A 72089-nucleotide genomic window follows, 5' to 3' on the forward strand; every position below is an offset into this window, starting at 1 on the left:
TGTTTCACAGTCAAAATAGTTTTTTTATTTTTAAAATGTACACTTACACTACTATTATTAAAGAAGATAATATGAGTGGTGGCACTGGACAAGTGGGCACAGTATATGCTGTGAGCCTGACACACACGCTGGCAGTTGGAGGATGGCCTGGCAACTGCAATTAGATTACACTAGCAGACTGATGTAAAAGTTTTTTTTTTTTTAATTTACACTAATGTTACACCAGATATGAGTGGTGGTGGCACTGAGCAAGTAGGCACAGTATATGCCGTGAGCCTGACACACAGGCTGGCAGCGGCAGGCTGGTCTGGCAACTGCAATTAGATTATACTAGCAGACTGATGTAAAAGTTTTTTTTAAAATTTACACTAATGTTACACCAGATATGAGTGGTGGTTGCACTGAGCAAGTAGGCACAGTATATGCTGTGAGCCTGACACACAGGCTGGACTGGCAACTGCAATTAGATTACACTAGCAGACTGATGTAAAAGTTTGTTTTTTTAAATTTACACTAATGTTACACCAGATATGAGTGGTGGTGGCACTGAGCAAGTAGGCACAGTATATGCTGTGAGCCTGACACACAGGCTGGCAGTGGCAGGCTGGACTGGCAACTGCAATTAGATTACACTAGCAGACTGATATAAAAGTTTTTTTTTTAATTTACACTAATGTTACAACAGATATGAGTGGTGGCACTGAGCAAGTAGGCACAGTATAGGCTGTGAGCCTGACACACAGGCTGGCAGTGGCAGGCTGGCCTGGCAACTGAAATTACATTACACTAGCACACTGATGTTAAAGTTTTTTTTTAAAAATTTACACTAATGTTACACCAGATATGAGTGGTGGCACTGAGCAAGTAGGCACAGTATATGCTGTGAGCCTGACCCACAGGCTGGCAGTGGCAGGCTGGCCTGGCAATTGAAATTACATTACACTAGCAGACTGATGTAAAAAGTTTTTTTTTAAAAATTTACACTAATGTTACAACAGATATGAGTGGTGGCACTGAGCAAGTAGGCACAGTATATGCTGTGAGCCTGACACACAAGCTGGCAGTAATATCAAAAACAAAGAGTAGTGACAGCATAGATATAGAATTTAAAGTGAAATGTACAAAATTTAAAGTGCAATGTACAAAAGATGATCAGAAATAGATCCCTCAAAAATTTAGTTCAAAATTACAAATAGAATTTAAAGTGCAATATTGAATTCAGAATTAATTAACAAAATATTTCAATTTTAGATTTCAATTTTTGAATTTTTAAATTTTTAAATTCTTAAATTCTTAAGTTCATTCCCAGAGATAATGTCCCTAAAGAAACACTGACAAGTCCCAATCCTTATTCATGCCATTGGTATACATGGTACCCAATTCATGAATCCAGAACGCTTCACGCTGTTTTAGCATTTTCTCCCTGTCCCCACCTCTACGTAATTTAGGGACATGGTCAATGATCTGAAAACGGACATTTCACTTTAAATTCTATTACTAACTTTGAAGTATATTATTGAGATGCTAATTATGGAGCATTTTTTGTACATAATTTATATGTGTTATATGATAAATATATCCAGTATATAAGAGGTTAACTCTTACCTGTGCTTTTAGCGCCACCTGGTGGTAGACTGCTATATAAGGTGTTTAAGTTTATTGTACACATTAGCTTGACAAAGAGACAGAAGTCTTGAAACGTTGCTGTCTGTCCTGCTGTCTCATGAATAAATATCTATGCTGTCACTACTCTTTGTTTTTGATATTATTACCCTTGACCTTGGAAGCAGGTCTCTGTGACTTTGCATGATATTACCTGTGTGCTGGACTTTTCTTTACATCTTTACACAAGCTGGCAGTGGCAGGCTGGCCTGGCAACTGAAATTAGATTACACTAGCAGACTGATGTAAAAGTTTTTTTTTTAAAATTTACACTAATGTTACACCAGATATGACTGGTGGCACTGAGGAAGTAGGCACAGTATATGCTGTGAGCCTGACACATAGGCTGGCAGTGGCAGGCTGGCCTGGCAACTGAAATTAGATTAGACTAGCAGACTGATGTAAAAGTTTTTTTTTTAAATTTACACTAATGTTACACCAGATATGAGTGGTGGCACTGAGCAAGTAGGCACAGTATATGCTGTGAGCCTGACACACAGGCTGGCAGTGGCAGGCAGGCAACTGCTATTAGATTACACTAGCAGACTGATGTAAAAGTTTTTTTTTTAAAAATGTAAACTACTGTTACACCAGATATGACTGGTGGTGGCACTGAGCAAGTAGACACAGTATATGCTGTGAGCCTGACACACAGGCTGGCAGTGGCAGGCTGGCCTGGCAACTGAAATTAGATTACACTAGCAGACTGATGTAAAAGTTTTTTTTAAAAAAAATTACACTAATGTTACACCAGATATGAGTGGTGGCACTGAGCAAGTAGACACAGTATATGCTGTGAGCCTGACACACAGGCTGGCAGTGGCAGGCTGGCCTGGCAACTGAAATTAGATTACACTAGCAGACTGATGTAAAAGTTGTTGTTTTTTTAATTTACACTAATGTTACACCAGATATGAGTGGTGGCACTGAGCAAGTAGGCACAGTATATGCTGTGAGCCTGACACACAGGCTGGCAGTGGCAGGCTGGCCTGGCAACTGAAATTAGATTACACTAGCAGACTGATGTAAAAGTTTTTTTTTTTTTTTTAAATTTACACTAATGTTACTCCAGATATGAGTGGTGGCACTGAGCAAGTAGGCACAGTATATGCTGTGAGCCTGACACACAGGCTGGTAGTGGCAGGCAGGCAACTGCTATTAGATTACACTAGCAGACTGATGTAAAAGATTATTTTTTTTTTAAATTACACTAATGTTACACCAGATATGAGTGGTGGCACTGAGGAAGTAGGCACAGTATATGTTGTGAGCCTGACACACAGGCTGGCAGTGGCAGGCTGGCCTGGCAACTGAAATTAGATTACACTAGCAGACTGATGTAAAAGTTTTTTTTAAAAAAAATTATACTAATGTTACACCAGATATGATTGGTGGCACTGAGCAATTAGGCACAGTATATACTGTGAGCCAGACACACAGGCTGGCAGTGGCAGGCAGGCAGGCAACTGCTATTAGATTACACTAGCAGACTGATGTAAAAATTGTTTTAAAACAATTTACACTACTGTTACAGCAGATATGACTGGTGGTGGCACTGAGCAAGTAGGCACAGTATATGCTGTGATCCTGACACACAGGCTGGCAGTGGCAGGCTGGCCTGCTGGCAACTGAAATTAGATTACACTAGCAGACTGATGTAAAAAATTTTTTTTTTTTTAAATTTACACTAATGGTTACACCAGATTTGAGTGGTGGCACTGAGCAAGTAGGCACAGGGCACAGTATATGCTGTGAGCCTGACACACAGGCTGGCAGTGGCAGGCTGGCCTGGCAACTGAAATTAGATTACACTAGCAGACTGATGTAAAAGTTTGTTTTTTAAATTTACATTAATGTTACACCAGATATGAGTGGTGGCACTGAGCAAGTAGGCACAGTATATGCTATGAGCCTGACACACAGACTGGCAGTGGCAGGCTGGCCTGGCAACTGAAATTAGATTACACTAGCAGACTGATGTAAAAGTTTTTTTTTTTTAAATTTACACTAATGTTATACCAGATATGAGTCTTGGCACTGAGCAAGTAGGCACAGTATATGCTGTGAGCCTGACACACAGGCTGGCAGTAGCAGGCAGGCAACTGCTATTAGATTACACTAGCAGACTGATGTAAAAGTTTTTTTTTAAAAAAAATTGACACTACTGTTACACCAGATATGACTGGTGGTGGCACTGAGCAAGTAGGCACTGTATATGCTATGAGCCTGGACACACAGGCTGGCAATGGCAGGCTGGCCTGGCAACTGAAATTAGATTACACTAGCAGACTGATGTAAAAGTTTTTTTTTTTAAATTTACACTAATGTTATACCAGATATGAGTCTTGGCACTGAGCAAGTAGGCACAGTATATGCTGTGAGCCTGACACACAGGCTGGCAGTAGCAGGCAGGCAACTGCTATTAGATTACACTAGCAGACTGATGTAAAAGTTTCTTAAAAATTTTTTACACTACTGTTACACCAGATATGACTGGTGGTGGAACTGAGCAAGTAGGCACAGTATATGCTGTGAGCCTGACACACAGGCTGGCAGTGGCAGGCTGGCCTGGCAACTGAAATTAGATTACACTAGCAGACTGATGTAAAAGGTTTTTTTTTTAAAAAAATTTACACTAATGTTACACCAGATATGAGCGGTGGCACTGAGCAAGTAGGCACAGTATATGCTGTGAGTCTGACACACAGGCTGGCAGTGGCAGGCTGGCCTGGCAACTGAAATTAGATTACACTAGCAGACTGATGTAAAAGGTTTTTTTAAAAAAAATTTACACTAATGTTACACCAGATATGAGTGGTGGCACTGAACAAGTAGGCACAGTATATGCTGTGAGCCTGACACACAGACTGGCAGTGGCAGGCAGGCAACTGCTATTAGATTACACTAGCAGACTGATGTAAAAGTTTTTTTTAAAAACATTTACACTACTGTTACACCAGATATGACTGGTGGTGGCACTGAGCAAGTAGGCACAGTATATGCTATGAGCCTGACACACAGGCTGGCAGTGGCAGGCTGGCCTGGCAACTGAAATTAGATTACACTAGCAGACTGATGTAAAAGTTTTTTTTTTTTAAATTTACACTAATGTTATACCAGATATGAGTCTTGGCACTGAGCAAGTAGGCACAGTATATGCTGTGAGCCTGACACACAGGCTGGCAGTAGCAGGCAGGCAACTGCTATTAGATTACACTAGCAGACTGATGTAAAAGTTTCTTAAAATTTTTTTACACTACTGTTACACCAGATATGACTGGTGGTGGAACTGAGCAAGTAGGCACAGTATATGCTGTGAGCCTGACACACAGGCTGGCAGTGGCAGGCTGGCCTGGCAACTGAAATTAGATTACACTAGCAGACTGATGTAAAAGGTTTTTTTTTTAAAAATTTACACTAATGTTACACCAGATATGAGCGGTGGCACTGAGCAAGTAGGCACAGTATATGCTGTGAGTCTGACACACAGGCTGGCAGTGGCAGGCTGGCCTGGCAACTGAAATTAGATTACACTAGCAGACTGATGTAAAAGTTTTTTTTAAAAAAATTTACACTAATGTTACACCAGATATGAGTGGTGGCACTGAACAAGTAGGCACAGTATATGCTGTGAGCCTGACACACAGACTGGCAGTGGCAGGCAGGCAACTGCTATTAGATTACACTAGCAGACTGATGTAAAAGTTTTTTGTAAGAAATTTACACTACTGTTACGCCAGATATGACTGGTGGTGGCACTGAGCAAGTAGGCACAGTATATGCTGTGAGCCTGACATACAGGATGACAGTGGCAGGCTGGCCTGGAAACTGAAATTAGATTACACTAGCAGACTGACGTAAAAGTTTTTTTTTTTAAATTTACACCAATGTTAGACCAGATATGAGTGGTGGCACTGAGCAAGTAGGCACAGTATATGCTGTGAGCCTGACACACAGACTGGCAGTGGCAGGCAGGCAACTGCTATTAGATTACACTAGCAGACTGATGTAAAAGTTTTTTGTAAGAAATTTACACTACTGTTACGCCAGATATGACTGGTGGTGGCACTGAGCAAGTAGGCACAGTATATGCTGTGAGCCTGACATACAGGATGACAGTGGCAGGCTGGCCTGGAAACTGAAATTAGATTACACTAGCAGACTGACGTAAAAGTTTTTTTTTTAAATTTACACCAATGTTAGACCAGATATGAGTGGTGGCACTGAGCAAGTAGGCACAGTATATGCTGTGAGCCTGACACACAGACTGGCAGTGGCAGGCAGGCAACTGCTATTAGATTACACTAGCAGACTGATGTAAAAGTTTTTTGTAAAAAATTTACACTACTGTTACGCCAGATATGACTGGTGGTGGCACTGAGCAAGTAGGCACAGTATATGCTCTGAGCCTGACATACAGGCTGACAGTGGCAGGCTGGCCTGGCAACTGAAATTAGATTACACTAGCAGACTGATGTAAAAGTTTTTTTTTTTTAAATTTACATTAATGTTACACCAGATATGAGTGGTGGCACTGAGCAAGTAGGCACAGTATATGCTGTGAGCAAGACACACAGGCTGGCAGTGGCAGGCAGGCAACTGCTATTAGATTACACTAGCAGACTGATGTAAAGTTTTTTTTAAAAAAAATGTACACTACTTGTTACACCAGGGGGTCCATCCGATAAAAATCGTCGCCCGCAAAAGCCGGCGACGCCAATATTTGCGCGGGTTTGGTATCACATATACGGCGTAACCTAGAAGTTACGTGCATATATTTCTGCTGTCGCCCGTAGTTTTTTTGGGCTATAGGCAGTATACCAAACCCGCGCAGTTTGGTATCCAATATGCAGCGTAAGGACTTACGTGGCGGAAAATGGAGAAAACTTACTCCATTTTCACCTCGCCACAAAAAGCAGCCGTAAGAAGCCTTACGCTGACTATTGGAGCCCCGTAACTCCCTAAACTGGCTGCTAAAATATACCTAACACCTAACGCATGCGCAATGTCTATCTCCCTGTCAACCGCGATCTGCTAAAATAAACCTAACACCTAACGCATGCGCAATGTCTATCTACCTGTCAACCGCGATCCCTCCCCCCGGAATCCCTAATAAAGTTATTAACCCCTAAACCGCCGCTCCCAGACCCCGCCGCCATCTACATAAACTAACCCCCTACTGTGAGCCCCTAGAACCGCCGCCATCTACCTTATCTATCCCCTAATTAGAACCCCTTACACCGCTGTCATCTACCTTATCTATCCCTAATCTGACCCCTTACACCGCCGCCCCACCTATATAAAAATTATTAACCCCTAATCTAATCCCCCTATACCGCCGCCAGCTATATTAATATTATTAACCCCTAATGTAAGCCCCTTACACCGCCGCCATCTCTATTAAAATGATTAACCCCTTATTTAATCTACCTACCCCGCCGCCAGCTATGTTATCTATATTAACCCTAAGTATATTATAGTTAATATAGTATTACATTATATATATTAACTATATTAACCCTAATTATAGTAGGTTAATATAGTTAATATAGTTACTATAGTATTTATATTAACTATATTAACTCTATCTAACCCTAACACCCCTAACTAAATTTATATTAAATTAATCTAATTCATTTATAACTAAAATATTCCTATTTAAATCTAAATACTTACCTATAAAAATAAACCCTAAGATAGCTACAATATAATTAATAATTACATTGTAGCTATGTTAGGGGTTAATATTTATTTTACAGGTAAATTGTTAATTATTTTAACTAGGTATAATAGCTATTAAATAGTTATTAACTATTTAATATCTACCTAGTTAAAATAATTACCCAATTACCTGTAAAATAAATCCTAACCTAAGTTACAAATACACCTACACTATCAATAAATTAAATAAACTACAAACATCTATCTAAAAATACAATTAAATTAACTAAACTAAATTACAAAAAAAACAAACACTAAATTACAAAAAATAAAAAAAGATTACAAGATTTTTAAGCTAATTACACCTATTCTAAGCCCCCTAATAAAATAATAAACCCCCAAAATAAAAAAAAAATTCCCTGCCCTATTCTAAATTAAACAAATTTCAAAGCTCTTTACCTTACCAGCCCTTAAAAGGGCCTTTTGTGGGGCATGCCCCAAAGAATTAAGCTCTTTTGCATACAAATACAATATCCCCCCCCCCATTACAACCCACCACCCACATACCCCTATCTAAAACCACCCAAACCCCCCTTAAAAAAGCCTAACACTACCCCCCCCCCTGAAGATCTCCCTACCTTGTCTTCACCACACCGGGGCCGAACTCCTGATCCGATCCGGGCGATGTCTTCCTCCAAGCGGCAAAGAAGAATTCTTCCTCCGGCGATGTCTTCCTCCAAGCGGCAAAGAAGAATTCTTCCTCCGGCGACGTCTTCCTCCAAGCGGCAGCAAAGTCTTCATTCTTCGCGGCATCTTCAATCTTCTTTCTTCGCTCCGCCGCCGCGAGCATCCATCCCGGACGACTACTGAACTTGGAATGAGGTTTCTTTAAATGACGTCATCCAAGATGGCGTCCGCCGAATTCCGATTGGCTGATAGGATTCTATCAGCCAATCGGAATTTAAGTTAGAAAAATCTGATTGGCTGATTGAATCAGCCAATCAGATTCAATGTTCAATCCGATTGGCTGATCCAATCAGCCCAATCAGATTGAGCTCGCATTCTATTGGCTGATCGGAACAGCCAATAGAATGCGAGCTCAATCTGATTGGCTGATTGGATCAGCCAATCGGATTGAACTTGAATCTGATTGGCTGATTCAATCAGCCAATCAGATTTTTCTAACTTATATGTTCCGATTGGCTGATAGAATCCTATCAGCCAATCGGAATTCGGGTGCCGGACGCCATCTTGGATGACGTCATTTAAGGTACCTCATCCAAGTTCAGTAGTCGTCCGGGATGGATGCTCGCGGCGGCGGAGCGAAGAAGAAGATTGAAGATGCCGCCGGAAGAATGAAGACTTTGCTGCCGCTTGGAGGAAGACGTCGCCGGAGGAAGAATTCTTCTTTGCCGCTTGGAGAAGACATCGCCGGAGGAAGAATTCTTCTTTGCCGCTTGGGAGGAAGACATCGCCCGGATCGGATCAGGAGTTCGGCCCGGTGTGGGTGAAGACAAGGGTAGGAGATCTTCAGGGGGGGTAGTGTTAGGCTTTTTAAGGGGGGTTTGGGTGGTTTAGAATAGGGGTATGTGGGTGGTGGGGTTGTAATGGGGGGGGGGGTATTGTATTTGTATGCAAAAGAGCTGAATTCTTTGGGCATGCCCCACAAAAGGCCCTTTTAAGGGCTGGTAAGGTAAAGAGCTTTGAAATTTGTTTAATTTCGAATGGGGCAGGGATTTTTTTTATTTTGGGGGTTTATTATTTTATTAGGGGGCTTAGAATAGGTTGTAATTAGCTTAAAAATCTTGTAATCTTTTTTTATTTTTTGTAATTTAGTGTTTGTTTTTTTTTGTAATTTAGTTTAGTTAATTTAATTGAATTTTTAGATAGATGTTTGTAGTTTATTTAATTTATTGATAGTGTAGGTGTATTTGTAACTTAGGTTAGGATTTATTTTACAGGTAATTGGGTAATTATTTTAACTAGGTAGATATTAAATAGTTAATAACTATTTAATAGCTATTATACCTAGTTAAAATAATTATACAATTTACCTGTAAAATAAATATTAACCCTAACATAGCTACAATGTAATTATTAATTATATTGTAGCTATCTTAGGGTTTATTTTATAGGTAAGTATTTAGATTTAAATAGGAATATTTTAGTTTATAAATGAATTATATTAATTTAATATAAATTTAGTTAGGGGGTGTTAGGGTTAGATAGAGTTAATATAGTTAATATAAATTCTATAGTAAACTATAATTAACTATATAACCTAATATAATTAGGGTTAATATAGTTAATTATATATAATGTAATAGCCTATATTAACTATAATATACTTAGGGGTTAATATAGATAATATAGCTGGCGGCGGGGGTAGGTAGATTAAATAAGGGGTTAATCATTTTAATAGAGATGGCGGCGGTGTAAGGGGCTTACATTAGGGGTTAATAATTTTAATATAGTGGCGGCTGGTGTTAGGGCTCACTTTAGGGGGTTATAGATATAATATAGCTGGCGGCGCGGTACTGGGAGCGGCGGTTTAGGGGTTAATAACTTTATTAGGTTGCGGCGGGGTACGGGAGCGGCGGTTTAGGGGTTAATAGCTTTTTTATTGTTAGGATAGTGAGGGGATAGCGGATAGAGGTTAGACGTGTCGGCTATGTTAGGGAGGCGTGTTAGACTTGTCGGCATATGTTAGGGAGGCGTGTTAAGACAGTGCGGGTGTTTTAGACTTTAGTCAGGTTTTATAGGCGCCGGCAGTTTCTAACGTGCCGCAAGTCACTGGCGATGCCAGAAATTTGTACTTGCGCAGATTTCTGGCCATCGCTGGTTTGTCAGACTTACGGGCACGTTAGCATCTGACGGCGACTTATATGGGAGTAGCTCGAGTTGCGAGCTGAAACTGCGGGCCGACGCCGGTCTCCCTCGCTTGCGCCGCAAACGGCGATCTATATGGATCGCGCCCCAGATATGACTGGTGGTGGCACTGAGCAAGTAGGCACAGTATATGCTATGAGCCTGACACACAAAGGCTAGCAGTGGCAGGCTGGCCTGGCAACTGAAATTAGATTACACTAGCAGGACTGATGTAAAAGTTTTTTTTTTTTAATTTTACACTAATGTTATACCAGATATGAGTCTTTGGCACTGAGCAAGTAGGCACAGTAATATGCTGTGAGCCTGACACACAGGCTGGCAGTAGCAGGCAGGCAACTGCTATAAGATTACACTAGCAGACTGATGTAAAAGTTTCTTTAAAAAAAATGTACACATACTGTTACACGCAGATATGACTGGTGGTAGAACTGAGGCAAGTTAGGCCACAGTATATGCTGTGAGCCTGACACACAGGCTGGCAGTGGCAGGCTGGCCTGGGCAACTGAAATTAGATTACACTAGCAGATTGATGTAAAAGTTTTTTTAAAAAATAATTTACACTAATGTTACACCAGATATGAGCGGTGGCACTGAGCAAGTAGGGCACAGTATATCTGATGAGTCTGAACACACAGGCTGGCAGTGGCAGGCTGGCCTGGGCAACTGAAATTAGATTACACTAGCAGACTGATGTAAAAGTTTTTTTTTTTTTAATTTACACTAATGTTACACCAGATATGAGTGGTGGCACTGAGCAAGTAGGCACAGATATATGCTGTGAGCCTGACACACAGGCTGGCAGTGGCAGGCAGGCAACTGCTATTAGATTACACTAGCAGACTGATGTAAAAGTTTTTTGTAAAAAATTACACTACTGTTATCCAGATTATGACTGGTGGTGGCACTGAGCAAGTAGGCACAGTATATGCTATGAGCCTGACATACAGGATGACAGTGGCAGGCTGGCCTGGAAACTGAAATTAGATTACACTAGCAGACTGATGTAAAAGTTTGTTTTTTAAATTTACATTAATGTTACACCATATATGAGGTGGGGGTGGCACTGAGCAAGTAGGCACGAGTATATGCTATGAGCCTGACACACAGACTGGCAGTGGCAGGCTGGGCCTGGCAACTGAAATTAGATTACACTAGCAGACTGATGTAAAAGTTTTTTTTTTAAATTTACACTAATGTTATACCAGATATGAGTCTTGGCACTGAGCAAGTAGGCACAGTATATGCTGTGAGCCTGACACACAGGCTGGGCAGTAGCAGGCAGGCAACTGCTATTAGATTAACACTAGCAGACTGATGTAAAAGTTTTTTAAAAAAAATTGACACTACTGTTACACCAGATATGACTGGTGGTGGGCACTGAGCAAGTAGGCACAGTATATGCTATGAGGCCTGACACACAGGCTGGCAATGGCAGCTGGCCTGGCAACTGAAATTAGATTACACTAGCAGACTGATGTAAAAGTTTTTTTTTTTAAATTTACACTAATGTTATACCAGATATGAGTCTTGGCACTGAGCAAGTAGGCACAGTATATGCTGTGAGCCTGACACACAGGCTGGCAGTAGCAGCAGGGCAACTGCTATTTAGATTACACTAGCAGACTGATGTTAAAAGTTTTTTGTAAGAAATTTACACTACTGTTACGCCAGATATGACTGGTGGTGGCACTGAGCAAGTAGGGCACAGTATATGCTGTGAGCCTGACATACAGGATGACAGTGGCAGCTGGCCTGGCAACTGAAATTAGATTACACTAGCAGACTGACGTAAAAGTTTTTTTTTAATTAGCACCAATGTTAGACCAGATATGAGTGGTGCATCTGAGCAAGTAGGCACAGTATATGCTGTGAGCCTGACACACAGACTGGCAGTGGCAGGCAGGCAACTGCTATTAGATTACACTAGCAGACTGATGTAAAAGTTTTCTTAAAATTTTTTTACACTACTGTACACCAGATATGACTGGTGGTGGAACTGAGGCAAGTAGGCACAGTATATGCTGTGAGCCGTGACACACAGGCTGGCAGTGGCAGGCTGGCCTGGGCAAACTGAAATTAGATTACACTAGCAGACTGATGTAAAAGGTTTTTTTTTAAAAAATTTACACTAATGTTACACCAGATATGAGCGGTGGCACAGAGCAAGTAGGCACAGTATATGCTGTGAGTCTGACACACAGGCTGGCAGTGGCAGGCTGGTCCTGGCAACTGAAATTAGATTACACTAGCAGACTGATGTAAAAGGTTTTTTAAAAAAAACTTACACTAATGTTACACAGATATGAGTGGTGGCACTGAACAAGTAGGCCACAGTATATGCTGTGAGCCTGACACACAGACTGGCAGTGGCAGGCAGGCAACTGCTATTAGATTACACTAGCAAGCTGAATTAAAAGTTTTTTGTAAGAAATTTACACTACTGTTACGCCAGATATGACTGGTGGTTGGCACTGAGCAAGTAGGCACAGTATATGCTGTGAGCCTGAACATACAGGATGACAGTGGCAGGCTGGCCTGGCAACTGAAATTAGAATTACACTAGCAGACTGACGTAAAAGTTTTTTTTTTAAATTTACACCAATGTTAGACCATATATGAGTGGTGGCACTGAGGCAAGTAGGCACAGTATATGCTGTGAGCCTGACACACAGACTGGCAGTGGCAGGCAGGGCAACTGCTATTAGATTACACTAGCAGACTGATGTAAAAGTTTTTTGTAAGAAATTTACACTACTGTTACGCCAGAGATATGACTGGTGGTGGCACTGAGCAAGTAGGCACAGTATATGCTGTGAGCCTGACATACAGGAATGACAGTGGCAGGCTGGCCTGGAAACTGAAATTAGATTACACTAGGCAGACTGACGTAATAGTTTTTTTTTTAAATTTACACCAATGTTAGACCGAGATATGAGTGGTGGCACTGAGCAAGTAGGCACAGTATATGCTGTGAGCCTGACAACACAGACTGGCAGTGGCAGGCAGGCAACTGCTATTAGATTACACTAGCAGACTGATGTAAAAGTTTTTTGTAAGAAATTTACACTACTGTTACGCCAGATATGACTGGTGGTGGCACTGAGCAAGTAGGCACAGTATATGCTCTGAGCCTGACATACAGGCTGACAGTGGCAGGCTGGCCTGGCAACTGAAATTAGATTACACTAGCAGACTGATGTAAAAGTTTTTTTTTTTTAAATTTACATTAATGTTACACCAGATATGAGTGGTGGCACTGAGCAAGTAGGCACAGTATATGCTGTGAGCAAGACACACAGGCTGGCAGTGGCAGGCAGGCAACTGCTATTAGATTACACCTAGCAGACTGATGTAAAAGTTTTTTTTAAAAAATGTACACTACTGTTACACCAGGGGTTCCATCCGATAAAATCGTCGCCCCGCAAAAGCAGGCGACCGCCATATTTGCGCGGGGGTTTTGGTACCACATATACGGCGTAACCTAAAAGTTACGTGCATATATTTCTGCTGTCGCCCGTAGTTTTTTGGGCTATAGGCAGGTAAGACCAAACCCGCGCAGTTTGGTATCCAATATGCAGCGTAAGGACTACGTGGCGAAAATGGAGAAAACTTACTCCATTTTCACCTCGCCACAAAAAGCAGCCGTAAGAAGCCTTACGCTGACTATTGGAGCCCCGTAACTCCCTAAACTGGCTGCTAAAATATACCTAACACCTAACGCATGCGCAATGTCTATCTCCCTGTCACCCGGAACTGCTAAAATAAACCTAACACCTAACGCATGCGCAATGTCTATCTACCTGTCAACCGCGATCCCTCCCCCCGGAATCCCTAATAAAGTTATTAACCCCTAAACCGCCGCTTCCCTAGACCCCGCCCGCCATCTACATAAACTAACCCCTACTTGTGAGCCCCTAGAACCGCCGCCATCTACCTTATCTATCCCCTAATTAGAACCCCTTACACCAACCGCTGTCATCTACCTTATCTATCCCCTAATCTGACCCTTACACCGCCGCCACCTATATAAAAATTATTAACCCCTAATCTATCCCCCTATACCCGCCGCCAGCTATATTAATATTATTAACCCCTAATGTAAGCCCCTTACACACCGCCGCCATCTCTATTAAAATGATTAACCCCTTATTTAATCTACCTACCACCCGCCGCCAGCTATGGTTATCTATATTAACCCTAATGTATATTATAGTTAATATAGGTATTACATTATATTATTAAACTATATTAACCCTAATTATATTAGGGTTAATATAGTTAATATAGTTACTATAGTATTTATATTAACTATATTACCCTATCTAACCCTAACACCCCTAACTAAATTTATATTAAATTAATCTAATTCATTTATAAACTAAAATATTCCTATTAAATCTAAATACTTAACCTATAAAATAACCCTAAGATAGCTACAATAAATTAATAATTACATTGTAGCGTATGTTAGGGTTAATATTTATTTTACAGGTAAAATTGTTAATTATTTTAACTAGGTATAATATCTATTAAATAGTTATTATACTATTTAATATCTACCTAGATAAAATATTAACCCAATAACCTGTAAAATAAATCCTAACCTAAGTTACAAATACACCTACTACTATCAATAAATTAAATAAACTACAAACATCTATCTAAAAATAACATTAAATTAACTAAACTAAATTACAAAAAAAGACAAACACTAAATTACAAAAAATAAAAAAAGATTACAAGAATTTTAAAGCTAATTACACCTATTCTAAGCCCCCTAATAAAATAATAAACCCCCAAAATAAAAAAAAATTCCCTGCCCTATTCTAAATTAAACAAATTTCAAAGCTCTTTACCTTACCAGCCCTTAAAAGGGCCTTTTGTGGGGCATGCCCCAAAGAATTAAGCTCTTTTGCATACAAATACAATATCCCCCCCCCATTACAACCCACCACCCACATACCCCTATTCTAAAACCACCCAAACCCCCCTTAAAAAAGCCTAACACTACCCCCCCCCCTGAAGATCTCCCTACCTTGTCTTCACCACACCGGGCCGAACTCCTGATCCGATCCGGGCGATGTCTTCCTCCAAGCGGCAAAGAAGAATTCTTCCTCCGGCGATGTCTTCCTCCAAGCGGCAAAGAAGAATTCTTCCTCCGGCGACGTCTTCCTCCAAGCGGCAGCAAAGTCTTCATTCTTCCGGCGGCATCTTCAATCTTCTTTCTTCGCTCCGCCGCCGCGGAGCATCCATCCCGGACGACTACTGAACTTGGAATGAGGTTTCTTTAAATGACGTCATCCAAGATGGCGTCCGCCGAATTCCGATTGGCTGATAGGATTCTATCAGCCAATCGGAATTAAGTTAGAAAAATCTGATTGGCTGATTGAATCAGCCAATCAGATTCAAGTTCAATCCGATTGGCTGATCCAATCAGCCAATCAGATTGAGCTCGCATTCTATTGGCTGATCGGAACAGCCAATAGAATGCGAGCTCAATCTGATTGGCTGATTGGATCAGCCAATCGGATTGAACTTGAATCTGATTGGCTGATTCAATCAGCCAATCAGATTTTTCTAACTTAATTCCGATTGGCTGATAGAATCCTATCAGCCAATCGGAATTCGGCGGACGCCATCTTGGATGACGTCATTTAAAGGTACCTCATTCCAAGTTCAGTAGTCGTCCGGGATGGATGCTCCGCGGCGGCGGAGCGAAGAAAGAAGATTGAAGATGCCGCCGGAAGAATGAAGACTTTGCTGCCGCTTGGAGGAAGACGTCGCCGGAGGAAGAATTCTTCTTTGCCGCTTGGAGGAAGACATCGCCGGAGGAAGAATTCTTCTTTGCCGCTTGGAGGAAGACATCGCCCGGATCGGATCAGGAGTTCGGCCCGGTGTGGTGAAGACAAGGTAGGGAGATCATCAGGGGGGGTAGTGTTAGGCTTTTTTAAGGGGGGTTTGGGTGGTTTTAGAATAGGGGTATGTGGGTGGTGGGTTGTAATGGGGGGGGGGGGTATTGTATTTGTATGCAAAAGAGCTGAATTCTTTGGGGCATGCCCCACAAAAGGCCCTTTTAAGGGCTGGTAAGGTAAAGAGCTTTGAAATTTGTTTAATTTCGAATAGGGCAGGGAATTTTTTTTATTTTGGGGGTTTATTATTTTATTAGGGGGCTTAGAATAGGTGTAATTAGCTTAAAAATCTTGTAATCTTTTTTTATTTTTTGTAATTTAGTGTTTGTTTTTTTTTGCAATTTAGTTTAGTTAATTTAATTGTATTTTTAGATAGATGTTTGTAGTTTATTTAATTTATTGATAGTGTAGGTGTATTTGTAACTTAGGTTAGGATTTATTTTACAGGTAATTGGGTAATTATTTTAACTAGGTAGATATTAAATAGTTAATAACTATTTAATAGCTATTATACCTAGTTAAAATAATTAACAATTTACCTGTAAAATAAATATTAACCCTAACATAGCTACAATGTAATTATTAATTATATTGTAGCTATCTTAGGGTTTATTTTATAGGTAAGTATTTAGATTTAAATAGGAATATTTTAGTTTATAAATGAATTAGATTAATTTAATATAAATTTAGTTAGGGGTGTTAGGGTTAGATAGAGTTAATATAGTTAATATAAATACTATAGTAACTATATTAACTATATTAACCCTAATATAATTAGGGTTAATATAGTTAATATATATAATGTAATACCTATATTAACTATAATATACTTAGGGTTAATATAGATAATATAGCTGGCGGCGGGGGGTAGGTAGATTAAATAAGGGGTTAATCATTTTAATAGAGATGGCGGCGGTGTAAGGGGCTTACATTAGGGGTTAATAATTTTAATATAGATGGCGGCGGTGTTAGGGGCTCACTTTAGGGGGTTATAGATATAATATAGCTGGCGGCGCGGTACGGGAGCGGCGGTTTAGGGGTTAATAACTTTATTAGGTTGCGGCGGGGTACGGGAGCGGCGGTTTAGGGGTTAATAGCTTTTTTATTGTTAGGATAGTGAGGGGGGATAGCGGATAGAGGGTTAGACGTGTCGGGCTATGTTAGGGAGGCGTGTTAGACTTGTCGGGCTATGTTAGGGAGGCGTGTTAGACAGTGCGGGTGTTTTAGACTTTAGTCAGGTTTTATAGGCGCCGGCAGTTTCTAACGTGCCGCAAGTCACTGGCGATGCCAGAAATTTGTACTTGCGCAGATTTCTGGACATCGCTGGTTTGTCAGACTTACGGCACGTTAGCATCTGACGGCGACTTATATGGGATAGCTCGAGTTGCGAGCTGAAACTGCGGGCGACGCCGGTTCCCTCGCTTGCGCCGCAAACTGCGATCTATATTGGATCGCGCCCCAGATATGACTGGTGGTGGCACTGAGCAAGTAGGCACAGTATATGCTATGAGCCTGACACACAAAGGCTAGCAGTGGCAGGCTGGCCTGGCAACTGAAATTAGATTACACTAGCAGACTGATGTAAAAGTTTTTTTTTTTTTAATTTACACTAATGTTATACCAGATATGAGTCTTGGCACTGAGCAAGTAGGCACAGTATATGCTGTGAGCCTGACACACAGGCTGGCAGTAGCAGGCAGGCAACTGCTATTAGATTACACTAGCAGACTGATGTAAAAGTTTCTTAAAAAAAATGTACACTACTGTTACACCAGATATGACTGGTGGTGGAACTGAGCAAGTAGGCACAGTATATGCTGTGAGCCTGACACACAGGCTGGCAGTGGCAGGCTGGCCTGGCAACTGAAATTAGATTACACTAGCAGACTGATGTAAAAGTTTTTTTAAAAAATAATTTACACTAATGTTACACCAGATATGAGCGGTGGCACTGAGCAAGTAGGCACAGTATATGCTGTGAGTCTGACACACAGGCTGGCAGTGGCAGGCTGGCCTGGCAACTGAAATTAGATTACACTAGCAGACTGATGTAAAAGTTTTTTTTTTTTAATTTACACTAATGTTACACCAGATATGAGTGGTGGCACTGAGCAAGTAGGCACAGTATATGCTGTGAGCCTGACACACAGGCTGGCAGTGGCAGGCAGGCAACTGCTATTAGATTACACTAGCAGACTGATGTAAAGGTTTTTTGTAAAAAATTTACACTACTGTTATGCCAGATATGACTGGTGGTGGCACTGAGCAAGTAGGCACAGTATATGCTATGAGCCTGACACACAAAGGCTGGCAGTGGCAGGCTGGCCTGGCAACTGAAATTATATTACACTAGCAGACTGATGTAAAAGTTTTTTTTTTTTAAATTTACACTAATGTTATACCAGATATGAGTCTTGGCACTGAGCAAGTAGGCACAGTATATGCTGTGAGCCTGACACACAGGCTGGCAGTAGCAGGCAGGCAACTGCTATTAGATTACACTAGCAGACTGATGTAAAAGTTTCTTAAAAAAAATGTACACTACTGTTACACCAGATATGACTGGTGGTGGAACTGAGCAAGTAGGCACAGTATATGCTGTGAGCCTGACACACAGGCTGGCAGTGGCAGGCTGGCCTGGCAACTGAAATTAGATTACACTAGCAGACTGATGTAAAAGTTTTTTTTTTTAAAAAAATTTACACTAATGTTACACCAGATATGAGCGGTGGCACTGAGCAAGTAGGCACAGTATATGCTGTGAGTCTGACACACAGGCTGGCAGTGGCAGGCTGGCCTGGCAACTGAAATTAGATTACACTAGCAGACTGATGTAAAAGTTTTTTGTTTTAAATTTGCACTAATGTTACACCAGATATGAGTGGTGGCACTGAGCAAGTAGGCACAGTATATGCTGTAAGCCTGACACACAGACTGGCAGTGGCAGGCAGGCAACTGCTATTAGATTACACTAGCAGACTGATGTAAAAGTTTTTTGTAAAAAATTTACACTACTGTTACGCCAGATATGACTGGTGGTGGCACTGAGCAAGTAGGCACAGTATATGCTGTGAGCCTGACATACAGGCTGACAGTGGCAGGCTGGCCTGGCAACTGAAATTAGATTACACTAGCAGACTGACGTAAAAGTTTTTTGTTTTTTTTAAATTTACACTAATGTTACACCAGATATGAGTCTTGGTACTGAGCAAGTAGGCACAGTATATGCTGTGAGCCTGACACACAGACTGGCAGTGGCAGGCAGGCAACTGCTATTAGATTACACTAGCAGACTGATGTAAAAGTTTTTTAAAAATTTTTTTTACATTACTGTTACACCAGATATGACTGGTGGTGGCACTGAGCAAGTAGGCACAGTATATGCTCTGAGCCTGACACATACGCTGGCAGTGGCAGGCTGGCCTGGCGACTGAGATTAGATTACACTAGCAGACTGATGTAAAAGTTTTTTTTTAAACAATTTTTACACTACTGTTACACCAGATATGACTGGTGGTGGCACTGAGCAAGTAGGCACAGTATATGCTCTGAGCCTGACACATAGGCTGGCAGTGGCAGGCTGGCCTGGCAACTGAAATTAGATTACACTAGCAGACTGATGTAAAAGTTTTTTTTTTTTAAATTTACACTAATGTTACACCAGATATGAGTGGTGGCACTGAGCAAGTAGGCACAATATATGCTGTGAGCCTGACACACGCTGACAGGCAGGCAAATGCAATTAGATTACAAAGAAAAAAAAAAGACTGATGTTCTAGCCCTAAAAAGGGCTTTTTGGGGTGCTGTCCTTACAGCAGAGATCAGAGGAGTCCTTCAGGACTGTAGTGGACACTGAATACACTAGCCTAGCTATCAATTTCCCTATAAAATCAGCAGCAGCTACACTATCCCTCCTCTCTCTAAGAATGCAGGATCAGAATGAATCTAAAATGGCTGCTGCACATGAGCTGGGAGGGTCTGGGAGGGAGTGTCTGCTGCTGATTGGCTGAAATGTGTCTGCAGATTGTGAGATACAGGGTCAAAGTTTACTCAATGATGACGAATAGGGGGCGGATCAAACATCGCATATGTTCGCCCACCGTGGTGAACGCGAGTAAGCTATGTTCGCCGGGAACTGTTCTCCGGCAAACTGTTCGCGACATCACTATTTATAATTTGATATTCACCATTCTGCAGCTCTCTAGCCAAATATAACAATTGCATATAACAAAAAAAAATGAGCTTTCTACAAAAGAATAATAATAAAATTTCCCCTTTAAATTATTCCCAATGATCCATTGGCCTTACTTATAACAAAAATGTATATTGACATTCATTAAATAGCCTAAGCAAGCATAACCAGCATAAAAACACACTCACAGTGGGATGCAGCCTAGTTAAAGGGACATGTTACAAAAATTAAAAATGATCTTTAATTGAAACTGCTGACACAGTTAAATATATTAGTGTTAGGCTTACAGTAAACCTCATTGTCTTCTCTGTAAATATTTCCTTAGATTTTATATCAGTTTGCCTGTATCCCTTTAAATATTTTCACTCCTCTGTTTTTTTTTGTTTTTGTTTTTTTTTCCGCTAGTCTCACAGATCGCAACACCAAGATTTTAGACAATTTATCAGTTCAGTTTGCATTACAGAGAGAATTAAGTTACACTGCAAAAAATATCTGCTATCTAAACGGCAGATTTAAAAAGAATAATACTGATGGGTATGTATATGTATATGTGTATGTATATATGTATGTATATATATATGTATATATATATATATGTATGTATGTGTGTATATATATATTATATATATTATGTTATATGGGTAATTTGAATCTCACATATTAAGCATATTGAGGGTAACTTTAAATCTTGTATCAAATGTTTATAAAGCAGCATTCCACAAGTTTATTTTTGGATAAGTTGTAACATATGTTTCTAATATAAGTTCCTCTCTACAAATGGATATGGGCATATTCTGTTATGTGCTATAACAACATTCTTATTTCCTGTGGGCCCCTTATGCAGATGTAAAGTTAACTACGTTTTTTATATATTTCCTGTGACCTCATGTATGACGTATACATTCCTATAAATTCTTTGTGTGTTCTTCAAATAAACGGGACTTTTGTGAAAACACTCAGTTGCATGTGTGTGTGATTTCAGTGGTCACCCCAGGGCCCTGAAGAAAACGTGTGCCGCACCCTTATCAGCCAGAGCAGAGCTAAGGAACAAAAGAAGTGACCCTACAAAACTGGCGTCAGAAGTGGAATGAAACAGGGAACTCTCGGAAGGTGAGTTGAACAAAGAGTCTTTTTATTCTGACCTTTTTTCTCTTACCACGAGACCCCTTAAGTTTCATTTTACATAGGAATAGTTGGGGAATATATATATGTGAATCTTTGGTAGATTCTAAAAGAGGAATAATAGATTTTTTTGGTAAAAATCAGGTTAAATATATATATGAATCTTTGGTAGATTCTAATCAAATCTTTGATTAAAAAATAAAAAGGGAATAAAAGATTTCTTTGGTAGAAATCAGGTTATATAAAGTCTGGCTGAAGGGTTAAAACACACGTTTTCTTATTGCTTGCTTTTGAAATATTGCTGTATGGCTAACATTGTTTTAAAGTTATAAGATAAATACTGCATTGTTTATATGAATTCTTATGCTGCTTGTTTTTAAATATGCTGTATGGCAAAATACTGTTTATTTGTATAAAGTGTTAAGGAAGTAAAATACTGCTTATTGTATAAAGTATTAAGAAAGTAAACTGTTGCTTATATGTATTGCTGTTTCTGAATGTTAGTTAAAATGCTACATTTTTTCTGGTGAAGGGTGACCTTTGACCTAGAGATAATTAATGCCAGAAACTACTGAAAGAATCAGCATAGTGATATTTTTTTTTCTTTCTCTTGTTGTAAACTTAAGCATTAAGCACAATAACTGGTAAAGGAGTACAACCATTCTAGTTAATGTGGTTTATGCAAAAAGATTCAATAATTAATTGCTCTTAAAGGTAAAGGTATTGTATTTTTTTATTTTTATTATTTTTTATTATTTATTTTTTTTGTTTTTTGTTTTTGTTTTGTATTGTATTATATTTTGTTGTAAATGTTTTAAAAGATAAGTTAGGAGTTGAGAATGGGCAAATCCCAGTCTAAACAATTTCCATCACCTAGACCAGGTGAAAATTGTAAAGATTATGTGGGAAGGGTGTCGCCCGATGGGTTTATGTATATTATTCCTTGGGTTCAGAATATGGCAGAATGGACAGAAGCTATGAGAAGCTCTGATCCATTCCCCAGAGAGGGGGATAATGATACATTTCATATGAAAATGGTAAAAGGGTTGTGTCTAGGTGATGAAGAGGCATTTCCATGGTATAATGGTGATCCAAGATGGAATATGGATTATATGAAAAAGGGTGGGGAAATTGGCTGACTGTTGCTCCATACTGGCGATATATTGATATAGGAGAATAAAAAGAAGGGTAAAAGTGAGAAGCAAAGACAGAAACATATTCACCCCCCCCTGCCCCATATAATGCCCCTCACCTACCATTGCCATCATATAACAGACTATATCCTAGCCTCCCATCCCCTAGTGACATAGATCTAGAGACTATTGCTGTTGCCTCTGCTCAGGTACCCCAGGAATGGACCTTGCCAGGACCTTCTGTAACTCCCCGATACCAGGTCACTAAACCCCCTATTATGCCCAAACCCACCCCGATTAAGGTTGAACCAGTAACACCTTCCTACCCCCCTACAATAACCCCACAATATAAAAGAGGGAATGAAGAAGTAGAGGAGGAGGAGCTGCTGTACCAGACAGCTAGTATGCCATTTCTTACTGTGGGAGACCAATTAATTATTAAACCTTTGTCCCCGGGTGAATTAAGGGAAATTACCAAGGGGAGCCCCAAATCCCCCGTCAACATCCATCAGCTTGTATTATGTATTTAAAAAGAATGTTACAAGGACAAAACATGACACAGACAGATATAAGAATTATTATTGATGCACTTCTAGACTATGACCCTGAATCAGGTTGGAGTGGGGTAATGTAAAGAGTATTAGTAAATTGAGTCGAGATCCAACAATTAACTATGCCCTAAACACACGTGAAGGACTTGATGAAATGTGGACAGAATTAAGTATAGAAATGCATAGAATATGGAAGGATAAACAAAGTATGTCAATTGCACTAGCGTGCAAACAGAATACAAAGGAAACAGTAGTAGTATTTGTTAAGCATTTTTATAAAATGCTGGAAGGAAGAGGCTGGAATGGATTCAGGAGATGCAATGGGCTCTCTGAAGGTCCAGACTTGCATTAGTAATATGCAACCTCAGCTTTCTTTGTTGGTGAAACAACTGTCTCTGATTGGCCAGAGTTGACTCCAGCAGAATTCTTGAAAAGAATTCATGAAAAAGAAGGGGCAGGTTGTTTTGACATCAGGAAATTAGAAGGAAAAATGCTGCTTTTTATCAAAAGCAGAGTGTTACAACATTGTGATCCATTCCAGGCCAGGGAAAGGGATAATACAGGGAGTAATAGAATGTTTGTGAGAGGGTAGAGGGAGAGCTAGAGGAAGAGCTAGAGGGAATTATACTTCAAACAGAACACATTGTTTTAACTGTGGGGAACAGGGACATTGGAAAAATGAATGCCCAAAACCCCCTAATATTCTGGCCCCCCCTTACAATCCCCGACAGTATAACAGACAGCCTTACATAGCCCTGCACCCATGGAGGCACCCAAACACAACATACAATGGCCATAGGGGTGCCTAGAAGGTAGCACTCCAATTTTTCCAGTGGTGTCAACAAGTTATCATGAGCAACCGTACTTAGTCCTAGAAGTAGAGGGAGAACCCCTACCATTTCTAGTAGACACAGGAGCTACATGCTCTGCCTTATGCTCAGATATGTATGATGGCATTACTGGAAAATCTGAACCTTCTCTAGGGATTAATGGAGTGCTGACTCAGACTCGGATCACACCGCCGCTTGAAGTTAGGGTACCCTGTACTGGCCAACAACTTTTGCACCCATTTCGTATTATAACTGGGTGTCCCCTTAACATTTTGGGTCGTGATCTTATGGGTCCCCTTGGTTTGAAAGTAGCTGTCACTAGACAGGGTGGGTTAGACATGAGTCTAGGGTCCACTAACCTGTGTTTTTTTAATGACATATTGACAGATGTCCCATCCTCTGTATGGGCATCTTCAAAACTTGACGTTGGTTTAGTTCAGTGTACCCCATATAAAGCCAGATTAAAACCTACTACTACTCCAGTGTTTATTAAACAATATCCATTGTCTAGAGAAAAGAAAGAAGGGATAAGACCCATGATAGAGGAATTCCTTAAACAAGGAATCCTCCGTCCAGTAGTTTCTCCCTATAATACCCCCATAAATCCGATCCCAAAGAAAGACAATGAATATAGGTTAGTACAAGACCTAAGGGCAATTAATGAAATAGTAATCCCAATTGCCCCAATTGTCCCAGATGTTACAACCTTACTCACAGCCATTCCACATGACGCCTGTATATTTACAGTCATTGATTTAGCATAACGCATTTTTTTCAGTCCGATTGGGACCCTGAGACACAGCTACTTATGGCTTTTTATTATGATGGGCGTCAGCTTACCTGGACACGCCTCCCTCAAGGCTATGTGGCCTCACCTGCGGTCTACTCGCTGGTGCTCCAACGTACTTTGCGGTCATGGACTCCCAGCCACGGTTCCGTCCTCCTTCAGTACGTCGATGACCTACTGTTGTGTAGTCCTAACCAGGAGGCTAATACAGTAGATACAATAAGTCTGTTAAAACACCTTGCTGCTGGAAGGTCATAAAATAGCAAAACATAAGCTACAAGGTAGGAGTGACATAAGTGGATTTACCTTGGTTTTGTGCTTTCCCAAGGCCACCGGTCCATTAGTCCCAAACGAATCTAAGCGATTCAACAGATCCCAAAGCCAGTTACTAGAAAGGACATGCTCACCTTTCTAGGTATGATTAATTATTGCAGACAATGGATTCCTGAGTGCTCCCATCATGATTCCATTCTAAGGCAAAGCCACAAAAGGGGATAGCCCTGAACATATACAATGGACCACAGACCATGACTAAATCCTACATAGCTCTGAAGACTAGCATTATTAGTGCCCCTGCTTTAGGACTACCTGATTATTGTAAACCATTTCACTTGTATGCGAGGGACAATTGTAAAAACCATGGCTGCTGTCTGTGCCCAAGAGCATGGTGGAGGCAATATGCGTCCCGTAGCTTTCTTTTCCAAAGTAGTTCCATACCGGTACAAGGGATGCCGGCGTGTCTCCGAGCATTGGCAGCTTGCGCCATGGCTGTAGAGATGGTTGAAACAATTACATTAGGCCATCCAATAGTACTACACACTAGTCACCAAGTTTTACATCTTGTAAAAAATGTCACTACCCAACACATGACTTCTCAAAGACTTTCTGGTTATGAATGTATATTACTGAATAATACAAATCTGACTATTAAATATAGTAGTGTATCCTCAGGGCCAACTCAAATACTTAGTGCCTTACTTACAGGATCACCAGACTTTCCATCAGATCATGATTGTATAGAGGTAATACACCACATTACCACACCAAGACCTGACTTGATGGATAAACCTTTTGACCGTGCTGATAATGTGTTTGTTGATGGTTCTTGTTCCCGACCTAGTGATGGTATTTATAAGACAGGCTATGTCGTTGTGCAACTACCAGACATTGTTCTAGATGCAGGCCCCATTCCTTATCCTTCTGCACAAGCTGCAGAATTAATAGCACTTACAAAAGCATGTAAATTGTTTGAAAATAAATCTGTTAACATTTACACTGACTCTCGCTATGCTTTTGGGGTTGTGCACGATTTTGGTATGATATGGAAACAACGTGGTTTTGTTTCAGCAGATGGCAAGACCATCTCTCATACAGACCTGATTAATGAACTTTTAGAGGCCATAACTACTCCAAAGGATATAGCGATCATACATTGCCCGTGCACATACATACAAGTCTGAGCCTATTTCCTTGGGTAATGCACTTGCAGATAAAATTACTAAAGAGGCTGCTTATGTTTCTCATACACCCAAATCCACCATCCGTATGTATGCTGTTTTAGCCCCACCTTCATGTCCTACAGACCATATGCTTCTTGAACTCCAGGGACATGCCACTCCTAGTGACATATCTTTCTGGACTACTAATGGGTTAGCTTTAGATGAGAATGGTTTGTTTTCTAAAGAGGGGAAGGTGGGCATACCGGAAAGCAGTGCACCACTCTTTATAGCACAAGCCCATGGTGTTGGACACCTAGGTATAAACCAACAACTAACTTGTTGAAGCAATCTTTCTACATTAGAGGTATAGGTGATCATTGCAAGGCATATATTAATAGATGTGTATATTGCTTACAGACCAATGCAACCATTCCCAATAAAGCCCAGCATGACCACTTACCCCCACCTACAGCCCCATTCACACATCTACAAATTGATTTTACACATATTCCAAAAACTGGGACTAAACAATTATATCTGCTTGTAATAGTTGACCAATTTCTAAGTGGCCAGAAGCTTTTGTTACCCAGAGGGAAGATGCAAAAACAGTCGCTAAAATTTTAGCCACTGAAATAATTCCCAGAATTGGTTGTCCGCTTCAGATTAATTCTGATAACGGTCCCAGGCTGTTCATTAGTAAAATCACACATGAGTTAGTAGAATGGTTACAGATTAATTGGAACTTTCACATTCCCTACCATCCTCAAAGCTCAGGGATTGTAGAAAGAATGAATTGCAATATCAAGGAAAAACTTTTTAAAGGCAACAGCAGGTACATGGGTTAAATGGCAAAACTATTTCCTGTCGAGTTTTAGCAGAAATCAGAATGACCCCAAATAGGACAACCAGGTTGTCTCCATTTGAGGTCCTAATGGGTAGACCATTCCCAACTCCATGGGTAAAAGCCCACTTATCATTAAAAATGGTGATTTAGATTGTATTAAGGAACAATATGTAAAACAATTGATTGATAAATTGAATGGCATCTATGGTGATGTGTCTTCCCGTTTACCTCTTCCCTCACAGGAACCAACCCTCCTTTCAAGCCTGGAGATCTGGTCTGCATTCGCCAGCTGAATAAAGCAAAGAAAGGAGGTTTCCCCCGTTCAGCAAGCCAGTCACTGTGATCGCTGTAACCAGGACTGCCGTACTGACTGATGACAAGGACATCTGGATACACGCTTCACGAGTGAAACTCTGTCCAAAGAGAGAGAAGCGGGTGACAAGCTATCGGTCACCCCTCACAAAGGAGAAGTGGGTGATAAGGTATCGATCACTCCTCACAAAGACCAGGATGATGATCTCAATCATGGATCCAAGACATTTCTGCAAGATCTTCCTTTTCCTAATGGGGATATTGATATTGTGTAATATCCCAATAGTATTAATAACAGCATGTTATTACTCACTTGAAGATGCTGGACACTTAACACCTATTTGTTTACTATTATTAACATTGTTTAACTGTTACATGTCTTGTACTTTAGGAAAGAAAATATCAGGTATGATACAAGATGCAGAAAAAGTTCAACTGCAAAATTTAATTAGAGGTAGACCCAGATAGTTTATATTGTAGGAACATTATAGATTATGTGATCACGATGTGATCAAAGAGGGGAATGATGGGTATGTATATGTATATGTGTATGTATATATGTATGTATATATATATGTATATATATATATATATGTATGTATGTGTGTATATATATATTATATATATTATGTTATATGGGTAATTTGAATCTCACATATTAAGCATATTGAGGGTAACTTTAAATCTTGTATCAAAATGTTTATAAAGCAGCATTCCACAAGTTTATTTTTGGATAAGTTGTAACATATGTTTCTAATATAGTTCCTCTCTACAAATGGATATGGGCATATTCTGTTTATGTGCTATAAACAACATTCTTATTTCCTGTGGGCCCCTTATGCAGATGTGAAGTTAACTACGTTTTTTATATATTTCCTGTGACCTCATGTATGACGTATACATTCCTATAAATTCTTTGTGTGTTCTTCAAATAAACAGGACTTTTGTGAAAACACTCAGTTGCATGTGTGTGTGATTTCAGTGGTCACCCCAGGGCCCTGAAGAAAACGTGTGCCGCACCCTTATCAGCCAGAGCAGAGCTAAGGAACAAAAGAAGTGACCCTACAAATACAAAGAAAGGTCTCAAAAAATATATTTTGCAAACTACTAATACAGTGAACTGGTCCTTTAAAAATAAAATGACAATTTTCTATTGCTCTGTCTAAGCCCTAAGCTTCGGTTTTACAGACAAATATAAGATAAGGATTATCCGATATTCAACCCATTGTAATTTCCTTCATATATACACATAAACTCACAAACTTCTCCTATATTGTAAACTATTCAGCTTGTATAACAAGCCATTGACAATACATTAATATCAAAACTATGTTACAGTGGACTGTCCCTTTAAGGACTAACCATTTATCACGTAAATTACATATGTATAGCCTTACATATGTATAGCCTAACCATAATTTAGGCTGCTTGTATGATTTACCACACAAATTCAACTTCTGTACTGTATCATGACCTGCATATTAATTTACTTGCAATAGAAACGGACCCAAATACTTTTAGATTTTAATAATTTAATATTTAATTATTTAATAATATGCAGCCTATAACTATATTTTATTTTTTCCACTAACTCCGTGCACAGATCTTACAAATACAATGTTAATCTTTTTCATTTACCCGAACATGACCAAAGGTCCTCAATCATCCGTACATTCACAAATCCTTTAATTAGTTCCCTTGCAAAAAACAATATATTTATATGCCGCAACAGGTGGACAGTTTTTATATTTACATACAACAATTATCACTTAAAACTAAAACTGCTATTAATAACACACATACTTAAAACATGCTGTTGACTTTAAAATACCTTTATAAAAATAACACTACAAATAACCTCCCTTACAAACGTCTGATTTCCCCGCTAAGAAACAGAAAGAAAAAAAATGCAGCAAGGTCATTTTTACAGCGATACACACACACAAGCTCATCTCATCTCGCATACCAGAAATTCACTCCCCTTTTTTTTCTTTCCTTCTCCGGAAAACATATATTTCATAACATACCAAAGACACATACAAATACAATAAGATTAACTTTCCACCAAATTTAAAATGTATTTGAAAGTGTCTGAATTTGCAGAGAATGGCCATTTCCCCACAAATGGCCATTTCCCCACAAATTGAGAAAAACACATTTCAAACAGGATAAAACATCCTCCGTTCTTCTCTTTTTTTTTTAATTTTGATCTAAGCAACTCTTCTACACGTGATAACAGACACATCACACATGACACATCAAAATATACAAAATTTACTTTTCATTACTGCAACCAAAGAGAGAAAGAATTTTACAAACAGAGCTGCTGTAACCATTTTTTTTTCTGTTCTCTGATCTGTGTGTGCGCTCGGTGGCCCCCCTTCTTTGCCCTTAACATTCTTTAACACAGTGTTTTCTCTTTGAATCTACACAGTTTTGATTTTTTTTGGATCCCCCTCCCTTTCTAGAGTGAATATTTCTCTGAAATGTTTCTGTCCTTACCAGAAACTGTTAACCCTTTTGTAGACATTAAATATGTAATCTTCTCTATGCATTATTATCTATGAGCAGACCTCATTTCCACAACACAATAATAGCAGCAATAATTAAATGCCCAGCCACTTAATATTTTCTAAGCACAGCAATTAAAAGCATGCAAGTAAAAAAACATTCTCCAGGTGGGTAACAAAACTCTATTATAGGACATGTATAAGGACAACTTCAACACAAGTGGGACTCAAATCCACTTATCACAAAGCGATGCCAATTTCAAGTGCATTCCAACTTTTATCTTGCGCGCTTCAATCAGAACAACAATATCTGTCTAAAACTAGCACAGGACTATTAACCTGTCTAGAGGGATTGTCACAAGTGCCAACAGGACTCAAACCTTCGCACAAACCCTGCTTCTTTCTTTACTGCAGGAATCCCTTTTAACCCTTTATCATATATTACCAACACCTATTACTAAAAATAAAACCAACTAAATTTAGGTTCAGATTCACAGAGGGAAAGTAGAGTAAAAAAAACACTCATCCACTCACCCCGTGTAAATCCCACTTCTGACACCAGAAACTGTAAGGTGTTGGTTTCATGGGGGGAGTGTCAGGTCAGGCCTAAGCCTCTGGCTCACTGTATCACCTGGAGCAGATGTAGATTATCTGATAAGGATATCCTTAGAACAGACTCAGACCACGCAGCAATGATCCAAAACTATTCTGTTTATTGAAAGACACACAACATGTCTTAAAGGCACCAATTACAGGTGTACAGGGTTAACTTGATGACACGTTATAGCCGCGTCATTTTTACACAGTTTATACACAGTGTTATTCTGGAAAGTCACTAGCTCTAAAAAATATTCTATAGTCATAATAAGCAGTGCATCTCGGAGAACAACAAGGTCGTTTGAACATCTTATAGAGACAGTACCCTCCGGGCCTAGTGCCAGGGACATTTACAAGGTTAGCTAGCTTTGCAGAGTAAAATGACAAGCATATATTTCTCACTACAGAATAACCCATTATAATAAAGATTAATCATTACAAGATGGATGCAAAAGACAAAATGGCGCTCAAGAACAAGATGGCGCTACTTACGCTAACAATAATTCCTAACACTAGCACATAACAGCTACACAATATATATTATTAACACTAGCACAGAACAGTTGCACAATATATATTATGAACACTAGCACATACGAGCTACACAATATATATTATTAACACTAGCACATAAGAGCTACACAATATATATTATTAACACTTGCACATAACAGTTACACAATATATATTATTAACACTAGCACATAACAGTTACACACTATATATTATTAACACTAGCACATAACAGCTACACAATATATATTATTAACACTAGCACATAAAAGATACACAATATATATTATTAACACTAGCACAGAACAGTTGCACAATATATATTATTAACACTAGTACATAACAGTTACACAATATATATTATTAACACTAGCACATAACTACACAATATATATTATTAACACTAGCACATAAGAGCTACACAATATATATTATTAACACTAGCACACAACAGTTACACAATATATATTATTATCACTAGCACATAACAGCTACATAATATATATTATTAACACTAGCACATAACAGCTACACAATATATATTATTAACACTAGCACATAACAGTTTACACAATATATATTATAACACTTAGCACACAACAGCTACACAATATATATTATTTACACTAGCACATAACAGCTACACAATATATATTATTAACACTAGCACAAAACAGCTATACAATATATATTAGTAACACTAGCACATAACAGTTACACAATATATATTATTAACACTAGCACATACCAGCTACACAATATATTATTATTATTATTAACACTAGCACATAACAGCTACACAATATATATTATTAACACTAGCACATAACAGTTACACAATATATATTATTAACACTAGCACATAACAGCTACACAATATAATTATTATTTATTAACACTATCACATAACAGGTACACAATATATATTATTATTATTAATTAACACTAGCACATAACAGCTACACAATATATATTATTATTAACACTAGCACATAACAGCTACACAATATATATTATTATTAAAACTAGCACATAACAGCTACACAATATATATATAGGGTCAAAAAATCTTTATTGTAAACTACATAGGATAAAACTCAGCAAGAGAGAGTTAAAAAACAGTCTGACTGCATGGCTGTAGTCATAGACGTATAACAGGTGTTACTGTGAACACCTTATATACCTGTTAGCCACTCCCATCTATGGGGGTGGATACAAAACAGATAAAAACACAACCATAACTCTATATTTTCAGTGGAATGGATTAATTAGTAGATTAAAATAACCTAGAACAATATACTGGGGTAACAGATGATACTAATTATATAGCAAAGCTCTTGGCAATAAAACCAGAATATGGCTAATATAATATTACATTATTAGTATATACTGATATACTTATACATCAAAATCACTTCATTTCTGGTTTGAAAGGGTTACTAGGCTTATTCAGTATTTATTGTGCATAGTACATTTTAGGTAAGTACATTTAATATGTAGGGATACAAATCTAATCATATGATGATACCAATAAAAGAAAAATAGTGTATACAATACAATTAACTACATTGAGTCAATGACAGTAGCCAGAGATATATATTCTTGGCTAGCCCACATATTAATACCTGAAAAGGACTATATATCACAGGGTATATTAATACTAGATCACCATAAAGTAACATAGCACAAAGCTTTAAAATATAGCTCTGTCCTAAACCACCAGAGTGGATAGACCATTATAGTATGAAACTGACATCTAAGTACTCCAGGATATAATGTAATAACACTTATTATATTGTTATATAGGGGGAATAATGATAGAAGTTAGTGGATATTAAACTCAACTGTACTCTATCTGTGCCAATAGTTAATGATGTCAAATTCTGAATTGAAACCTCCAGGTAGCAGGCTACCAAGCTTATGTATCCAATAAATTTCCTGCCTTGACAGGATTTGTAGTTTATCTCCGCCCCTAGGGGGTCTAGAGATAAGCTCGATAGCCTGCCACCTGAAGGTTCCAACATCACCAGAGTGAACTTGCAAGAAATGTTTAGAGAGTGCAGAAACAGCTCTTTCTTGTGTCACATAAGATATGTGTTCTCTAATTCGTTTGCTGACTGGCCTGGTCGTTCTACCCACGTATTGTTATTTGCATTGTGTGCATTCAATCAAATATATTACATATTTACTGCCACATTTGATGCAGCCCTCTGTATCAAAAATCTCAGACGTGTGCACTGAAGAAAAGTTTTAGAAACATGCATGTGATCACATGATTTGCATGTTCTTTTGCCACACTTATAAGTACCTTTAACCTGAAGCCATGACTGCCACTATCCCCTTGGGTAACAGACTTGGGGAAAGTAAGTTCCCTAAAGTTAGGTTTCGTTTATAGACAAAGTTACAATCATTGCTTATAAGTTCACGTTGAGCTTTATCTCCACGAAGGATGGGTAAATTCCTATTTATCACTTTGCAAACTTGGTGACAGTGGTTTTAAAAGGCCGTACTAGAGTAGGCTTTGTTTTATTTGATGGACTGACACTTAGTAGTCCTTTCTCTAGGATGCTCAAAGAGACAACTTTTATCCATTGAGGAGACTTCCTCAAATGCTTTATTTACCATTTTCTTGGGTAGCCCCTTTCCTTCAACCTATATTTAAGGTCCTTACTCTCTTCAAGGAAATCCAATCCAGCTACAGTTCCGCTTTATCCGCATGAACTGGCCCTTTTCAATGTCTTTAAACACGTGCCTTGGATGGCTACTTCGGGCATGCAGGAGTGTATTCTCAGAAATTGGTTTCCTGTAGAGAGTTGAGGACACATTTCTTGACTCATAGTTGAATGTTAGTGTTATGTCTAGATAGTTGATCTTGGTTTGATTCCATTTGAAAGTGAATTTTCAAGCCTATATTATTCTGGTTAAATATTTTAACCAGATTTTCGGCTTGAGAGTGAAGTAGCAGACCAAATGACTAGCAAATCGTCAATACTCTAACGCAGTTCAGTGTGACTATTCATGTGTTGTAGTGCTGTTAGGAGTACCAAATTGGACACATCTACTAATGCAGCGCAGTCTCATAAAAACACATTTAAAATACAAAGTCTCATAAAAATGCGCATAAATGTATCGGAACATCCATCCATCAAATATTTAAAACTTGATAAGGGGGATAATTGAATATTAAAAAAGTAAAAAAGCAATAAGTGACAAAAACAAAAATAAAAATATTTCATACATTGATTAGGACAATCCAAGATATAAATCTATGATTCTATAAATACATATAACAAAACTAGATCTAATGAAAAAAATTAATATTACATAACAATGATATATAAAAATATTAAAATAAATCTAACTGAATATAAGGATATAAATATTATTATACACTCTCAAACGAGTACTATACAAAATTAATATTCACATAATCTGATCCTAAAGTGCTAGAAGGTTGCAGGTGTGTATGAATAATAAGATCTCCCTAAGTCGCAATAAGGAGACGTGTATTATAATACAAACCCTCAAAAAATAGCTAAGGGTTCGATGTCTCTATATGATTACCCATAACGTTGTTAGTATAGTCTAATAGAGTAAGTGGCGAGATACACATCCACAAAATCTGATGGCTTAGAGATAATACCTACGGTGTTGTTAGTCTAGTCCCATCTGGTTAGTGTCGGCATACTCCACACTAATAACTAATGGTTTGTTGGAGTATACTCACCAGACAGTGGGTACCATTCGTACAACAGTGATTGCCTTGATAACCACAACTCCACACTACTAACTATTAGTTAATTTGAATTTACTCAACAGACCATGGGTACCGTTCGTACAACAGTGGATACCTTGTTTAACAAAACTGATCGATCAGCACTGTATAAGCGGACCATAGGTGTTCAAACATAAACAATATATAAATGTATATATATATACACATATGTGTAAATGAACATACATTACACATATACATGGGGAGGCTAAACATATGCTATTGTGACAATCGGCAAGAATACCATATGGTATACTGATACAGTGATGTGTGAATAAATAGGGACCCCAAATTATTAAAGTTATCAGAGATACATTCAGACTATGGTGAAGAGGGAGAATAACCAGAATATGGGAATGTAAAGGAAGAGGGATATCTGCACTATGGGATATCAATTGAAAGCTGCCATATCAATATTTGCATTCAAGCCATAGGGAGACAAAGTTCGAAGTTTCCAGATCCAGAATGTCTCCCTCTGTCTCAAATGCAAGTATCTATTTCTACCCCATTTGGGGGTGACCAATTCTAGTGGGAAAATACAAAAGGAATCAGATGTACCTACATGACAATGATTGGCATGTCTAGGAACGCTATGATTTTAAATATTCTTCGTAATATTCCTCTTATGTTCCCCCCATCTTTTCTTTAGGGGTCTCGAGGTTCTCCCCACGTACTGGACCCCACAACTGCACTCTAGCATATAGACTACAAATGCTGAATCACACGTGAAGCGTGTTTTAATGTTAATTTTTTCCTTGCTCACATAGGATACAAATTCTGTCCTTTAGCTATTAGTATATTCACAAAGACCACAATTGGCACGATTACATTTATAAAAACCCGGTTTACCTAGGGATCTATTGTCAAATATAGCATTATGATTCATACTCTTTTTAACACCTGGAGTATGTTTCTTCATTAAAATCTTACTTGGAGCTAACATGTTTTTTAATGTTGGGGCCCTTCTGAAGGTACATACTGGCCATTTCCCTATACAATCCCTCAGAAGAGGGTCCCCTGCCAGAATATGCCAATATTTGCCCAAAATATTTTAAATCTTATTGTGGTTGTTGTTGTATTGTGTTATAAATCTAACATTCTTGGTTTTAGCTTCCTCTATTTTACCCACAGTAACTTTATCCTTCTTAATGAAAAATTCCTCTGTACATTTATTTCTCGCTTTTATATAACTTTTATCTAACAGATCTTTAGGGTAATGTTTCTCGAGGAACCTATTTTTCAATATAGATGCCTGATTGTCAAAAGTTTCTAAGTCAGTGCAGTTCCTACGGATCCTGCAAAATTGATTTTAAGGGATGTTTTTCTTCCATGGCAGATGATGATTGCTTTGTAATTTAGATAACTATTCGCATCCACTGACTTAAAGAAAGTTTTAGTAGCTATATTCCCTGCAGTATCCCATTCAAGTATTAAGTCCAAAAAATCTATACTAGTGGTGTCTATTTTAGAAGTGAAATTAAGACCCAATTCGTTATTATTTAAACTGTTTATAAAGTTTTGGGCTTCTAGTGGGCTACCTTCCCAAACAAACAGGAGGTCGTCTATGAAGCGGCCATAGAAGACCAGGTTCGCCCCATATGTCGAGGAATAAATATACTGTTCCTCAAAATATCCCATAAAGAGATTAGCAAAGCTTGGGGCGAACCTGGTCCCCATGGCCGTGCCCTTGATTTGCAGATAAAAAAATTCTTGATATACAAAATAATTGTTTTTCAATACAAATGTGATACATTCTAGTAAAAATTCCCTCTGCCTGTCTGGCATATATATATCTGTCCTCAAATAATGCTCAATGGCTCTAATTCCAAGATTATGGGCAATATTGGAGTACAAAGCAGAGACGTCACATGTTAGCCATAAAAGGTCTCTCCCCTCCTTTTTGATATTGGATAACTTATATATTAGATCTGGTGGGTCTTTTATGTATGATCGTAAGGTCACTACTGATTTTTTCAGGAATTGGTCGACATATTCAGATAAGTTGCACGTTAAGTTGCCGATCCCTGAAATAATCAGCCTCCCTGGCGGATCCACCATACTCTTGTGGATCTTAGTGAGGTGATAGTAATATGCTAAATTCAGTGTGTAAGGTATTACATAATCTCTTTCTTTTTTAGTAAGTATTCCTTATAACCATCCTGAATCAACCATTTTGATTAAATTAGCAAGGAACTTAGTTGTAGGATTGAATGTTAATAATCTATAATATTCAATATCTAGCAATATTCGATCTGCTTCTTTAATATAGTCTTTGATATTCTGCAATACTATTCCTCCCCCTTTGTCTGCTTGTCTTATCGCTATGTCATTATTAGCCGCTAATCTAGATAAAGCTTTCATTTCATATACATTTAAATTTGGATTCTTAATGTTACTATCAGATAATTTACCAAATTCTTCCAATACTAAATTCTGAAACAACTCAATACTCAACCCTGTAGTAGGAGGGTTGAAATTTGATCTTGGATTTAGATCTGAATGTATATAATTATCAAATAATTTGTCACATAGTGTCTCAGGTTCAAAATATATAATATCTGTTAGTGGCCTTTCTACCATTTCATCCGTTAGGATGGGTTTAAGGCCTGAACCTTTCAATTTCTTATCGCAAAAATAGCGTTGAATTGACAACTTGCGCACAAATTTATTGAGGTCAACAAATAATTCAAAGAGGTTATGATTTTTAGAGGGACAGAAGGAAAGACCCCTATTTAATACACAGACCTCTTCATTCATTAAAACATGATCAGACAAATTGTATATATTCTCTCTCATTCGTTTAAATTTCTCCTTTTGGGATGACTTAGCTCTCCCTCTGATGCCACGTTGGTGTATGATCTTTTTTTTTGGTGTAGTTGTTAAATTCTCTTTTTCTAAACCTCTTTCGAATTGTTTTAGACGTATCGGGGCATGTCTCAAATGCGGGGGATTGTGTATTGGTCTCTGATCGTGCTGAAAAACCTGGGGATTGTTAGTATGTTCCCTCTCATCTCTTTGATAATGATTCATTTGACTCCTAGCATCTGTTCGATATTTGCTCCTAGGTCCACTGGGACTGTATATTCTTGAATTGTCTGTAAAGTGCTGAGGTTTGTGGTGATAATCATAATTGCTATGATAATCCCTATTAGATTTGTAATCAAAATTATTGTGGAAATCTCTATTGGGCCTATGATTATAATTAACCTTTTCCCAAGAGGTAGAAGGTTGTTTCTGTTGTTTAGGAGTAGAACTATAATCAACCCTCTCCCCAACATGAGTGGAAGCCTGTTTCCGCTGTTTAGGAGAAAAACTACCATATGTGTTTTTACCACGGTAGTTATTACTGTTCCTAAACTGCACATTTTTCTTCTTATCTTTGGGTTTCCTATACTCCACTTCCACCCAGGTGTTATCCCCTGCTATATCAGATGGGGAAATTTGGTTATTAGATTCCTCTCCCCTCTCTTTAGAGTATATATCATAAACTCTATCCTCTAATCTTGCTCATCCCTAGCCAATTTTTTAATTTTAGTATGTATAATTTTCTTTTGGAAAGCATCAGATTTATCTTGTACTTCCTTAGTGAATTTAAATATATTCCGTATTAGACTCAAATCTACTTAGAGTATTCTGAATCTCCTCAATCTCTAACTCTGTTTTTTTCAAAAGAGTTTCTCTGAATTCAATTAAAAGATCTATGAGTTTAAGAGAGCATTCCATTAAAATACACTGCCATTTAGTTGTAAGGTCTGGATCATGTTTAAAAGAACAGTGTTTAGAAATCCTCAGACCCCTGGGTATGTGCCCCCTCTCTTTATACTTTTGTAATGTGTCTATGTCCCACCAATGTCTATGTTCATTCTTAAGAGCTTCTTCTAGTTTATGACATAATTGTACCATAGATAAATCACTAATGGATTCACTACACATATCTGCTATGTTTTCATTACTGCTTAATGCTTTCCTATTATTAATCCTCTGGTCTTTACTTTGCATAATGTTACAAGATTGATCAAATTATAAACGTGATAAAATATATATAAAAAATTCAAATTTATCCAATAGTGAAAGTGACAAAATATATAAATAAGTGTATTTTTGAAAGATTCCAATATGGTGAATCTAATGTAGGAAATACCCAAATATCATATATTAAACTAAAGTGAAAAGTGCAATGATAGTATATAAATATAATGTGTATACAGAAATGTTAATAATAATGACAAAGTGACCGTGGCGCTGACTGATCAATTCCCAAACAAAAAGGTATTCAAAATAACACAAATGAATCAGTGCGCCAACGGTTAAGTTACTATAATGTAAGTGGCGAATGTGAGGACACTAAAATCCCTCAAAAAATAATAATATAATATACTGATTTGTAGTGATAAAACTGCTCAGAATAAATATACGACATTCCCAGTAAAATGCAAAAAAACACATAAATCAAGTGCAATCCGTAAAAAAAACAAAAAGATACTGTGAATTACAAATACTTAGTAACCATTCATAGGAAACAATATGTCCACATATGTGTTCAAACCATGTTGGGTTTCATATCAGGTGGCAAATGGCAAGCAACTTCTTCAAATTAATCTTGTTGGTGACCCAAGACGATGTACCTACAGATAGAATGAAACAAAAGAAGGCGCCAACATAGTGCACAATCAGTAAGGCATGACACGCCGCTGCTGTAAGTGTTATTATACTCACAAGACACTTGAGAAGTGTCACAAACGCCTTCTGGACTCTTGGAGTCGTCCAGCTAACTCCCACTCCTGTGTGGTATGGATACTGGTCCGCAACCAACACGTCCTCTCTTGTGTGCAGCCTGTGCTCTCCTGGATGGTGACCGGCACTGCAAGCTGATAATGTGTCCAGCAAGGCTCCAGACCCAGCAAACCAGCAGATCAAAGACACTAATCAGACCCAGACCAAAAGCTGGAATAAGTGTGTATAAATGGCAATGTAACCGTATTGGTGAGAATAAAATAAAGGTTGTGGCACAAAGTCTTAAAAACAATAACAAGACTTTATTAGGCACAATGTTTCTCGGTTCTGTACGTGGACCGTTTCCTCAGGTGCATATATGTAAAATAAAACACAGTAACCACAAACTTATAACACCCTGTTCGGCGTCTTAAAACTCATACTGCGCTTGCTTGTAGGTGTGTCAGCATTCTGGTGTTCCAATTGGAGTTGTAAACACCAATGGGGTGCTGTGTAAAAGACAACCCTCCATATTCACGGAGGTAAAGATGTACTTCTTTGATACAACTGAGATCAGCTAATGATTCCCAGTTAAAACAGTCAGTGCTCTAACGCAGTTCAGTGTGACTATTCATGTGTTGTAGTGCTGTTAGGACTACCAAATCGGACACATCTACTAATGCAGCGCAGTCTCATAAAACACATTTAAAATACAAAGTCTCATAAAAATGCGCATAAATGTATCGGAACATCCATCCATCAAAAAAATACAAAGTCTCATAAAAAATGCGCATAAATGTATCGGAACATCATCCATCAAAATATTTAAAACTTGATAATGGGATAATCGAATATTAAAAAAGCAAAAAAGCAATAAGTGACAAAACAAAAATAAAAAATATATCATACATTGATTAGACAATCCAAGATATAAATCTATGATTCTATAAAATACATATAACAAAACTAGATCTAATGAAAAAAATCATATTACATAACAATAATAATATAAAAATATTAAAATAAATCTAACTGAATATAAGGATATAAAATATTATTATACACTCTCAAACGAGTACTATACAAAATTAATATTCACATAATCTGATCCTAAAGTGCTAGAAGGTGCAGGTGTGTATGAATAATAACATCTCCCTAGGTCGCAATAAGGAGACGTGTATTATAATACAACCCTCAAAAAATAGCTAAGGGTTCGATGTCTCTATATGATTACCCATAACGTTGTTAGTTTAGTCCAATAGGGTAAGTGGCGAGATACACACCCACAAAATTTGATGGCTTAGAGATAATACCTACGGTGTTGTTAGTCTAGTCCCATCTGGTTAGTGTCGGCATACTCCACACTAATAACTAATGGTTTGTTGGAGTATACTCACCAGACAGTGGGTACCATTCCTACAACAGTGACTGCCTTGATAACCACAACTCCACACTACTAACTATTAGTTAATTTGAATTTACTCAACAGACCATGGGTACCGTTCCTATGAATATGGAGGGTTGTCTATTACACAGCACCCATTGGTGTTTACAACTCCAATTGGAACTCCAGAATGCTGACACACCTACACGCAAGCGCAGTATGAGTTTAAGACGCCGAACAGGGTGTTATAAGTTTGTGGTTACTGTGTTTTATTTTACATATATACACCTGAGGAAACGGTCACGATACAAGACCGAGAAACATTGTGCCTAATAAAGTCTTGTTATTGTTTTTAAGACTTTGTGCCACAAACTTTATTTTATTCTCACCAATATGGTTACATTGCCATTTATACACACTTATTACAGCTTTTGGTCTGGGTCTGATTAGTGTGTTTGATCTGCTGGTTTGCTGGGTCTGGAGCCTTGCTGGACACATTATCAGCTTGCAGTGCCGGTCACCATCCAGGAGAGCACAGGCTGCACACAAGAGAGGACGTGTTGGTTGCAGAACCAGTATCCATACCACACAGGAGTGGGAGTTAGCTGGACGACTCCAAGAGTCCAGAAGGCGTTTGTGACACTTCTCAAGTGTCTGCTATCTTGTGAGTATAATAGCACTTACAGCAGTGGAGTGTCATGCCTTACTGATTGTGCACTATGTTGGCGCCTTCTTTTGTTTCATTCTATCTGTAGATACATCGTCTTGGGTCACCAACAAGATTAATTTGAAGAAGTTGCTTGCCATTTGCCACCTGATATGAAACCCAACATGGTTTGAACACATATGTGGACATTTTGTTTCCTATGAATGGTTACTAAGTATTTGTAATTCACAGTATCTTTTTGGGTTTTTTACAGATTGCACTTGATTTATTGTGTTTTTTTGCATTTTACTGCGAATATCGTATATTATTCTGAGCAGTTTTATCACTACAAATCAGTATATTATATTATTATTTTTTGAGGGATATTAGTGTCCTCACATTTGCCACTTACATTATAGTAACTTAACCGTTGGCGCACTGATTCATTTGTGTTATTTTGAAAATCGTCAATAAATCATAGATATTTGACAATATGCTGTGAATATTCCATTCTTCCTCCAAAGACATGGAACCGCTCCCACCAACCCATGAATAGGTTTGTGTAGGTGGGGGCAAATTTGGCCCCCATAGCGGTTCCACGTCTCTGGAGATAGCACCGATCCTCAAACATAAAGAAATTGTGTTGGAGCAGAAACTGAACCGCTCTCAACACAAAATCCCTGTGTTCCTGTGACAGGTCTGACCCTCTGTCCAGAAAGTATGACACCACTTGTAATCCATATTCATGTGGTATAGAGGAATATAGCGAAACAACATCAATTGTTAACCAACTATATCCTGGTTTCCAAGAGGTGTCCTCCATCCTGGACAGTACGTGTACTGTGTCCCTCACAGAGCTGGGTAGTCTCTGGACCAAAGGTTGGAGAAACTGATCAACCCACTTAGACAGTGGCTCAAGTAGAGATCCAATTCCGGCCACTATTGGCCTCCCTTGTACATTGATTACACTCTTGTGGACCTTGGGCAGATGGTGGAAGATGGTCATTATAGGATTTTCCGCCATTAAACAGAAATATTGTAGTTTAAAGATGCCTAGCTGATAAACATGAAGGTTAAAAACAAATGAAGGACTCTCTACATAGAAGACTGTCTATGAGGTGTACGGTCAACACCCTCACCAAATACCATTGACTCTAAGCCAATTTAAATACATGTGTCCTATATCTATTTAAAATTGGAAGGGGGATTTATGTAAAGGTATTTGAAATATTATTAGATGATATACACAGGTATACTTATTATTATTCAATAGATCTGTGGCTATGTGCATCAAATAATATCATTTAGTTTTTAAAAGCTGCAAATGGACACTGTATAGAAACCAGCCCCCTCCCTCACTCATCAAATGGATTGCTTGTAGAACAAAGAAATGTTTTCAAAGTAATCTCAGAGAAAACATTTGGTCTACCCAAATTAAACAACCATTTCAGAGAAAAGACAGATTGCTTCAAAGATAATCATCTGTATATTCTATATATTCCACATCGGAAAACAGAGGACTGTTTCCAAAGGATGTCCGACTGAGGCATGAATTTAAAATCCCTATCAGATGATTACTGACCCCTATTTCTGCTATGAAGCCATCTATATTGTGTCTCATAAATTTTGGATACAACAGTTCTATTATACTATAAAACAACCCCCCTTGCCAAATGGTTTTGGCTGGGTGAAGACATGTTTATCCTAATTAAAAGATAAGCATAGTATTTATGTTACAGGAAACACTTTGGTTATTTGGAGTCAATAGTCTGTGTTTTGAATGGAAAATATTGCTAAGAAGCCCTCTGAAATATCTCACACAAATCTTTGTGACTTGAAAAGAAACACATGCTAAGAGACACATGTGAATCTCTGACACTTGAATTTACATACTGAAGACATACAGCTGGGGGAAGGTAACACACAGTGGCCTATATTTGGAGTTTGGCGGTAGATGGGTTGTTAACGCTACGCGGGCTTTTTTCTGGCCGCACCATAAAAATAACTCTGGTATCGAGAGTCCAAAAAAATGCTGCGTTAGGCTCCAAAAAAGGAGCGTAGAGCATTTTTACCGCAAATGCAACTCTCGATACCAGAGTTGCTTACGGACGCGGCCAGCCTCAAAAACGTGCTCGTGCACGATTCTCCCAAAGGAAACAATGGGGCGGTTTGAGCTGAAAAAAAACCTAACACCTGCAAAAAAAGCCGCGTTCAGCTCCTAACGCAGCCCCATTGTTTCCTATGGGGAAACACTTCCTACGTCTGCACCTAACACTCTAACATGTACCCCCGAGTCTAAACACCCCTAACCTTACACTTATTAACCCCTAATCTGCCGCCCCCGCTATCGCTGACCCCTGCATTATATTATTAACCCCTAATCTTCCGCTCCGTAAACCGCCGCAACTTACATTATCCCTATGTACCCCTAATCTGCTGCCCCTAACACCGCCGACCCCTGTATTATATTTATTAACCCCTAACCTGCCCCCCACAACGTCGCCGCCAGCTACTTACAATAATTAACCCCTAATCTGCTGACCGCAAAGCGCCGCCACCTACATTATAGCTATGTACCCCTAATCTGCTGCCCCTAACACCGCCGACCCCTATATTATATTTATTAACCCCTAATCTGCCCCCCTCAACATCGCCGACACCTGCCTACACTTATTAACCCCTAATCTGCCGAGCGGACCTGAGCGCTACTATAATAAAGTTATTAACCCCTAATCCGCCTCACTAACCCTATCATAAATAGTATTAACCCCTAATCTGCCCTCCCTAACATCGCCGACACCTAACTTCAATTATTAACCCCTAATCTGCCGACCGGAGCTCACCGCTATTCTAATAAATGTATTAACCCCTAAAGCTAAATCTAACCCTAACACTAACACCCCCCTAACTTAAATATAATTTAAATCTAACGAAATTAATTAACTCTTATTAAATAAATTATTCCTATTTAAAGATAAATACTTACCTGTAAAATACATCTTAATATAGCTACAATATAAATTATAATTATATTATAGCTATTTTAGGATTAATATTTATTTTACAGGCAACTTTGTAATTATTTTAACAAGGTACAATAGCTATTAAATAGTTAAGAACTATTTAATAGCTACCTAGTTAAAATAATTACAAAATTACCTGTAAAATAAATCCTAACCTAAGTTATAATTAAACCTAACACTACCCTATCAATAAATTAATTAATAAAATACCTACAATTACCTACAATAAAACCTAACACTACACTATCAATAAATAAATTAAATACAATTCCTACAAATAACTACAATTACATAAACTAACTAAAGTACAAAAAATAAAAAATAACTAAGTTACAAAAAATAAAAAAATATTTACAAACATAAGAAAAATATTACAACAATTTTAAACTAATTACACCTACTCTAAGCCCCCTAATAAAATAACAAAGACCCCCAAAATAAAAAAATGCCCTACCCTATTCTAAATTAATAAAGTTAAAAGCTCTTTTACCTTACCAGCCCTGAACAGGGCCCTTTGCGGGGCATGCCCCAAGAAAATCAGCTCTTTTGCCTGTAAAAAAAAACATACAATACCCCCCCCCAACATTACAACCCACCACCCACATACCCCTAATCTAACCCAAACCCCCCTTAAATAAACCTAACACTAAGCCCCTGAAGATCTTCCTACCTTGTCTTCACCTCAACAGGTATCACCGATCCGTCCTGGCATCCGGTGCTGAAGAGGTCCAGAAGAGGCTCCAAAGTCTTCCTCCTATACGGCAAGAAGAGGACATCCGGACCGGCAAACATCTTCATCCAAGCGGCATCTTCGATCTTCTTCCATCCGGTGCGGAGCGGGTCCATCTTGAAGCAGCCGACGCGGATCCATCCTCTTCTTCCGGCGTCTCCCCACGAATGACGGTTCCTTTAAGGGACGTCATCCAAGATCGCGTCCCTCGAATTCCGATTGGCTGATAGGATTCTATCAGCCAATCGGAATTAAGGTAGGAATATTCTGATTGGCTGATGGAATCAGCCAATCAGAATCAAGTTCAATCCGATTGGCTGATCCAATCAGCCAATCAGATTGAGCTCGCATTCTATTGGCTGATCGGAACAGCCAATAGAATGCGAGCTCAATCTGATTGGCTGATTGGATCAGCCAATCGGATTGAACTTGATTCTGATTGGCTGATTCCATCAGCCAATCAGAATATTCCTACCTTAATTCCGATTGGCTGATAGAATACTATCAGCCAATCGGAATTCGAGGGACGCCATCTTGGATGACGTCCCTTAAAGGAACCGTCATTCGTCGGGAGACGCAGAAAGAAGAGGATGGATCCGCGTCGGCAGCTTCAACATGGACCCGCTCCGCACCGGATGGAAGAAGATCGAAGATGCCGCTTGGATGAAGATGTTTGCCGGTCCGGATGTCCTCTTCTTGCCGGATAGGAGGAAGACTTTGGAGTCTCTTCTGGACCTCTTCAGCACCGGATGCCAGGACGGATCGGTGATACCTGTTGAGGTGAAGACAAGGTAGAAGATCTTCAGGGGCTTAGTGTTAGGTTTATTTAAGGGGGGTTTGGTTAGATTAGGGGTATGTGGGTGGTGGGTTGTAATGTTGGGGGGGGGTATTGTATGTTTTTTTTTACAGGCAAAAGAGCTGATTTTCTTGGGGCATGCCCCGCAAAGGGCCCTGTTCAGGGCTGGTAAGGTAAAAGAGCTTTTAACTCTATTAATTTAGAATAGGGTAGGGCATTTTTTATTTTGGGGGTCTTTGTTATTTTATTAGGGGCTTAGAGTAGGTGTAATTAGTTTAAAATTGTTGTAATATTTTTCTTATGTTTGTAAATATTTTTTTATTTTTGTAACTTAGTTCTTTTTTATTTTTTGTACTTTAGTTAGTTTATGTAATTGTAGTTATTTGTAGAATTGTATTTAATTTATTTATTGATAGTGTAGTGTTAGGTTTTATTGTAGGTAATTGTAGGTATTTTATTTAATTAATTTATTGATAGGGTAGTGTTAGGTTTAATTATAACTTAGGTTAGGATTTATTTTACAGGTAATTTTGTTATTATTTTAACTAGGTAACTATTAAATAGTTCTTAACTATTTAATAGCTATTGTACCTGGTTAAAATAATTACAAAGTTGCCTGTAAAATAAATATTAATCCTAAAATAGCTACAATGTAATTATTATTTATATTGTAGCTATATTAGGATTTATTTTACGGGTAAGTATTTAGCTTTAAATAGGAATAATTTATTTAATAAGAGTTAATTAATTTCGTTAGATGTAAATTATATTTAAGTTAGGGGGGTGTTAGTGTTAGGGTTAGACTTAGCTTTAGGGGTTAATCCATTTATTATAGTAGCGGTGAGCTCCGGTCGTCAGATTAGGGGTTAATAATTGAAGTTAGGTGTCGGCGATGTTAGGGAGGGCAGATTAGGGGTTAATACTATTTATTATAGGGTTAGTGAGGCGGATTAGGGGTTAATAACTTTATTATAGTAGCACTCAGGTCCGCTCGGCAGATTAGGGGTTAATAAGTATAGGCAGGTGTCGGCGACGTTGAGGGGGGCAGATTAGGGGTTAATAAATATAATATAGGGGTCGGCGGTGTTAGGGGCAGCAGATTAGGGGTACATAAGGATAACGTAGGTGGCGGCGCTTTGCGGTCGGCAGATTAGGGGTTAATTATTGTAAGGAGCTGGCGGCGACGTTGAGGGGGGCAGGTTAGGGGTTAATAAATATAATACAGGGGTCGGCGGTGTTAGGGGCAGCAGATTAGGGGTACATAAGGATAACGTAGGTGGCGGTCACCAGATTAGGGGTTAAAAAATGTAATCGAGTTGCGGCGATGTGGGGGGACCTCAGTTTAGGGGTACATAGGTAGTTTATGGGTGTTAGTGTACTTTAGGGTACAGTAGTTAAGAGCTTTATGAACCGGCGTTAGCCCAGAAAGCTCTTAACTCCTGCTTTTTTTCTGTGGCTGGAGTTTTGTCGTTAGATGTCTAACGCTCACTTCAGAAACGACTCTAAATACCGGAGTTAGGAAGATCCCATTGAAAAGATAGGATACGCAATTGACGTAAGGGGATCTGCGGTATGGAAAAGTCGCGGCTGAAAAGTGAGCGTTAGACCCTATTTTGACTGACTCCAAATACCGGCGGTAGCCTAAAACCAGCGTTAGGAGCCTCTAACGCTGGTTTTCACGGCTACCGCCAAACTCTAAATCTAGGCCAGTGAAAGCACATGGCTTGCATTATAATTTCAAATTTCACTGATTGAAATAACTTGCACTTAGATTCCAATAAAACATACTTCAAACAAAAAAAAACATAAAATGTCTTAGCCTCTGTGTTTTTAAGCATATGAATGTAGATAATTGTGGACCTAAGAAGCAGTGACAGATAGTGTTCATATTAGATAAATATTTGCTGAGATTGATAAACATTGCAAATAGATATATGAATATTTAATCATCTTTAACAATTGTTTCTTTGTTTTGCAGGCAACAATTGGCCATGGGCATCAATTTATATATTCAGGAAGAAATACACTGAATGTGAAACATGCTGTGTTATATATATGAATGCCAGGATACTGGTGACATTCTTAAATGGATTTAATAAAATATATATATATATATATATATATATATATATATATTATCAGCAATATTTTATTTATTTTGCACTTAAGAGGATTTTCTATAAGCGACTAGGATATTCCTGGTAATCAAAATATAATAAAGCTTGTATATGTATCAGAGGTGCTATCTCACATCAGCTGATGATAAGTTAACCCCTCTGAAGTTATTATGTGCCAAGAGAGAGTTGAGGTACAGACACAAAGTCAGCTTTAACTCAATAGGCAGGATATAAGTATAACACAAATATTCGTAAGTTATGGTTCAGAGAAACAATGTCAATGCTTGCAAGAGAAATTGTAAATAACAGCTTTAGCCCTGCATACAACCTGGCTCCTAGTTCCAGCTTAAGTGAGTAGACGGTTCCTGCAGAGATAGGCTAACTGTAGTAGCTTGACTGTGAGCAGAGATCAGACATACAGCGTGTCTGTGTGATGTGAGCTGAAGCGGCACTTCCCTCTGAGCTGGGACCAGCAATAGCTGATGACGTCAGCGGGTGAGACACAGGCAGCGTCTCACTCGATCTGAAGCACAGAACTGACAGGGAGAATGAGCACAGCGTCAGGTTACAACGGTGGTGAGCTTGGAGCCGGATTGGCTCATAGGATACACAAGGGTTTGTGTATTCAATAATCCAGCAATAAGGAATGGTAGTTCAGGATATTAAATAGGGTAGAGAGGATGTAAGGGGCCAATAGGAAGGAGGCAAAAGAGGATCTGACAAATCCCCCCCCCAAAGAAACCCACAGCAAGGGTTCAAGGACTAGGGCGATCCGGATTCCGGCGATGAAACAAAGAAACACAACGAGGTGCAGATACAGAGGATGCAGGTTCCCAAGAATCCTCAGTATGATCATACCCTTTCCAATGGATCAAGTACTCCAAGTGTCCTCCACGGCGTCTGGAGTCCAGAATAGACTGGACCTCATATTCCACATCCTGGGAGACATCATGTGAAACGGCATTAGACGGTAAATGGGCAGAAAGACATGGCTTGATCAGGGAGACATGGAAAGTGGGATGAATCCTGTATGAATCAGGGAGTCTAAGGGTGACCGTTGCTGGGTTTCTGATTGCCAGAATTGGAATGGACCAATGTAGAGTTTACTCAACTTCCGCGATGGGGTATGCAAGCGAAGGTTTTTGGTAGACAACCAGACTAGCTGACCAACCTGGTACTGAGGTTGAGGTGTGTGTCGCAAATCATAGAACTTTTTATGGGATGCTTGAGCATGTTTGATGTTGTTCTGGGCAACAGCAAAGGTTTCTGAAATATCATTGACAGTATCGTTAACTGTCGGATTTGGTGACGCAAGTAGGGTAGGTAGCTAATTCTAGGGTGGATACCATGATTGATAAAAAACGGACTGAACCCAGTTGATGAATTAGTGGCATTATTGTAGGCAAATTCTGCCAATGCAAGATGGTCGGGCCAAGAATCCTGTTGATTGGAACAGAAACAGCGGAGATACTGTTCCAACCACTGATTCGTGCGCTCAGCTTGCCCATTAGTCTGGGGGTGATAAGAAGTAGTGAGTTTTTGAGATATTTGTAAAGTCCTACAAAGTAGTCTCCAAAAGCGGGAAGTGAATTGCGATCCTCTATCGGTTAAAATGACCAAGGGTAGGCCATGTAAGCGGACTATCTCTTTGATGAACATGTCACTCGTTTGTTGTGCGGTGGGTGTGCCAACCGCCGGTAAGAAATGAGCCATTTTTGACAGGAGATCAACAACAACAAGTATGGAGGTGTAGGAGGACGATTTTGGAAGATCGACAATGAAATCCATTGCGAGGTGAGACCAGGGAGTGTCCGGGACTGGGTAAGGCTGTAGAAGGCCAACTGGGAAAGTATGAGATGGTTTGGTAGTCGCACAAGTGGTACAATGAGTGATGTATTCGTGTACTGACGTGGTCATAGCAGGCCACCAGTAGTGTCGTCTAAGGAGATTCAGAGTTTTCCATTCTCCAAGGTGTCCTGTAAGAGGAGAGTCATGATGAGCATGGAGAAGAGTGGTCCTGTAGGTAGGCGGAATATAAAGCTGATTACCATGGAAGTAAAGACCATTTCGTTTCTTGTGAAGCAGATGGATAGGTTTCGTGGGATCCTCAAGCTGAGATTTCTGGAAGGCTGGATCCGAGTTCACAATCATGCCTAAGAATTTTGAACTAGGGATGATACAGGTTGGGTTATCAGTCAAAGGTGGTCTAGTGTCTCTTCTGGATAAGGCGTCAGCCTTGCCATTACGGATCCCAGGGCGGTACATGATGATAAAATCGAAGCGAGAGAAGTACAAGTTCCACCAAAGTTGTCTGGCAGACAACGTCCTGTTTTGTTGCAAATATTGCAAATTCTTGTGGTCTGTTATAATGATAGTGGGAAACTTGGCACCTTCCAAGAGGTGTCTCCACTGGTCAAATGCTGATTTTATTGCTAGCAGTTCTTTCTCCCCAACGGGATAATTTCGTTCAGCTGCAAGCATGAGCCTGGACAAGTAGGCAACAGGATGCATAGAGTCAGTGAGCGATTGTTTTTTGTGACAACACTGCCCCCAGAGCGTAATCTGAAGCATCGACCTCTACAATATATTGCAATTCCGCATCAGGGAATGTAAGTATAGGTGCGGTGGTGAAGTCAGTTTTCAATTTCTCAAAAACCTTTTGACAGTCCGAAGTCCAGTTGAATGGTTGAGTATGTTTTGTTAAGTCAGTAAGGGGTCTGGCAGTATGAGCGAAGTTTTTAATAAATTTACGATAAAAATTAGCAAAACCGAGGAATCTTTGCACCTCTTTTCTGGTTTTTGGGGTAGGCCATTGAGTAATGGCTTGGATTTTAGAGTCATCCATCTTAATGCCTTTATTAGATATGACATAACCTAAAAATGCGACTTGCGAGCTATTAAACTCACATTTTTCTAATTTCGCATACAATCTATGTTCACGGAGTCGTGCTAGTACAGTTCTTACATGTGTGATATGTTCTTGTTGGTTGTCAGAAAATATAAGTATATCATCAAGATATACAACGATGAAATTGTCTAGAATGTCTTTAAATATATCATTTATGAAGCACTGAAATGTAGCTGGAGCATTACATAACCCGAAAGGCATGACTGTATACTCATACAGGCCATAACGAGTTCTAAAAGCTGTTAACCATTCATCTCCAGCCCTCATTCGTATGAGATTATAAGCCCCCCTAAGGTCCAACTTTGTGAAGACCTTTGCAGTGCGTAATCTCTCAATTAGCTCAGGTATGAGCGGTAAAGGGTAGCGATTTTTCTTAGTTCTTTTATTAAGCTCCCTATAATCAATGATTGGTCTAAGTGACAGGTCTTTGTTCTTTACAAAAAAGATACCAGCCCCGGCTGGAGAAGTGGAAGGTCTTATAAAACCCTTTGCGAGATTTTCTTGCAAATAAAGTTTTAAATGATCTAATTCGGGTTTGGAGAGTGGATATATGTGTCCTACAGGTATGGTTGCCCCTGGCAATAGGTCGATAGGACAGTCATACGGCCTATGTGGGGGGAGTGTTTGTGCATCAACCTTGTTAAAGACATCTTGAAAGTCAGAATAATCGTCTGGTAATGTGATAGTGGTTGAGAGTAATATGTTGTTAATGGGGTAGCATGTCTGTGAACAATATGATGAAGATAGATTAACAGTCATATGCTCCCAATCAAAGTCAGGTTTATGTATTTGTAACCAGGAGAGCCCAAGGATAATAGGATAAAGGGGACTTGGTATAATGTCAAAGCTAATTGACTCCCGGTGTCCAGTGTTAGTGTGCATAAGTAAAGGTATGGTTTCTAAAGTTATGGGCCCTGTTGAAAGAGTAGAGCCATCCACCAAATTAATAGAGACAGGAGACTGTTTTGCTTGTGTAGGTTTTTTATTACTATTTACAAGGTCAAAATCTATATAATTTTCTGAGGCGCCAGTATCGATAACTGCGTCAATCTTTATACTGTGTTGATCCCACTGTAAGGTAAGAGGTATAGATATATGAGGTCGTGTTAGCTTTGTTAAAGATAAAGTAAGAGAATTTGTAATATTCTTACCTAATTTCGTCTTCTTTAACAAAGGACAGGCATTCACATCATGCTCTGGGGCAGCGCAGTACATGCACAATCTATGTGCTCTTCTTCTTCCTTTTTCCTCTGCTGAGAGGGGGCCTCTAATGAAGCCAATATCCATGGGAGATTCAGACTCCTTAGGAAGACTTGAGGGAGGATTATAGCGTCTGTAAGAAGCTGGTGGGTTATTTGCCCTTTCTTGTTTGCGTTCGCGCAACCTTCTGTCAATAGTGGTACAGTGGATGAATAAATCTTCCAATCTCTCTGGGACACCTGTGCGTGACAGTTCGTCCTTGATGTCCTCAGAGAGCCCAGCTCTAAATTGGTGTTTAAGTGAAGGTTCATTCCACTTAGAGTCAATTGCATATATTTTAAACTGTGAGATGTAATTCTCAACTGGTTGTCTGCCTTGTCGCAGGGCCCTTAGAGAGGTTTCTGCAGACTCCTGCTTGAATGGATCATCATAGAGCAATGAAAATGCTGTTAAGAATTCCTGTATGGAATTTAGTATGGGGTTTTGTGTTTCAAACAGGCTGTCCGCCCAAGCACGGGGCTCACCCCTCAAATAAGAAATTGTTAGAACCTTTATTCTGTCATTGTTATATGTTCTTGGTTTAAGTTCAAACAGTAACAGACAAGCGTTTCTAAACTCTTTAAATGTAGCTCTATTACCAGTGAATTTGTCTGGCAATGAAACCTGAGGCTCAGGGAGTACTTCTGTATGTGCAGGTTTAGCTGTATAGAACTCTCTAAAACAATCTTTCAGTACCTGGTTTTCAGTTTGTACCTCCCTGAGTGTTTGAGTGATAGTATCCATACGTTGTGAAAGAGTGGTAACCTGATTTGCTAAATCATTCACATCCATAATTGCTTATAACCTCTAGATTTAGGCTGGATTATTATATCAGCGATATTTTATTTATTTTGCACTTAAGAGGATTTTCTATAAGCGACTAGGATATTCCTGGTAATCAAAATATAATAAAGCTTGTATATGTGTCAGAGGTGCTATCTCACATCAGCTGATGATAAGTTAACCCCTATGAAGTTGTTATGTGCCAAGAGAGAGTTGAGGTACAGACACAAAGTCAGCTTTAACTCAATAGGCAGGATATAAGTATAACACAAAGATTCGTAAGTTATGGTTCAGAGAAACAATGTCAATGCTTTGCAAGAGAAATTGTAAATAACAGCTTTAGCCCTGCATACAACCTGGCTCCTAGTTCCAGCTTAAGTGAGTAGACGGTTCCTGCAGAGATAGGCTAACTGTAGTAGCTTGACTGTGAGCAGAGATCAGACATACAGCGTGTCTGTGTGATGTGAGCTGAAGCGGCACTTCCCTCTGAGCTGGGACCGGCAATAGCTGATGACGTCAGCGGGTGAGACACAGGCAGTGTCTCAGTCGATGTGAAGCACAGAACTGACAGGGAGAATGAGCACAGCGTCAGGTTACAACGGTGGTGAGCTTGGAGCCGGATTGGCTCATAGGATACACAAGGGTTTGTGTATTCAATAATCCAGCAATAAGGAATGGTAGTTCAGGATATTAAATAGGGTAGAGAGGATGTAAGGGGCCAATAGGAAGGAGGCAAAAGAGGATCTGACATATATATATATATATATATATATATATATATATATATATATATAAAATATGATATTAAAAAAAAAGATATTAATGTTTCATATTAAAATAATCAGAAGAAATATTGTGACCTAGCCCAATACATTTGAACATGTAATTTATTAATGTAAAGATATGGCATTTATTACACATTTTAAAGAAATATGTTTAAATGTTAGAAATGATTAAAATGTATTGTGTTGTTGTCATGCTGCCCCCCGGTGTTGTGATGCAAAAATTACAGCCAGAAGGCCTTTTGGCTGTTAAAAATGAGATATCCCGGGGGGCGGAGTCAACCGCCAAAGCTGCAGGACGCCTTGCTTGGGAGCTCCTGACCTTAAACTTAAAAAAATATGGTATACCCCTGGTATAATCTAGTTTTTTTTGGCTTGTGTCTAAGGGACATAGATTCGGGAAGAAGCCTGAGACATGGGGATGGAAAATCGGTTGGTGTAATCATATCGATGAGCTGAAAGACTGCTGCGGAGCTCTATGCCACATACTACAGCGCCATTTTGGAGGGAGATATGCAACTGCCCGTCATGGAGACCCAGGAGTTCTACGCCGGCATCAGAGAATTGCTTGAGGAATATGGGAGGAAGATCTGTGAGAGATTCGATGCCCTTGATGCAGCTATCCAAGAGGCGCAAACACGTAGCAACACAGTTGCTGGAAAGTATGCAGCAGCACTGGAGCCGCAATGTCCCGCAGCGACTATGGACCCCCAGATGTGCTCTCAATCACTGCTGTCGGTGAGTGCGGACCCCAAGCTGGGGTTCCGTTCTCTCACTGTTACCAAAAGCAGCCTACAACTGTGGGAAGTAACGCAGTATAGAGGAGAAGGCTCCGTCGAGCCTGGCAGTTTACATGCATTGCTGTGCGCGCCTCTCTCGGACTCCGATACTGTGGACTTACCGCATGACTTAAATGGCTGCAGAGATTTCTTGATATCACTCCTGACGTGGCCTTATCTGGCAGAAGTGTTCATCTTTCAACATGCCGAACGGCAGACCCACAGGTACAGAACTGGCATAGGATAAAGCTACCCTCATCTTTGTGGCTTGTCTGGGAGTATTGTGGCCCCATAGCCTCAATGACGGCTCTTTAGCCTGACAGCTCAGACCTATGGTACCTAACCTACGAAGACAAGCAGTGGGTAAATGTTGCAGTCAGTTTATTATGTCATTGGGGTTCCCAGGTGGTGTGCTATGAAACTAGTCGACTTTTATCATGAAGATCCTAGGACCTGATACTTGAACTCCCACGCTAAAGTTGCTCATTTGTCCGGACTGTACTTCTATGCTGTATGATCATAATATACATTGCCCACATGTCCACTAATTTTCTTATATGTAATGCTCCCAGTGGATTGCACAGAAGGTTATCATAATAACTGAGTGGCACAGATCTTTCTATCGTATAGTACCTATAGTAATATCACTATAAAGCGCCATCCAAGAGCACACACTGTTTTCTTAATGCTTATCTATCGCGGAGTGGGCCACTCTGCTGAATCCCTTTGTGTAAATATATCTATACTGCCTGGTAATGGTTTTGTATTGTGTGAAAACCTTAAATGTATGTAAGCTGAATAGATTGAATTTTCCATTTGAAGTGTCACTACCTATCCCTTCCTTAGTCAGCTGATTACTTTAGACCACCAGCATGGAAGAAATTTTTTATATAAAAATATACGCATTTGTATTGCCATTATAGTTTAATGGTAGTAAGAGCTAATTATATCGTATTGCAGGAGGGGTTAGATTCAGGTTTTCCTGTTACTGTTATCTCTCTATTACACACTGACAATATTTTAGCACTGTGCTTTGCTTATAAAATTTGAAAACATGGCCCCCCCCTGCCCAGGTAGTCTTAAATAACAGGTATGTGACTTAGCAATCACAAAACACACTCTTACTGACTTAGTCTCTGCCCCCCACCCATCTATTCACTTATTTATTTAGTGTGGTTAGGGAGGAATAAATTTTATTTTATTTCCTTCTCCGCAGTTACGCAGCCTCTGCCCAACCCACAGAGCCTTGACTGAGTTTTCCTCTACATTTAGGTATAAAGGTTCTGGGGGGTCCTAATACAGAAAACTTAACTTCGGCTAGGATTTTCTGGTTCTCTGAGGAATGTTTTAGAATGATAGTTTTGCTAATGTTTATAGTTCTATGCATGTTCAGTGTTAATTTATAATTAAGCTAATAACACCTACTAAGGAATGGTCTGTCACCCCACTTCTATCGATGGCCTATACAACTGAGTAATGGTGGTGCCTTCTTATATTTCTTATGTTGATGCTGTATGTTTACTCCACAGTCTGTCTATATTCCATATGCACTGAAGCTACATTTTCTATTGTTCTTACAAGTTTTCATGTCCTCAATGGCTTTTTACAGTGTCTGGTCCCATGTCTGGACCTGTTGGTGGGGGACACCGCAAAACTAATATATATATAAGAAAATGAGGTGCCTGGATTGATATGTCATGTCAGTATAATGTATAATTTTACTTGTAACTTGGTTGAAGAGACTGTTGTGTATAAGATATGTTAACCTCAATAAAAACAAAATTTATTAAAAAAATGAGATATCCCAGATATCCAATCCGAGACAAGCTTCCTTGGGGCGTTTCCAATCTCACCAATGATGGGTACTAATCAAAAAAGGGGAGGGGTGAGATCAGATGATTTAACCCCAAGCATTGAGAGAGAAGGAGGCTGCTGGCTAACTGACTGGAAAACCGTTTTTGCTGAAGGACAAATAACTGCTACAGTTATACAAGCAAACAGCTACTTTTTATTCTCCATATGCAGATATCCCCAATTTTAGTATTTCTGAGGTGAGATTGTTCTTGTTAAGAAATATTGGATATCGATTATTTATCTGGGTAAAGTATAAAGAAGAATAATGTGCTATTACATGTGATATTTTAAAATAGTATATAGGCATAGTCACTGCAGTTTAAAGTATAGTTGAGAGATTTAAAAGAGCAGTTGTATTTTAGTTTATATCCATAGTCTGTGTATTGTTAAACATATATCCTTAATGATAAGCTGTTTTATCTGTGCAAATATAGAGTTATAACTCAGAGTTTGATTGTTGGCACAAATAATATATATAACTTCTGGTGTTTCAATTAAAGTATATATCTATCTATCTATTGGGTACTTGTAAAGCGCAAACTAATCACCTGTGAGGGTCTCAAGGCGCTATTTACTGTCCTATTGTTTAACTAAGCACTGTTAAAATTGTATTGCTTGGATGTTAGCAGTTAAAGATCTTGGAATCTCATTGTGTTAACTGAATGAAATTCTTTTGTAAATAAGGAAAACTTGTATGAACTCTGCATAGCATATTTTAATAGTTTGTAAACGTATATAATATTGATTCATATTCTAGTTCCTACAAATATATTTCAATGTGTTCATAGAGATTAACTAATAATAAAGAATTCAGGAATTTATATTAATTTTATTGTCTTAGCATATGCATATTGATTGAGGGTTTATTTTAAGGAATAATTATTAAATATATTGTGTTATAACCTTGCCATATACTGACAAATTATTTGGAGAGTACTGCTGAGATTCTTATAAATATACTGACAAATACAACAAACGATTAAAATCACACTCACATGCTGGAATCTCAAACAATATGAGGTATGATAAGTGCACTTAAACTCTCATTAGTTAGTACAGTATTATCTTGTAATACCAGCAAACAATATAAAATGTAAAAAGTTCCTTTACGTGTTTCATTAGTTAAGGCTTTGTGAAGAATAAGATCCATATATATATATAATGAAGGCAGCACACCCTCCAGTTCCTATTGGTCTAACTACGGGCATATGATGTATTGGCCATGTTTGGTATTGGTCGAGTCAGGTCATGTGACCTTAAAGGACCTTGACATGCATCTCAGTTAGAGGATAAATCGTATATTTTTCATATTTGGGGAATAATTTGTTTAATTATACACAGTATACTGATGTTAATAGAGTCTAAACTTATGTTGTACAAATAAACCTGACAAATTTGATTAAAAAAATCGATACAAATATAAAAGACATTCTTGCAAAGTGTTACTATGTTATTCAGTTCATTATCAGAATGTCACCAGCAGGCCAATTTACCCCCAGTATTTTAGGTCCTTTATGCAATTATTGTTTATTATTAAAGAACCTAAAATACTGGGGGATCTGTAAAGCCAGAACAGATTGGCGTGGAGGGGACTTTGAAAATAAATTTTAAAAAAGAGGCAGAAAGGATTTATAAAATTAAAACATTATACCCTATGGGGTTAAATTCTGAATGGGACTTAAACCCGTTTACACTACGATGAAGATATGCCTTTTTGAAAGTTTATACAATATGTGATCTATTATGTGATTTTGTGATATATTGACAAATAGTATTTAAAATTTTAGACACATTAACATAAGTGTATGTAATTATCTTTATAATATGTATATTACTAGCAACACTAGTGGAATAGAACATTCCACCTTTAATCAAAACAGGAATAAACCAATAAGGACAAAGGGTAGTGTATAAATAAAGACTCAGGATTGAGCTAAACCATCTTGAAAAAGTCGTGGAAATGGTGAAACGCGTTGATGGACACACTCTAAACAAGTGTAATGACTTTTGCTAAACACTCTCTTGAGGTATCTGATAAAAAATGTATTTGCCGATTATATATCCAGATACAAAGTTCTATGCAACATCTTATGGTCCGGTAAAGGTACATTTCCATTGGCCGCCACTATCACATGGCACTGAGGAACCAATCATCAGGAACCTGTCTTCTCAGCCCGATTTTTAATCTAATCCAGTGGAGAGCTACACTGAATTGCTGGGGTCTGTGGGAAAGGACAGAGGGTCCGGTCAAGCCCAGGGAGCTATTACCAGAGGCAATGGACTACTAGCGATTTTCTACCATTACACCTTAATTATTATAAAAAGGGGGGTGTGGAGTGAAGTTTAGATCAGACTCAACTTGCTTCCCCAAGTCTGATATGCTCCCAGTATCAGATGTGTGAAAATGTTCAAGGTGGGGGTGGGGAGCGCTCAAACAGAGCTGTGAGTTGGACGGTGATTCTATTAACTATTTCATAAATTCCTTAAAATCTTCTCATGAAAATCGTAAATTAATGTGTCTGTGTTTTTCTACAAAGTGTTTACTTCGTGTTACGCTACTAGTGAAAAAATTGTATTAGTGGTTTTTCCCCTAATCGGCAATTGTAAAGTTGCCTGATGTAACAATGTATATAGTTTCAAAGTTAGTGTGAAGTGAAGTGTATGTATATATATACGTATATAATTGTTTCCATCCACATCAGATGCTGTTGATATTGCTCCTATTCTTATTGTTTCTGGTTATTATAGGCTGATTACTGACTTTCAATATTTTAATGTTCTATATTCCTTAAAACTTATATCCGTGATGCATGCACAATATTGTAATTATACTTATAAGTGAATAATAAAACTAAACAGTTGTGTAGAAAAAAACGTTTACTTAAAACTTTGGTTTTAAACAGGTACTACTGATATAGGCACTTCATATGATGTTCCGTATCATTATAATTAAAGCATATATATTAGAGCATGTCCATATCCTATGAAAAATACAATTTAAAACTTGGTAATGTTCAGTGAGTTCAGATATTGTAATCCTTTGTAATATATCTGATAGGATATTCCTCAGTTGTGGCCACAACTAGTCCTTAGATTAAAAAGTCCCAATGGCTAAAATACAATATCAGCTAGACTCCCCCTAACCGGACCTCCGATATCCCTTACCTCCGTGATATTGTGAACTTTTTGTGGTACCGTGGGTTCTGGGAAGAGTGCTTCTGTGTACAAGCTGAGTTTGCTGCTTCTCCAGTCGGCGTGCCGCCGTTTGAATCTCTTCTGCAACTGCTTCCTACCCAGGTGTGTTTGATGTCCGTCTGACGTGGTGCACGGAGGACCTATCGGGTAGCCGGATTGTGGGGGGAGTGTTCCTGTAGTTCTTCTGCTGGAGCCAATAGTATCCACACTCTATGTCGGGTTTTCTACGTGTTTCAGCGCTGTAACTTGAGCCTTTATCAAGACTGTGTAATGCAGTGTGTTCTTTGGGCTCCTTTATAGTTCTTTAGGAATTCGGATAATCCCCCTAATCAATTGGAGGCTACGCTCATAATATGCTAATGATATGCTAAATATTGATATTATTTGTTATATACATATTAATCTAATCTTTTATAAGATCAGTTAACAAAAAGCAATGCATTTATTTAATCGATCACTACATAGAAATAAAATAAAATAAAATTAAATAGAATATGAGGATTTTGTACTGAGTGAAAAGATATATGGTGACTGTGAATGTGTAGATTAGGTGTTCTCAATGTATATATTCTATATCCGTCTCAACTTTTTTCCCAAATTAAAAAATTATTCTGGTGTACACTATGTATTGTATATAAATAAAGATTATATATCTATAGTAGTCTGTTTAGCTGATTCCATGTATATTGCCTGTATATTTCTGATATAGGATAGAAATTGGAAATGTATTGTTTTTTCCACAATATCAGAAAATATTCTGGTGTAAACTATATATTATGTATAGGTAAAGATTATATATCTATAGTAGTCTGTATAGTGGATTTCCTGTATATTGCCTATATATTTCTAATATAGGATTGAAATTGGAAATGTATTGTTGTTCTGATGTAAATTTCTTTTATTATATAAATGGATTTAGGTTGAGTTCTGCATTCAGGCCATTGGGGGTGAGTGTATTGAACTTAAATATTAATTCAGATTCTTTTAATAATAGCATTTTTTCCATATCACCTCCTCTGTCGTTGTATACTTTTTTTATGCCCCAGTATGTAAATCCTACTGGGTTTTTTTGGTGTTTTTCTGTGAAATGTTTGGAAAGTAAATGTTTACAGTTGCCTCTTTTAATATTAGAAAGGTGTTCTCTTATTCTATCGTGTAATGGTCTGCTCGTTTGTCCCAAGTACTGTAATTTACACTGGCATTGAATTAAGTAAATTATGTTTATGTCAGAACATCTAATGGTATCTTTTATGGGATATCTGTAATTGTTATTAGAGGATATTACTTCTTTACTTTTTTTTACCAAATTTGTATGCTTTACAACTGGTGCAGGGAAAAAAACCTTGCAGTGCATTTCCCTGTAGATCTTGATCTTTTGATTTTGGTGTTTTATTAAACTGACTGGGTGCTAGTATACTTTTCAAATTATTTGTCTTTCTGAATATTAATGTTGGGCGTTGTTTGACAATGTCTGATAGTAGTGGATCCTTTCTAATTATGTGCCAGTGTTTATCTAAAATCTTTTTTATAATTTTATGATCCTCATTGTATTCTGTAATAAATGATATTTGGTTATGAAATTTGTTTTTGTTCTTTTTTGTATATTTTATTAATTCTGTTCTATCTTTATTTATTGCTTGAGCTTTAGCTTCTTTTATTATTGTTTCTTTATATCCTTTCTCTTTGAATTTCCTTTCCAAAGTATTGGCTTGTTTCTGAAATGTGTTTTCCTCTGAGCAGTTCTTCCTTATTCTATAAAACTGACCTTTAGGTGTATTATTGATCCATCTTTCCAAATGACAGCTGTCAGGATGTATATAACTATTTGTATCTGTGGGTTTGAAATATGTCTCAGTTGTTATGGTATTGTTTTTGATATTTATTTGAACATCTAAAAAATGTATATTTGTTTTACTATATTCATGGGTATAACTTAGACCCCAAGTATTACAATTTATGTCTTCTAGAAATAAATTCAGGAGTTCCTGATCTCCTTTCCAGATCAGAAATATATCGTCTATGAATCTCCTGTAGAGCACGAGGTTTGCACCCCATGGGGAGTGTAGGATATGTTTATCCTTAAATCTCCCCATGAATGAGTTTGCATAGCTGGGTGCAAACCTCGTGCCCATAGCTGTTCCTTGTAATTGCAGATAGAATGTTTTGTTGAAATTAAAATAATTATTTTCTAATATAAATTGCATACAGTTTAGAATGAATTTAATCTGAGGGGTTTTCATTTCATAATCTGTGTTTAAGTAATGTTCTGAAGCTTCTATTCCTAATTTATGTTGTATGTTGGTGTATAATGAGTTTACATCGCATGTAACTAATGTATAGTCTTCTTGCAATGTTATGGTTGTCAGTATATTCAGAAAATCTGTAGTGTCTTTTAAATGTGACGGCAGGTTGTGTACGTATTTTTGCAAAAAAGTATCCACGTATTGTGACATGTTGGAAGTAAGGGCATCAATTCCGGAGATTATGGGACGGCCTGGCGGATGATCTAATGTTTTGTGTATTTTGGGGAGGTAATAGAAAACTGGTGTTTTTGGATATTGTATATTTATGAATTGGTACTCTTGATTATTTATTATTCCTGCTGTTTTGGCAGTGTTTAGAATTATTTCAAATTTTTTTGTTTGTTTTTGAATTGGATTGAATGGTAATTTTCTATAGGTTTCTGTATCTCCTAGTATTCTATTAGCTTCTGTTATATAGTCTTTGGTATTTAATATAACCAACTCTCCACCTTTATCTGCTTGCTTTATTGTAATTGTTGGGTCTTCTTTAAGTTCTTTTAGGATAGTTTTCTCCTTCCTAGTCAGATTAGATGGTTTCCTTTTGTTAATTTCACATTTTTTTATATCCTCTTTTATTAATCTTTCGAACATTTCAATATGTGTTCCTTTATCCTGTGTTGGGTAATATGATGATTTGGGTTTAAGTTATGTATGAATGTATTCTGTTCTTTTAATTTGTAATTGGCTTTCTTGAGGGTTTTTTAGGGTGAGTTTGCGTATGAATTGATTTGCATTGATTAAAGTATTAAATTTATTTAACCGTGTGTTTGGGGCAAATGATAGTCTTTTGGCCAGAATATTATCCTGTTCTTTATTTAAAGGTTTGTCACTTAAATTGAAGATACCTTTATTTGTGTTGTTGGTGTCTGTATTGTTTATCTCAATTTTTTGTGATTTCTTGGACTCTCTACCTCCTCTTCCTCTACTACCTCTAATCTTCTTTTCTTTTGATTTTTTAATCTCTCTCTGTTTTCTTGCTGTAAGGTGTTGGATGTGGATGGGTGTTCTTGTCCTATCCCTAAAAAATGTTGGTTTCCATTTGTATTTTCATCTAAGGATTCCAATACATCATATCTATTCTTTAATTCCATCTTTCCGTGTAGGTCTCTAGTTTCTTTATTATTACTTTGGTATCTGTTATAATTTGATTTGTGTTCCCTATAGTATTGATGTCTTGGGTAATCATTATACGTAGTGTATGTTCATCTGTCATAATTTGAATTATGTTCTTCCTGATTGTATTGTCTGTAATCCTGTCTTTCTTGATAATTCATATTTGAATTTTGTGTATGTCTCCTCCAATTTTGTCTTCTATCCCAATCATTCGTGTAATGTTCTCTATTCCTCCAATTATTTGTATAGTTATTTCTATTTGAATTTTTATATTCCCAATCATATGTTTGGTTATAGTTGTGATTATTAAATCTACTTCTGTGATTGATATCTCTTCTTCTATCATAATCATCTCTATCTTTATAGTTTTGCCCATATCCATTTCTGTGGGTTCTATAATTCCTATTTGGATAATATCTGAAATTATCTTCCTCCCTATGTCTATCTGGGCGTATCCCTGTGTGTTGTTCATGGTTTTCTTCATATTCTATGTTATTAGTCCATTTTTCTCTATTCCCATAGTCATTTCTATTGTTTGAATATTGTTGATTCTTTTTATTGGATTTTTTAAAAAGATCGTTATTTCCATTTTTATTTTTATTAGTCGTATCTTTATTTGTTATTCCCATCTCTATTTCTTCTATGTCTGTGTCATTTTCTTCAATGCATTCTCTGTTTTTGGATATAATTGTTTTATTTTGATTATAATCAGTTTCATCTCTTTCTAATTTTTTCCTTTTACTATTATATATACTAGCATTTAGATCTTTCATATTTTGAATGATAGTTAGTTGTTTTTCTTTAAATTTGATGTCTTCCATATATGGTTTTAATGTTTCTTTAAATTGATTCATTTTTATAGAGAGGTTCCCTAATGTTCTAGTGCGAGATTTTATAATCACTTGCATTAGATCTAAAGATGCTTTTTCAAGCACATTGCACCATTCGTTTTCATGATCTTCTTCTAATTCAAAAGTGCAGTTTTTCTTTAATCTAAGTCCTCTTGGGACCATATTGGAACTGGTGTATTTTTCCATAAATATTATTTCAATTTTATGTTTAATTTCTCTCATCATTGTATTTTCTAGTTCAGTCATCTCTTCTTGTATATCTATATTTATATTTGTGTTATCTGATTGTATGTCATTAGAATTGTTGGATATGTCAGATAATATGTTATCTCTAAGGTTAAACATGTTCATACTGTTTCTAACGTTCACTCGACGGGAGAAAATTTTTGAATTACAAAAAGGGGGGTGTGGAGTGAAGTTTAGATCAGACTCATTTATTACAGAATACAATGAGGATCATAAAATTAAAAAAAAGATTTTAGATAAACACTGGCACATAATTAGAAAGGATCCACTACTATCAGACATTGTCAAACAACGCCCAACATTAATATTCAGAAAGACAAATAATTTGAAAAGTATACTAGCACCCAGTCAGTTTAATAAAACACCAAAATCAAGAGATCAAGATCTACAGGGAAATGCACTGCAAGGTTTTTTTCCCTGCACCAGTTGTAAAGCATGCAAATTTGGTAAAAAAAAGTAAAGAAGTAATATCCTCTAATAACAATTACAGATATCCCATAAAAGATACCATTAGATGTTCTGACATAAACATAATTTACTTAATTCAATTCCAGTGTAAATTACAGTACTTGGGACAAACGAGCAGACCATTACACGATAGAATAAGAGAACACCTTTCTAATATTAAAAGAGGCAACTGTAAACATTTACTTTCCAAACATTTCACAGAAAAACACCCAAAAAACCCAGTAGGATTTACATACTGGGGCATAAAAAAAGTATACAACGACAGAGGAGGTGATATGGAAAAAATGCTATTATTAAAAGAAGCTGAATTAATATTTAAGTTCTATACACTCACCCCCAATGGCCTGAATGCAGAACTCAACCTAAATCCATTTATATAATAAAAGAAATTTACATCAGAACAACAATACATTTCCAATTTCAATCCTATATTAGAAATATATAGGCAATATACAGGAAATCCACTATACAGACTACTATAGATATATAATCTTTACCTATACATAATATATAGTTTACACCAGAATATTTTCTGAAATTGTGGAAAAAACAATACATTTCCAATTTCTATCCTATATCAGAAATATACAGGCAATATACATGGAATCAGCTAAACAGACTACTATAGATATATAATCTTTATTTATATACAATACATAGTGTACACCAGAATAATTTTTTAATTTGGGAAAAAAGTTGAGACGGATATAGAATATATACATTGAGAACACCTAATCTACACATTCACAGTCACCATATATCTTTTCACTCAGTACAAAATCCTCATATTCTATTTAATTTTATTTTATTTTATTTCTATGTAATGATCGATTAAATAAATGCATTGCTTTTTGTTAACTAATCTTATAAAAGATTAGATTAATATGTATATAACAAATAATATCAATATTTAGCATATCATTAGCATATTATGAGCATAGCCTCCAATTGATTAGGGGGAGTATCCGAATTCCTAAAGAACTATAAAGGAGCCCAAAGAACACACTAGATTACACAGTCTTGATAAAGGCGCAAGTTACAGCGATGAAACGCGTAGAAAACCCGACATCGAGTGTGGATACTATTGGCTCCAGCAGAAGAACTACAGGAACACTCCCCCCACGATCCGGCTACCCGATAGGTCCTCTGTGCACCACGTCAGACGGACATCAAACACACCTGGGTAGGAAGCAGTTGCGGAAGAGATTCAAACGGCGGCACGCCGACTGGAGAAGCAGCAAACTCAGCTTGTACACAGAAGCACTCTTCCCAGAACCCACGGTACCACGAAAAAGTTCATAATATCACGGAGGTAAGGGATATCGGAGGTCCGGTTAGGGGGAGTCTAGCTGATATTGTATTTTAACCATTGGGACTTTTTAATCTAAGGACTAGTTGTGGCCACAACTGAGGAATATCCTATCAGATATATTACAAAGGATTACAATATCTGAACTCACTGAACATTACCAAGTTTTAAATTGTATTTTTCATAGGATATGGACATGCTCTAATATATATGCTTTAATTATAATGATACGGAACATCATATGAAGTGCCTATATCAGTAGCACCTGTTTTTAAACAAAGTTTTAAGTAAACGTTTTTTTCTACACAACTGTTTAGTTTTATTATTCACTTATAAGTATAATTACAATATTGTGCATGCATCACGGATATAAGTTTTAAGGAATATAGAACATTAAAATATTGAAAGTCAGTAATCAGCCTATAATAACCAGAAACAATAAGAATAGGAGCAATATCAACAGCATCTGATGTGGATGGAAACAATTATATACGTATATATATACATACACTTCACTTCACACTAACTTTGAAACTATATACATTGTTACATCAGGCAACTTTACAATTGCCGATTAGGGGAAAAACCACTAATACAATTTTTTCACTAGTAGCGTAACACGAAGTAAACACTTTGTAGAAAAACACAGACACATTAATTTACGATTTTCATGAGAAGATTTTAAGGAATTTATGAAATAGTTAATAAAATCACCGTCCAACTCGCAGCTCTGTTTGAGCGCTCCCCACCCCCACCTTGCACCTTAATTATTACACACATATGTGGGTCTACTGAAAAAGATTTTTTTAAAATATACATGTCCCCACCTTGAATAAACTTTTTAAGTTTTTGACCGGTCAAACAGAAGACTTTTTACATTATTCTTTTTTTTTTTTTATAAGCAAGCTTTATTGTTTCTTATCTTTCCGACATACAAAATTAAGATACATTTTCCAATACTCATAGATTGAAAATAATACTCCTTACATCACAATGCCATAAACGAAATTATAACATGATCAAAAGAAAAGAAAAAAACACAAAAATATAGATTAGTCATTATAATGTAGGATGGAATACTCTATTTTACACAACAAATAAACTGAAATATCTTAGGTTTTCTCATAATCATATCTTCTTTTTAAAGCTTGACATTTTAGTACATTCTAATCAACATAACCAGAGTAAATAGAAATTCTAATCCGATCAAATAAGAGATCAACTAGGTGCGGTCCCGGAGGTGGGGGGGGGGGGGGAGAAAAAAAAAAAAGCCACGACCCCATTGCCTGATATAAATTAAGTTCTACCCCAGCTTTGGGGAAATAGGCCTGCAATAATATTAATCAAAACATATTCAGTATCCCTAAGCAGAGATATCAATTGTATTTGGACATTCATAGGTAAAGAAAAAATTTAATTTTTCCATTTATTAACAAATTTTGCTAACTGAAAATTAGATAAGTCACGTAGGGCATATTGTTCTAACATACATTGTTTAATCAATGCATTTTTGCAGGTCACTACTTTGGGCACCTTCATTCCTTTCCAGTCTTTAACCCCTTAATGACCACAGCACTTTTCCATTTTCTGACCGTTTGGGACCAAGGCTATTTTTACATTTCTGCAGTGTTTGTGTTTAGCTGTAATTTTACTCTTACTCATTTACTGTACCCACACATATTATATACCGTTTTTCTCGCCATTAAATGGACTTTCTAAAGATACCATTATTTTCATCATATCTTATAATTTACTATAAAAAAAATATAAAATATGAGGAAAAAATGGAAAAAAACACACTTTTTCTAACTTTGACCCCCAAAATCTGTTACACATCTGCAACCACCAAAAAACACTCATGCTAAATAGTTTCCAAATTTTGTCCTGAGTTTAGAAATACCCAATGTTTACACGTTCTTTGCTTTTTTTTGCAAGTTATAGGGCAATAAATACAAGAAGCACTTTGCTATTTCCAAACCACTTTTTTTCAAACTTAGCGCTAGTTACATTGGAACACTGATATCTTCCAGGAATCCCTGAATATCCCTTGACATGTATATATTTTTTTTTAGAAGACATTCCAAAGTATTGATCTAGGCCCATTTTGGTATATTTCATCCCACCATTTCACCGCCAAATGCGATCAAATAAAAAAAATTGTTCACTTTTTCACACATTTTGTTACAAACTTTAGGTTTCTCACTGAATTTATTTACAAACAGCTCGTGCAATTATGGCACAAATGGTTGTAAATGCTTCTCTGCAATCCCCTTTTTTCATAAATAGCAGACATATATGGATTTGGTGTTGCTTTTTGGTAATTAGAAGGCCGCTAAATGCCACTGCGCACCACACGTGTATTATGCCCAGCAATGAAGGGGTTAATTAGGGAGCATGTAGGGAGCTTGTAGGGTTAATTTTAGCTTTATTGTAGTGTAGTAGACAACCCTAAGTATTGATCTAGGCCCATTTTGGTATATTTCATGCCACCATTTCAACGCCAAATGCGATTAAATAAAAAAAAAAGTAAAATTTTTCACAATTTTAGGTTTCTCACTGAAATCATTTACAAACAGCTTGTGCAATTATGGCACAAATGGTTGTAAATGCTTCTCTGGGATCCCCTTTGTTGAGAAATAGCAGACATACATGGCTTTGGCGTTGCTTTTTGGTAATTAGAAGGCCGCTAAATGCCGCTGCGCATCACACGTGTATTATGGCTAGCAGTGAAGGGGTTAATTAGGTAGCATGTAGGGAGCTTGCAGGGTTAATTTTAGCTTTAGTGTAGAGATCAGCCTCCCACCTGACACATTACACCCCCTGATCCCTCCCAAACAGCTCTCTTCCCTCCCCCACCCCACAATTGTCCCCGCCATGTTAAGTACTGGCAGAAAGTCTGCCAGTACTAAAAAAAAAAGCTATCCTTGATAAAACATAAATAAAAAAAAAGGCATATTTACATATGCTGCTCTGGAGGATCCCCCCTTAGCCCCCAACCTCCCTGATACCCCCCACACAGCTCTTTACCCATCCCCCTCTAACTTATTAGTAGCCATCTTTGGTACTGGCAGCTGTCTGCCAGTACCCAGTTTATAGTAAAACATTGTTTTATTATTTTTTTAAAATAATTTTCTGTAGTGTAGCTTGCCCCCCCCCCAAAAGACCAACCCACCACCCCTCCCAGATCTCTTAGATCGATATATATATAAATATATTTGGCAATCACTGCCACTTTTCTCCCATAAATTTTCTGTAGTGTAGCGGTTCCCACCCGCTTCCTACCCCCGCGCGCGCACCCGGCATTCCCGCCCATGATCCCGCCCCCCTCCACATCATACGGCCCATCGATGGCCGCCCACCCGCCTCCCAGACTGGATCCCACCCACCAACGAAACCGGCCATCGATGTCCGGTACAGAGAGGGCCACAGAGTGGGTCTCTCTGCATCGGATGGCCAAGGGGGGTTATTGCAGGATGCCTCGATGTTGAGGCATCACTGCAATAACCGGAAAGCAGCTGGAAGCGAGCAGGATCGCTTCCAGCTAATTTCCAGACCAAGGACGTACGCCACACGTCCTCGGTCATTAACTGTATTTTTTTTGAGGACGTGTGGCGTACGTCCTTGGTCGTTAAGGGGTTAAGAATCAGGTTCCTAATTACAAAAAATGATTGTATTGATTAAATCATTTTCTTTCTGTTTTTCTGAATATTTTACTAGAAAGAAGACATGAAAACTTTGGATATCAAATTCTATAAGGAGCTTCCTTTTTAACCAAAAATGAATTTGCCTCCAAAACTGAGCATTCTTTGGACATAGCCAAAAATAATGAATAATGTCTGCCTGCTCTGCACTGCACTTAGGTCATACCAAGTTAAATCCATACCATTTATTTAGGCTAGCATTAGTTATATAAACTTTCCTGATCAATTTCATATGTGATTCTCTCCAGTTAGTAGGGACCCAAGATGTATTACTTATTTTAAAGGATTGTTCTATTTCATCTATCGATAGACTGGGGAACTCTTTTTGCCACTTGTCTTTTATAGCCATCAAATACTCTTCATTCATGAAAGAGTTAATCATGTTATAAACTATTGCAATTGATGTCTTACCATTTTTATATAATTTAATGGCACTATCTAAGATCCCCAGTGACCAATTAGATTTGTGTTTAGTTTGAAGATTATTAATAAAATGATGTATCTGTAAGAAAGCAAAGAAATCATTTTTTGTAAGATCAAAACTTCTGGCTATGTTTGCAAATGAATTCAATGTCAAATCTTCAGACAGTAATTTTCTAACATATATTAAACCTTTACTTTTCCACCGGTGGAATACTGCTTGTGTGTAGCCGGGATAGAATTCTGGATTTCCACTAATACTAAGTAAATTTGTGCAAAAGGGGTTTACTTTCACTCTAAAACAGACATGCTGCCAAACCTTTATTGTATTTTTAAATATTAACATATTCAGAATTCTCTTAGGGATTTTATTTAAAGGACAGTGTAACTAGATTAAATGGAACAATCAGATTATTTTCTATATAAACAAAAGTTAAATATTCCTGGGCTGTTATCCAATCTATTGCATATTTCGCCATAGTTGCTAGGTTATAGGCTTCTATGTCTGGAAAATCTAGACCTGCCGCACTTTTGTTATATTGTAATTTATCTAAAGAAATTCTTGACCTTTTCCCCGCCCATATAAATTTAGAACATTGTTTTTTAAAATATATATCTCTTTTATACAATAGTAACAGAATATTTTGAAGTAGATATAGAATTTTGGGGAAGAGAATAATAGACATGCGTCTAGATTTAGAGTTTTGCGGCCAAAGGGGTGCGTTAGCTACGCGTGGTTTCTTTTCCCCCGTACCTTTTAAACAATGCTGGTATTTAGAGTTCTCAGAAGGGCTGCGTTAGGCTCCAAAAAGGGAGCGTACATTCATATTTACTGCCACTGCAACTCTCAATACCAGCGTTGCTTACGGACACGGCCAGCTTCAAAAACGTGCTCGTGCACGATTCCCCCATAGGAAACAATGGGGCAGTTTGAGCTGAAAAAAAACCTAACACCTGCAAAAAAGCAACGTTCAGCTCCTAACGCAGCCCCATTGTTTCCTATGGGGAAACACTTCCTAAGTCTGAACCTATTACCCTAACATGTATCCCTATGTACCCCTAATCTGCTGCCCCTAACACCGCCGACCCCTATATTATATTTATTAACCCCTAATCTGCCGCCCCCAGCGTCGCCGCCACCTACCTACAATTATTAACCCCTAATCTGCGGACCGGACCTCACCGCTACTCTAATAAATGTATTAACCCCTAAAGCTAAGTCTAACCCTAACACCCCCCTAAGTTAAATATAATTTTATTCTAATGAAATAAAATAATTCTTATTAAATAAATTAATCCTATTTAAAGCTAAATACTTACCTATAAAATAAACCCTAATATAGCTACAATATAAATAATAATTATATTGTAGCTATTTTAGGATTAATATTTATTTTACAGGCAACTTTGTATTTATTTTAACTAGGTACAATAGCTATTAAATAGTTAATAACTATTTAATAGCTACCTAGTTAAAATAATTACAAAATTACCTGTAAAATAAATCCTAACCTAAGTTCCAATTAAACCTAACACTACACTATCAATAAATTATTAAATAAACTGCCTACAATTATCTACAATTAAATCAACTAAACTAAACTACAAAAAAACAAACACTAAATTACAAAAACAAACACTAAATTACAAAAAAAGATTACAAGAATTTTAAACTAATTACACCTACTCTAAGCCCCCTAAAAAAATAACGAAGCCCCCCAAAATAAAAAAATGCCCTACCCTATTCTAAAATAAAAATTTAACAGCTCTTTTACCTTACCAGCCCTTAAAAGGGCCTTTTGCGGGGCATGCCCCAAAGAAAACAGCTCTTTTGCATTTAAATAAACATACAATACCCCCCCCAACATTACAACCCACCACCCACATACCCCTAATCTAACCCAAACCCCCCTTAAAAAACCTAACACTAAGCCCCTGAAGATCTTCCTACCTTGTCTTCACCACGCCGGGTATCACCGATCCGTCCAGAAGAGGGTCCGAAG

This window comes from Bombina bombina, chromosome 5, assembly GCF_027579735.1.
Source record: "Bombina bombina isolate aBomBom1 chromosome 5, aBomBom1.pri, whole genome shotgun sequence".
Classification (NCBI taxonomy): Eukaryota; Metazoa; Chordata; class Amphibia; order Anura; family Bombinatoridae; genus Bombina; species Bombina bombina.